This window comes from Nerophis ophidion, linkage group LG15 (assembly GCF_033978795.1).
Source record: "Nerophis ophidion isolate RoL-2023_Sa linkage group LG15, RoL_Noph_v1.0, whole genome shotgun sequence".
NCBI lineage: Eukaryota > Metazoa > Chordata > Actinopteri > Syngnathiformes > Syngnathidae > Nerophis > Nerophis ophidion.
In genome coordinates, this window is record NC_084625.1 from 29,743,671 (window position 1) to 29,815,759 (window position 72,089).

Genomic DNA, 72,089 nt, shown 5'->3' on the forward strand with positions numbered 1-72,089 from the left:
TTTGGGCGGTATTATGAAGCGCCATTCCTGTTAGCCAGCCATGACCACATGAATGCAGACGCGACTACTGATTCTGCAAGTAGCACTGGACTCTCAGGCGGAGATTATTATGAATTTGGTCATCGGCAATGAGGACTCTACAGCGGAGGGGAAAACAAATATTAGGGCCCCCTTCAGTGGCGGGGCCAGCGTGAGCTATTTTCCATTTTAATGCATTATGTGCGTATATAAGCGAAAGACGAGATGAGTTTTTTTTTTCTTTTTGTCCTTCCTGTGTGTGTGTTGGATTCAGCAAACTCAGATTTACATTTCCTTTGCACAGGCGGGGAAATGTTTTCATACGTGGGCAGCATGACTGCAATGATATATAAGGTTTGCTCTCTAGCACTCAGACCAACACACACATACACACACACACACATTCTTTTGCATGGTCTCAGCAAGGACTAAAACAAATTGGTTTAAAGAGTGCTATTAGTTTCAATACAAAAGCTTAAAACAAGTTTCGTAATGCATGAAAAAGTGGAAACAATTATTGGTATTATGGAGCTTACTCAATCAATCAATCAATCAATGATTATTTATATAGTCCTAAATCACTAGTGTCTCAAAGGGCTGCACAAACCACAACACAAACCACAACGATATCCACTGTATAGCCCACATAAGGGCAAGGAAAACTCACACCCAGTGGGACTCACACCCAGTGGGACTCACACCCAGTGGGACGTCGGTGACAATCATGACTATGAGAAACCTTGGAGAGGACCGCATATGTGGGCAAACCCCCCCTCTAGGCGACCCGGAAGCAATGGATGTCAAGCGGGTCTAACATGATACTGTGAAAGTTCAATCCATAGTGGATCCAACACAACCGTGAGAGTCCAATTCAAAGTGGATCCTACACAGCAGTGAGAGTCCTGTCCACAGTGGAGCCAGCAGAAAACCATCCCAAGTGGAGGCGGATCAGCAGCGCAGAGATGTCCCAGCCGATACACAGGCGAGCGGTCCATCCTGGGTCCCGGCTCTGGACGAGCGGTCCATCCTGGGTCCCGACTCAGGACAGCCAGCAACTCATCCATGGCCACCGGACCGTACCCCCTCCAGTGGGACAGAGGAGAAAAAGAAAAGAAACGGCAGATCAACTGGTCTAAAAAGGGAGTCTATTTAAAGGCCAGAGCAGGGGTCGGGAACATTTTTGGCTGAGAGAGCCATGAAAGCCAAATATTTTAAAAACGTATTTCCGTGAGAGCCATATTATATTTTGGTAATACTTTGATATAGGGAACATATTCACCATTAAGTAGTTGCTTATTAACATGCAAATTCGGAACATATTGGCTCTTAATTAGTCATTTTTAAATACTTATTAATGCCTTTTCTGCATGACCTTATTGTACAAGCAGTAAGCCATTAACTAAGAGTCTTCCCTCAATAACCTCAGAATTATTGCTTATTAGTAACCCTAACCCTTATATGGTCCCCTAGTGTCCAAATAACTCATAACTCTTAATTAAGTCTTTGTTACTTAGAATATGTTCCCCATACTTAAGTGTTACCAATATTTTTTAACACTGAATACAACTAAATGTGCGCATTTTTAAGTTAAACTAACAATTTTAGAGTATAATAAGTCTCTTATTCTATTTAATAACATTGTTATTCTGAAGCTAACAAATAATAAATAAAATACTTCTTACCATAAAGGCGACTTCTTGGATTGATGGAATACAATGCATGAGAATGTCTTTAATTTTAAACGTTATTTTTAACCCTGTGATTACCAGCGGAATCATTAATTACTTATCGTGTTAAGCAATGTCAGTTAAGATTTATCTGAGGGCCAGATGCAGTCATCAAAAGAGCCGCAGGTTCCTTACCCTTGGGCTAGCGTATACAAATGAGTTTTAAGGTGAGACTTAAATGCTTCTACTGAGGTAGCATCTCGAACTGTTACCGGGAGGGCATTCCAGACTACTGGAGCCCGAACGGAAAACGCTCTATAGCCTGCAGACTTTTTTGGGGCTTTAGGAATCACTAATAAGCCGGAGTCCTTTGAATGCAGATTTCTTGCCAGGACATACGGTACAATACAATCGGCAAGATAGGCTGGAGCTAGACCGTGTAGTATTTTATACGTAAGTAGTAAGACCTTAAAGTCACATCTTAAGTGCACAGGAAGCCAATGCAGGTGAGCCAGTACAGGCGTAATATGATCAAACTTTCTTGTTCTTGTCAAAAGTCTCGTAGCCGCATTTTGTACCAACTGTAATCTTTTAATGCTAGACATGGGGAGACCCAAAAATAATATGTTACAGTAATCGAGGCGAGACGTAACAAACGCATGGATGATGATCTCAGCTGCATACGGATGTTGCCTACAGCCACGGCAATTAACACAAATGTTTTTTGACCCTGCTTTTATGATTTACCCCGGCGGTTACTGTATTTTGTAGACCAGATGTTGGATGAAAATCAGCGTCAACTGGTTGATATCAGGTAATTTACCTTTTTTTTCATCATGAAGGATGGGAATCTAACAACTCACAATTATATTCCGATTCTAGGGTGTTCTCGAGTCAAACCAATTCTCACAATATACTATTAGGTATGAAAATTATCATGCAACCCTTTCAAAGCAGTTTGAAGTTAACAAAAGACAAATATTGCTGACGTATACATGCAGCAAGTAAGTAAATTACTTACTTTACAATCATTGTAAATGTAGTCTTAAAAGAAAACTTCAATTTTAAAACTGATTCTTGGAAAATATGAATCGATTTAGAATCGAAATAATAATCATGATTCTAATGGTAACTGTACATCTTGGTGTTCTTTCGATCATGTCTTGGTTTCCGTCCTACTTTTCACAAAATTCCGCAAAATTTTACCCCGGTATTTGTATGTCACAATTTTATTGTATTGCCTGCATCCAACATACCAAAAAGGTAGTTTGTCTGTATAATATACCATGGATTGGAGTGACCCAGCAAAGAATCAGATGCGTTTGTGACTCAATCTCAGTCTTTTTTTTTTTTTTTTTTAAAGGAAAAGCTGCAAAATAAACCAAATGAAGTTCCATGTCTTAGATTTTGGATAAAGAAGGTGAGAAATACTTTTGAATTCCAGAAAAAAAGCTTGTATGATGGTACCCAGCTCACTTTCCGCTAATTGCAATCTTTGCCAACAAGTCTTCAGGAAAAGAGATGTTATCCATGTGATTCGTCATTTTTATGTATTTCGCATTGCTGTCTGCAAAATTATTCTCTATAAAATAGGGTTGTGTTACTATTTTGGGAGTCTGTAAATTATTTACATTTTATTATTTTTTAAAAATGGTTTAAAAAAACATACAATTGAGTTTTTCTGAGGGTCAGCAGTGTTATGATCCGCCGCCCGGAGCATATATTGTTTTGGTTTTTGAGTCCTTTTGTGTTTCCTGATTGTTCTTGGACTCTTCCGATTCTTAGTTTGTGCCCTTCCTTGTTTGTTCTGTCACCATGGTTGCCTATTAGTTTCACTTATCCCTTGTTCTAGACTCGCACCTGTTGGTAACTGTTTTACTCAGTATTTAAGCCTGACTTTTTCATTTACTCGTCCTCGTCTCGTCGAGTTTTGCTACACGCAATCAGTGACTTTGTGGACTCCCTACTCTGGTAAAACACTGTTTTGGACTTGCTAGTTTTCTCGCTAAGGTTGTTGTTTCCCTAGCTCACATGCTAGTAGTTTCGTTTTCCCTTTTGTGCCTCGTGCAAGTGTTTCAGTTTGTTTTCCTAGCTCCCATGCTAGCGCTTTTGGTTTGCCTTTTATCCCGAGCACCAGTGTTTCTGTTCTTAGCCTGTTTTTAGTTTAAATAAACCATTATTTCTTACCTGTAAGCTGTGTCCGAGCCCGATCTGCATCTTGGAAGAGCACCATCCACATCACGATGCCACGAAACAGTCACAAGCAGACCTTTAGAAACAGGTTACTAATGAATGTATCAAGAGCAAACCGTACATTTAGGGCTGATTTATATATTGTTGCTTCGATGATTCGTTTCATGAGTAAAATACGGAGACAGTTTTTTTTGCAAAACTGCTCACATGACGGCGGTGCACCCACTGGTGATGCTGGTTGCACTGAGGGTAATGTGGCCTTTTGTGTGGTTTTTTTTCAACTTAAGTAATATATATATATATATATATATATATATATATATATATATATATATATAGATGCTCCTGTGATTAAAAAAGTTTCAATGTATTTTGCATGTCAAAGAAGAAAGAATAAATGTTATTAGAAACATTGTGGTTGATTTAAACTATTTTCCCTAAAAAAGGCATCTAGGCTATGAAGTGTGTTTTATTTGAATACTCCATCACTAAAATAATCGATAGCTGTAGCCCAACATACATTGAATAAAAGTCAAATAAGGGCATGAATGGGGAGTTTGTTTTTTTCTATTTACTAGCTTTTACCAGCATCATTTGCAAGCACAAATAAAAAATAATACAACCATAAAGAATCAACGCGTGTATTTGTACGCTTCAATTTAGCCCCCGGGTGAAGTGTGTGTGTTTGCATGAGGCACAACTGAACACTTTGTCATTTTAAGTGTAACACAGTTATTGATTCCATAGGTTTGACTCCAAATGGAACGATGTCTTCCTCTGAGAGTTGATTAAACCCTGAAAGCCTCTTGGTGCTTACGCATTTTGTTTGAGCTTATGTGTCGATGATAGCATTGCAAAAAGGGTTTTTGTCCCCGATTCTTTCTTTCTCAAGAGAAAAACAAAGAGTGGAAATTAAATTAGGTCGAAAAACAAGGTTCCTATGTGTGATGTTTAAGTACAGTATACTACCAAAAGTATTTGGCCATCCATCCAAATGACCAGCAGGTGTCCTAATCACTTGGCCTGGCTGCAGGTGTAAAAAATCAAGTGACTTAGGCATGGAGACTGTTTCCACAAAGATTTATGAAAAAATGGGCCGCTCTCAGTGATTTCCTGCGTGGAACTGTCATAGGATGCCGCCCGTGACACAAATCCAGTCATGAAATTTCTTTGCTCCCTAAATATTCCAAAGTCAACTCCATTATAATAAAAGTGAGGAGTTTAGGAACAACAGCAAGTCAGCCCCCAAGTGGTAGGCCACGTAAACTGAGAGAGAGGGGTCAGTGGATCCTGAAGCAAATAGTGCAAAGACTTTCTGCACAGTCAGTTGCTAGAGAGCTCCAAAATTCATGTGACCTTCCAATTAGCCCACGTACAGTAGGCAGAGTGTTTTATGGAAATGGTTTTCCATGGCCGAGCAGAGACATCTAAGCCATACATCACCAAGTCCAATGCAAAGCATAGGATGCAGTGGTGTAAAGAAGTCTCCACTGCTCTAGAGTCCAGAGGTGACGCCTTCTCTGGATTGATGAATCACGCTTTTACATCTGGCAATATATTGTACGAGTCTGGGTTTGGAGGTTGCCAGGAGAACCCTATGTTTTGGACTGCATTGTGCCGAGTGTGAAATCTGGTGGAGGAGGAATTATGGTGTGGGGTTGTTTTTCAGGAGTTGGGCTTGGCCCCTTTGTTCCACGTGAAAATAACTTTGAATGCTCCAGGACACCAAAAGATTTTGGACAAATCCATGATATGGCACTTCAAGTTCATATGTGAGTAAAGGCAGGTGGCCAAACACTTTTGGCAATATAGTATCCATCCATCCATCCATTTTCTACCGCTTATTCCCTTTCGGGGTCGCGGGGGGCGCTGGCGCCTATCTCAGCTACAATCGGGCGGAAGGCAGGGTACACCCTGGACGAGTCGCCACTTCATCGCAGGGCCAACACAGATAGACAGACAACATTCACACTCACATTCACACACTAGGGCCAATTTAGTGTTGCCAATCAACCTATCCCCAGGTGCATGTCTTTGGAAGTGGGAGGAAGCCGGAGTACCCGGAGGGAACCCACGCATTCACGGGGAGAACATGCAAACTCCACACAGAAAGATCCCGAGCCTGGATTTGAACCCAGGACTGCAGGAACTTCGTATTGTGAGGCAGACGCACTAACCCCTCTGCCACCGTGAAGCCCAATATATGACACAAAAAATAATACTTAAAAAAAGACCAGAGCAAGCATCTCAGTTGGTGAGTCAGTTGTTGTACAAGGAATACATTAAAAGTAACACTGGTATTTCATTTTACTGCAACTATGCAGTAGATGAAGGCCGCACGCACACACACACACACACACACACACACACACACTTTGCCCAGGTCCCCAAAGCTAATTAAAGAGAAGGCAGGCAAGGCGAGATGCGATAACTCCGTGAATCATGTAGAATAGTTGTAATGTGTGACCTTTCTTTCTGTGTGCGTGCAGCGGGCAGAAATCTCATTTGAGAGTGAGCCAGTCCAATTTGCTGCGGCGAGGCAGGTGTCAAAGTCTCATGCAAGCAGAAAAACATCCCTCTGTGCATTCTCTGTTTTCTGTTTTTTTTGTGTTTGTTTGTTTGAGATCACATGACAACGCCCTGTGAGAAGATGCAAAGGCGGTTTATACTACGTTTCGTATTCTCGGCTCGGTGTTTGGTGGACAACGGGCTTATGCAAATTCCAAATTATGGGACTTCGATTTGAGAGTCTGAATGACAAAAAGTGGAATTTTGAAAACAATTCGTACAGTATACTGTGGTAACAGTGATATAATGTAAAGCAGGGATATTCAACTAAGTTGCTCCGGGCCCAGATTTACAAAAGGCTAAGGACCAGGGTGTCGGACTTCTCGCGTCACTATTATTCTTATTTTGTATACTAGAGTGATTTTGGTATTTTTATTTTGTCAGTTTACTGCAGTTTATAAGGACCTTCTGCAAAAAAGCCAGTAAAAGCTATCTCTTTGATAACACGCTCGTGTTTTTAGGATCCGCTGGAAAACATTTTTGAATGGACTGAAGTGTTACGTTCGGGTCGAATTGAAGCAATGGTATTATTCTCAGCATACTGATGGATAGCAAACAGCAGAAGCAGAGTGAAGGTAGGATGAGTCTTTATTCCAGTAACGAGGCAAAATGCTGGAAATGCACGAAAAGTTCAAAGCAAACTTAGCAACTTAGCAAAATCACAAAGTCAGCAAACATGAAAACGTACTGTAAAAAGGGTCTGACATCAAGCATTAGAGTCACTAAAGCAATAAAGTCTTGCGACAAAAAAGATAAACGCAACTGTTGCGTGAAGTGAACAAAAATCCCGCCAGGACTGGCAGGGTGAAATGGACAAAGATCAGACCTTCTGGAGGAAAGTTCTGTGGTCAGATTAAACAAACATTAAGCTGTTTGGCTACAATACCCAGCAATTAAGGTTAATAAACGATTCTATATGCATCTAGATACACAGGTTGCGATTCGATTCAAAAACGATATCCTTTTATTACAGACCGATTCAATTTGATTCGATTCTGAACGATACAATTCGATTTTACGTTTAATATTCAAGACTCCAAATCCCCAAGCATTGTGGCTTTATGGCACTGGCAAAAAAAAAAACAGAACGACAAAATCACATGTCAATGTATTTATTTTTAGACATAGACCAAAAAAAGTCTGGCTGAATTGTAGGATGGGAACTCCAGAGGTAAAAGCCGCACAGAATAGTAACAACAAAGTGCAATATTTCAGCCTGAGCATATTTTTGAACACTAGATGTAGGTAGCAAAGATTCAATATTTAAATCTGAGCATGTAGTGTTTTGAACATTAGAGTTAGGTAACAAAGATTCAATATTTCAGCCTAAGCATATATTGTTTTGAACACTAGAGGTAGGTAACAAATATTCCATATTTCAATCTGATCATGTAGTGTTTTGAATACTAGAGGTAGGTAACAAAGATTCCATATTTCAATAAGAGCATATAGTGTTTTGAACACTAGAGGTAGGTAACAAAGATTCAATATTGCAATCTGAGCATGTAGTGTTTTGAACACTAGAGGTAGGTAACAAAGATTCAATATTTCAGCCTGAGCATATAGTGTTTTGAAAACTAGAGGTAGGTAACAAAAATTCAATATTTCAATTTAGCATATAGAGTTTTGAACACTGGAGGTAGGTAAAAAAGGTTCAATATTTCAACCTGAGCATACAGTGTTTTGAACACTGCAGGTAGGTAACAAAGATTCAATATTTCAATCTGAGCATATAGTGTTCTGAACACAAGAGGTAGGTAACAAAGATTCAATATTTCAATCTGAGCATATAGTGTTTTGAACACTAGAGGTAGGTAACAAATATTCAATATTTCAGCCTGAGCATACAGTGTTTTGAACAATGGAGGTAGGTAACAAAGATTCAATATTTCAATCTGAGCATATAGTGTTTTGAACACTAGAGTTAGGTAACAAAGATTCAAAATTTCAATCTGAGCATGTAGTGTTTCTAACACTATAGGTAGGTAACGAATATTCAATATTTCAATCCAAGCATATAGTGTTTTGAACACTAGAGGTAGGTAACACATATTCAATATATCAATATAGCATATAGTGTTTTAAACACTAGAGGTAGGTAACAAAGATTCAATATTTCGGCCTGAGCAAATAGTGTTTTGAACACTAGAGTTAGGTAACAAAGATTCAATATTTCAGCCTGAGCATACAGTGTTTTGAACACTGGAGGTAGGTAACAAAGATTCAATATTTCAGCCTGAGCATATAGTGTTTTAAACACTAGAAGTAGGTAACAAAGATTCAATATTTCAAACTGAGCATATAGTGTTTTGAACACTAGAAGTAGGTAACAAAGATTCAATATTTCAATCTGAGCATATAGTGTTTTGAACACTAGAGGTAGGTAACAAAGATTAAATATTTCAATCGGAGCATATAGTGTTTTGAACACTAGTTAGGTAACAAAGATTCAATATTTCAATCTGAGCATATAGTGTTTTGAACACTGGAGTTAGGTAACAAAGATTCAATATTTCAGCCTGAACATATAGTGTTTTGAACACTAGAGGTAGGTAGCAAAGATTCAATATTTCAATCTGAGCATATAGTGTTTTGAACACTAGAGTTAGGTAACAAAGATTCAATATTTCATTCTGAGCATATAGTGTTTTGAACACTAGAGTTAGGTAACAAAGATTCAATATTTCAGCCTGAGCATACAGTGTTTTGAACACTGCAGGTAGGTAACAAAGATTCAATATTTCAATCAGAGCATATAGTGTCCTGAACACTAGAGGTGGGTAACAAAGATTCAATATTTCAATCTAGCATATACTGTTTTGAACACTAGAGGTAGGTAACAAAGATTCATTATTTCAATCCGAGCATATAGTGTTTTGAACACTAGAGGTAGGTAACAAAGATTCAATATTTCAATCCGAGCATATAGTGTTTTGAACACTAGAGGTAGGTAACAAAGATTCAATATTTCAATAGGGACGGCGTGGCGCAGTGGGGACAGTGGCCGTGCGCAACCCGAGGGTCACCGGTTCAAATCCCAACTAGAACATACTTCGTCACGTCCGTTGTGTCCTGAGCAAGACACTTCACCCTTGCTCCTGATGAGTGCTGGTTGGCGCCTTGCATGGCAGCTCCCTCCATCAGTGTGTGAATGTGTGTGTGAATGGGTAAATGTGGAAGTAGTGTCAAAGCGCTTTGAGTACCTTGAAGGTAGAAAAGCGCTATACAAGTACAACCCCTTTATCATTTATTTATTTATTTCAATCCGAGCATATAGTGTTTTGAACACTAGAGGTAGGTAACAAATATTCAATATTTCATACTAGCATGTAGTGTTTTGAACACTAGAGGTAGGTAACAAAGATTACATATTTCAATCTGAGCATATAGTGTTCTGAACACTAGAGGTAGGTAGCAAAGATTCAATATTTCAATCTGAGCATATAGTGTTCTGAACACAAGAGGTAGGTAACATAGATTCAATATTTCAATCAGAGCATATAGTGTTTTGAACACTAGAGTTAGGTAACAAAGATTCAATATTTCAGCCTGAGCATTAAGTGTTTTGAACACTGGAGTTAGGTAACAAAGATTCATTATTTCAGCCTGAGCATATAGTGTTTTAAACATTAGAGGTAGGTAACAAAGATTCAATATTTCAATCTGAGCATATAGTGTTCTGAACACTAGAGGTAGGTAGCAAAGATTCAATATTTCAATCTGAGCATATAGTGTTCTGAACACAAGAGGTAGGTAACATAGATTCAATATTTCAATCCGAGCATGTAGTGTTTTGAACACTAGAGGTAGGTAACAAAGATTCAATATTTCAATCTGAGCATATAGTGTTTTGAACACTAGAGTTAGATAACAAAGATTCAATATTTCATTCTGAGCATATAGTGTTTTGAACACTAAAGTTAGGTAACAAAGATTCAATATTTCAGCCTGAGCATATAGTGTTTTGAACACTAGAGGTAGGTAACAAAGATTCAATATTTCAATCTGAGCATATAGTGTTTTGAACACTAGATTTAAGTAACAAAGATTCAATATTTTAGCCTGAGCATATAGTGTTTTGAACACTAGAGGTAGGTAACAAAGATTCAATATTTCAGCCTGAGCATATAGTGTTTTAAACACTAGAGGTAGGTAACAAAGATTCAATATTTCAATCTGAGCATATTGTGTTTTGAACACTAGATAGGTAACAAAGATTCAATATTTCAATCTGAGCATATAGTGTTTTGAACACTAGAGGTAGGTAACAAAGATTCAATATTTAAATCTGAGCATATAGTGTTTTGAACACTAGTTAGGTAACAAATATTCAATATTTCAATTTGAGCATATAGTGTTTTGAACACTGGAGTTAGGTAACAAAGATTCAATATTTCAGCCTGAACATATAGTGTTTTGAACACTAGAGGTAGGTAGCAAAGATTCAATATTTCAATCTGAGCATGTAGTGTTTTGAACACTAGAGGTAGGTAACAAAGATTCAATATTTCATTCTGAGCATATAGTGTTTTGAACACTAGAGTCAGGTAACACAGATTCAATATTTCATTCTGAGCATATGGTGTTTTGAACACTAGAGTTAGGTAACAAAGATTTAATATTTCAGCCTGAGCATACAGTGTTTTGAACACTGCAGGTAGGTAACAAAGATTCAATATTTCAATCTGAGCCTTTAGTGTTCTGAACACTAGAGGTAGGTAACAAAGATTCAATATTTCAACCTAGCATATAGTGTTTTGAACACTAGAGGTAGGTAACAAAGATTTATTATTAAAATCCGAGCATATAGTGTTTTGAACACTAGAGGTAGGTAACAAAGATTCAATATTTAAATCCGAGCATATAGTGTTTTGAACACTAGAGGTAGGTAACAAAGATTCAATATTTCAATCTGAGCATGTAGTGTTTCGAACACTAGAGGTAGGTAACAAAGATTCAATATTTCAATCCGAGCATATAGTGTTTCGAACACTAGAGGTAGGTTACAAAGATTCAATATTTAAGCCTGAGCATATAGTGTTTTGAACCCTAGAGTTAGGTAACAAAGATTCAATATTTCAATCAGAGCATATAGTGTTCTGAAGACTAGAGGTAGGTAACAAAGATTCAATATTTCAATTTAGCATATAGTGTTTTGAACACTAGAGGTAGGTTATAAAAATTCAATATTTCAATCTGAGCATATAGTGTTTTGAACACTAGAGGTAAGTTACAAACATTCAATATTTCAATCTGAGCATATAGTGTTTTGAACACTAGAGTTAGGTAACAAAGATTCAATATTTCAGCCTGAGCATATAGTGTTTTGAACCCTAGAGTTAGGTAACAAAGATTCAATATTTCAATCAGAGCATATAGTGTTCTCAAGACTAGAGGTAGGTAACAAAGATTCAATATTTCAATTTAGCATATAGTGTTTTGAACACTAGAGGTAGGTTATAAAAATTCAATATTTCAATCTGAGCATATAGTGTTTTGAACACTAGAGGTAAGTAACAAAGATTCAATATTTCAATCTGAGCATATAGTGTTTTGAACACTAGAGTTAGGTAACAAAGATTCAATATTTCAGCCTGAGCATATAGTGTTTTGAACACTAGAGGTAGATAACAAATTCAATCCGAGCACATAGTGTTTTGAACACTAGAGGTAGGTAACAAAGATTCAATATTTCAATCCGAGCATATGGTGTTTTGAACACTAGAGGTAGGTAACAAATATTCAATATTTCAATCTAGCATATAGTGTTTTGAACACTAGAGGTAGGTAACAAAGATTAAATATTTCAATCTGAGCATATAGTGTTTTGAACACTAGAGGTAGGTAACAAAGATTCAATATTTCAATTAGCATATAGTGTTTTGAACACTAGAGTTAGGTAACAAAGATTCAATATTTCAGCCTGACCATATAGTGTTTTGAACACTAGAGGTAGGTAACAAAGATTCAATATTTCAATCTGAGCATATAGTGTTTTGAACACTAGAGTTAGGTAACAAAGATTCAATATTTCAATCTGAGCATATAGTGTTCTGAACACTAGAGGTAGGTAACAAAGATTCAATATTTCAATCTGAGTATATAGTGTTCTGAACACTAGAGTTAGGTAACAAGATTCAATATTTCAGCCTGAGAATATAGTGTTTTGAACACTAGAGGTAGGTAACAAAGATTCAATATTTCAATCTGAGCATATAGTGTTTTGAACACTAGAGTTAGGTAACAAAGATTCAATATTTCAATCAGAGCATATAGTGTTTTGAACACTAGAGGTAGGTAACAAAGATTCAATATTTCAATCCGAGCATATAGTGTTCTGAACACTAGAGGTAGGTAACAAAGATTAAATATTTCAATCTAGCATATAGTGTTTTGAACACTAGAGGTAGGTAACAAAGATTAAATATTTCAATCTAGCATATAGTGTTTTGAACACTAGAGGTAGGTTACAAAGATTCAATTTTTCAATCTGGGCATATAGTGTTTTGAACACTAGAGGTAGGTAACAAAGATTCAATATTTCAATCTGAGCATGTAGTGTTCTGTACACTAGAGGTTGGTTACAAAGATGCAATATTTCAACCTAGCATATAGTGTTTTGAACACTAGAGGTAGGTAACAAAGATTCATTATTAAAATCCGAGCATATAGTGTTTTGAACACTAGAGGTAGGTAACAAAGATTCAATATTTCAATCCGAGCATATAGTGTTTTGAACACCAGAGGTAGGTAACAAAGATTCAATATTTCAATCTGAGCATGTAGTGTTTCGAACACTAGAGGTAGGTAACAAAGATTCAATATTTCAATCCGAGCATATAGTGTTTTGAACACTAGAGGTAGGTAACAAAGATTCAATATTTCAGCCTGAGCATATAGTGTTTTGAACCCTAGAGTTAGGTAACAAAGATTCAATATTTCAATCAGAGCATATAGTTTTCTGAAGACTAGAGGTAGGTAACAAAGATTCAATATTTCAATTTAGCATATAGTGTTTTGAACACTAGAGGTAGGTTATAAAAATTCAATATTTCAATCTGAGCATATAGTGTTTTTAACACTAGAGGTAAGTAACAAAGATTCAATATTTCAATCTGAGCATATAGTGTTTTGAACACTAGAGTTAGGTAACAAAGATTCAATATTTCAGCCTGAGCATATAGTGTTTTGAACCCTAGAGTTAGGTAACAAAGATTCAATATTTCAATCAGAGCATATAGTGTTCTCAAGACTAGAGGTAGGTAACAAAGATTCAATATTTCAATTTAGCATATAGTGTTTTGAACACTAGAGGTAGGTTATAAAAATTCAATATTTCAATCTGAGCATATAGTGTTTTGAAAACTAGAGGTAAGTAAAAAAGATTCAATATTTCAATCTGAGCATATAGTGTTTTGAACACTAGAGTTAGGTAACAAAGATTCAATATTTCAGCCTGAGCATATAGTGTTTTGAACCCTAGAGTTAGGTAACAAAGATTCAATATTTCAATCAGAGCATATAGTGTTCTGAAGACTAGAGGTAGGTAACAAAGATTCAATATTTCAATTTAGCATATAGTGTTTTGAACACTAGAGGTAGGTTATAAAAATTCAATATTTCAATCTGAGCATATAGTGTTTTGAACACTAGAGGTAAGTAACAAAGATTCAATATTTCAATCTGAGCATATAGTGTTTGAACACTAGAGTTAGGTAACAAAGATTCAATATTTCAGCCTGAGCATATAGTGTTTTGAACACTAGAGTTAGGTAGCAAAGATTCAATATTTCAGCCTGACCATATAGTGTTTTGAACACTAGAGGTAGGTAACAAAGATTCAATATTTCAATCTGAGCATGTAGTGTTTTGTACACTAGAGGTAGGTTACAAAGATTCAATATTTCATTCTGAGCATATAGTGTTTTGAACACTAAAGTTAGGTAACAAAGATTCAATATTTCAGCCAGAGCATATAGTGTTTTGAACACTAGAGGTAGGTAACAAAGATTCAATATTTCAATCTGAGCATATAGTGTTTTGAACACTAGAGTTAGGTAACAAAGATTCAATATTTCAATCTGAGCATATAGTGTTCTGAACACTAGAGGTAGGTAACAAAGATTCAATATTTCAATCTGAGTATATAGTGTTCTGAACACTAGAGTTAGGTAACAAGATTCAATATTTCAGCCTGAGAATATAGTGTTTTGAACACTAGAGGTAGGTAACAAAGATTCAATATTTCAATCTGAGCATATAGTGTTTTGAACACTAGAGTTAGATAACAAAGATTCAATATTTCATTCTGAGCATACAGTGTTTTGAACACTAAAGTTAGGTAACAAAGATTCAATATTTCAGCCTGAGCATATAGTGTTTTGAACACTAGAGGTAGGTAACAAAGATTCAATATTTCAATCTGAGCATATAGTGTTTTGAACACTAGATTTAAGTAACACAGATTCAATATTTTAGCCTGAGCATATAGTGTTTTGAACACTAGAGGTAGGTAACAAAGATTCAATATTTCAGCCTGAGCATATAGTGTTTTAAACACTAGAGGTAGGTAACAAAGATTCAATATTTCAATCTGAGCATATTGTGTTTTGAACACTAGATAGGTAACAAAGATTCAATATTTCAATCTGAGCATATAGTGTTTTGAACACTAGAGGTAGGTAACAAAGATTCAATATTTCAATCTGAGCATATAGTGTTTTGAACCCTAGTTAGGTAACAAATATTCAATATTTCAATCTGAGCATATAGTGTTTTGAACACTGGAGTTAGGTAACAAAGATTCAATATTTCAGCCTGAACATATAGTGTTTTGAACACTAGAGGTAGGTAGCAAAGATTCAATATTTCAATCTGAGCATGTAGTGTTTTGAACACTAGAGGTAGGTAACAAAGATTCAATATTTCATTCTGAGCATATAGTGTTTTGAACACTAGAGTCAGGTAACACAGATTCAATATTTCATTCTGAGCATATGGTGTTTTGAACACTAGAGTTAGGTAACAACGATTTAATATTTCAGCCTGAGCATACAGTGTTTTGAACACTGCAGGTAGGTAACAAAGATTCAATATTTCAATCTGAGCCTTTAGTGTTCTGAACACTAGAGGTAGGTAACAAAGATTCAATATTTCAACCTAGCATATAGTGTTTTGAACACTAGAGGTAGGTAACAAAGATTCATTATTAAAATCCGAGCATATAGTGTTTTGAACACTAGAGGTAGGTAACAAAGATTCAATATTTCAATCTGAGCATGTAGTGTTTCGAACACTAGAGGTAGGTAACAAAGATTCAATATTTCAATCCGAGCATATAGTGTTTCGAACACTAGAGGTAGGTAACAAAGATTCAATATTTAAGCCTGAGCATATAGTGTTTTGAACACTAGAGTTAGGTAACAAAGATTCAATATTTCAGCCTGAGCATATAGTGTTTTGAACACTAGAGGTAGATAACAAATTCAATCCGAGCACATAGTGTTTTGAACACTAGAGGTAGGTAACAAAGATTCAATATTTCAATCCGAGCATATGGTGTTTTGAACACTAGAGGTAGGTAACAAATATTCAATATTTCAATCTAGCATATAGTGTTTTGAACACTAGAGGTAGGTAACAAAGATTAAATATTTCAATCTGAGCATATAGTGTTTTGAACACTAGAGGTAGGTAACAAAGATTCAATATTTCAATTAGCATATAGTGTTTTGAACACTAGAGTTAGGTAACAAAGATTCAATATTTCAGCCTGACCATATAGTGTTTTGAACACTAGAGGTAGGTAACAAAGATTCAATATTTCAATCTGAGCATATAGTGTTTTGAACACTAGAGTTAGGTAACAAAGATTCAATATTTCAATCTGAGCATATAGTGTTCTGAACACTAGAGGTAGGTAACAAAGATTCAATATTTCAATCTGAGTATATAGTGTTCTGAACACTAGAGTTAGGTAACAAGATTCAATATTTCAGCCTGAGAATATAGTGTTTTGAACACTAGAGGTAGGTAACAAAGATTCAATATTTCAATCTGAGCATATAGTGTTTTGAACACTAGAGTTAGGTAACAAAGATTCAATATTTCAATCAGAGCATATAGTGTTTTGAACACTAGAGGTAGGTAACAAAGATTCAATATTTCAATCCGAGCATATAGTGTTCTGAACACTAGAGGTAGGTAACAAAGATTAAATATTTCAATCTAGCATATAGTGTTTTGAACACTAGAGGTAGGTAACAAAGATTAAATATTTCAATCTAGCATATAGTGTTTTGAACACTAGAGGTAGGTTACAAAGATTCAATTTTTCAATCTGGGCATATAGTGTTTTGAACACTAGAGGTAGGTAACAAAGATTAAATATTTCAATCTAGCATATAGTGTTTTGAACACTAGAGGTAGGTTACAAAGATTCAATTTTTCAATATGGGCATATAGTGTTTTGAACACTAGAGGTAGGTAACAAAGATTCAATATTTCAATCTGAGCATGTAGTGTTTTGTACACTAGAGGTTGGTTACAAAGATTCAATATTTCATTCTGAGCATATAGTGTTTTGAACACTAAAGTTAGGTAACAAAGATTCAATATTTCAGCCTGAGCATATAGTGTTTTGAACACTAGAGGTGGGTAACAAAGATTCAATATTTCAATCTGAGCATATAGTGTTTTGAACACTAGAGTTAGGTAACAAAGATTCAATATTTCAATCTGAGCATATAGTGTTCTGAACACTAGAGGTAGGTAACAAAGATTCAATATTTCAATCTGAGTATATAGTGTTCTGAACACTAGAGTTAGGTAACAAGATTCAATATTTCAGCCTGAGAATATAGTGTTTTGAACACTAGAGGTAGGTAACAAAGATTCAATATTTCAATCTGAGCATATAGTGTTTTGAACACTAGAGTTAGGTAACAAAGATTCAATATTTCAATCAGAGCATATAGTGTTTTGAACACTAGAGGTAGGTAGCAAAGATTCAATATTTCAATCTGAGCATGTAGTGTTTTGAACACTAGAGGTAGGTAACAAAGATTCAATATTTCATTCTGAGCATATAGTGTTTTGAACACTAGAGTCAGGTAACACAGATTCAATATTTCATTCTGAGCATATGGTGTTTTGAACACTAGAGTTAGGTAACAAAGATTCAATATTTCAGCCTGAGCATACAGTGTTTTGAACACTGCAGGTAGGTAACAAAGATTCAATATTTCAATCTGAGCCTTCAGTGTTCTGAACACTAGAGGTAGGTAACAAAGATTTAATATTTCAACCTAGCATATAGTGTTTTGAACACTAGAGGTAGGTAACAAAGATTCATTATTAAAATCCGAGCATATAGTGTTTTGAACACTAGAGGTAGGTAACAAAGATTCAATATTTCAATCCGAGCATATAGTGTTTTGAACACTAGAGGTAGGTAACAAAGATTCAATATTTCAATCTGAGCATGTAGTGTTTCGAACACTAGAGGTAGGTAACAAAGATTCAATATTTCAATCCGAGCATATAGTGTTTTGAACACTAGAGGTAGGTAACAAAGATTCAATATTTCAGCCTGAGCATATAGTGTTTTGAACCCTAGAGTTAGGTAACAAAGATTCAATATTTCAATCAGAGCATATAGTGTTCTGAACACTAGAGGTAGGTAACAAAGATTCAATATTTCAATTTAGCATATAGTGTTTTGAACACTAGAGGTAGGTTATAAAAATTCAATATTTCAATCTGAGCATATAGTGTTTTTAACACTAGAGGTAAGTAACAAAGATTCAATATTTCAATCTGAGCATATAGTGTTTTGAACACTAGAGTTAGGTAACAAAGATTCAATATTTCAGCCTGAGCATATAGTGTTTTGAACCCTAGAGTTAGGTAACAAAGATTCAATATTTCAATCAGAGCATATAGTGTTCTGAAGACTAGAGGTAGGTAACAAAGATTCAATATTTCAATTTAGCATATAGTGTTTTGAACACTAGAGGTAGGTTATAAAAATTCAATATTTCAATCTGAGCATATAGTGTTTTGAACACTAGAGGTAAGTAACAAAGATTCAATATTTCAATCTGAGCATATAGTGTTTTGAACACTAGAGTTAGGTAACAAAGATTCAATATTTCAGCCTGAGCATATAGTGTTTTGAACACTAGAGTTAGGTAACAAAGATTCAATATTTCAGCCTGACCATATAGTGTTTTGAACACTAGAGGTAGGTAACAAAGATTCAATATTTCAATCCGAGCATGTAGTGTTTTGTACACTAGAGGTAGGTTACAAAGATTCAATATTTCATTCTGAGCATATAGTGTTTTGAACACTAAAGTTAGGTAACAAAGATTCAATATTTCAGCCAGAGCATATAGTGTTTTGAACACTAGAGGTAGGTAACAAAGATTCAATATTTCAATCTGAGCATATAGTGTTTTGAACACTAGAGTTAGGTAACAAAGATTCAATATTTCAATCTGAGCATATAGTGTTCTGAACACTAGAGGTAGGTAACAAAGATTCAATATTTCAATCTGAGTATATAGTGTTCTGAACACTAGAGTTAGGTAACAAGATTCAATATTTCAGCCTGAGAATATAGTGTTTTGAACACTAGAGGTAGGTAACAAAGATTCAATATTTCAATCTGAGCATATAGTGTTTTGAACACTAGAGTTAGGTAACAAAGATTCAATATTTCAATCAGAGCATATAGTGTTTTGAACACTAGAGGTAGGTAACAAAGATTCAATATTTCAATCCGAGCATATAGTGTTCTGAACACTAGAGGTAGCTAACAAAGATTAAATATTTCAATCTAGCATATAGTGTTTTGAACACTAGAGGTAGGTAACAAAGATTAAATATTTCAATCTAGCATATAGTGTTTTGAACACTAGAGGTAGGTTACAAAGATTCAATTTTTCAATCAGGGCATATAGTGTTTTGAACACTAGAGGTAGGTAACAAAGATTAAATATTTCAATCTAGCATATAGTGTTTTGAACACTAGAGGTAGGTAACAAAGATTAAATATTTCAATCTAGCATATAGTGTTTTGAACACTAGAGGTAGGTTACAAAGATTCAATATTTCAATCTGGGCATATAGTGTTTTGAACATTAGAGGTAGGTAACAACGATTCAATATTTCAGCCTGAGCAAATAGTGTTTTGAACACTAGAGTTAGGTAACAAAGATTATATATTTCAGCCTGAGCATATAGTGTTTTGAACACTTGAGGTAAGTAACAAAGATTCAATATTTCAATCTGAGCATATATTGTTTTGAACATTAGAGTTAGGTAACAAAGATTCAATAGTTCAGCCTGAACATATAGTGTTTTGAACACTAGAGGTAGGTAATTAAGATTCAATATTTCAGTCTGATCATATAGTGTTTTGAACACTAGAGGTAGATAACAAAGGTGCAACATTACAATGTAAACAAGTAACACACCTATAACACACCTCAAAATATGGCACGGGGTTTTAACTCACTGCACTCTTGGCCGTGTTTCCTCTTTGCATGCTGGTCGAGCTTTGTAGTGCTGCCAGTGTACGTCAACGATGCTCGACACAAATTGCAAATAGCATGGCTTCTGTCGAGCTTCCCTTCCTTCTTATAAAACCCAAAAACTTTCCACACTTTGGATTTCTGTCTCCGCGATGGGTTGAAAATCTTTCTCGGTCCATTATCACCTTCGGTCAGACTGACGCTTTTGTTCTCCTCCTCCTTCATTTTCCGTGCTGTCCCTTATTTATCACTCGTGCTAATACCACCTAGGCAGCTACCGCGTTTGGCGAGTAGCTTCAGCTCTCGCTGGCGCATATTGTAATCTACCCAACCCATGCAAAGTCTCGCGATAACCGATCCATGACTCTATAACCGATTAAGCTCGGAATTCATGGATTATTTGCATCGATTGAGGAGTCTGCTACCGATGCAGCCTAATCGCTCACTTGTTGAAACGAATACTCGGTCGCATCGGTTTATCCTTCACAACCCTACCAGCAATATGTTTGGATAAGAAAAGGTGAGGCCTTTAATCCCAGGAACACAAGTAAGCCATTAACTAAGACTCTTCCCTCAATAACCTCAGAATTATTGCTTATTACTGTAGTAACCCTAACCCTTATATGTTCCCCTCTTGTCCAAATAACGATTGTAGCTGAGATAGGCGCCAGCGCCCCCCGCGACCCCGAAAGGGAATAAGCGGTAGAAAATGGATGGATGGATGGATAAGTCTTTGTTACTTAGAATATGTTTCCCATACTAAAGTGTTACCAACAAATGTTCTTGCACTTTTACACTGAACTCCGGCCGCCGGTTGAATTCTGTAGCCCTGCCATACAGGGCTCTGTATTCAAAAAAATTCCATCCATCCATTTTCTACCGCTTATTTCCTTTTGGGGTCGCGGGGGGTGTTGGCGCCTATCTCAGCTACAATCGGGCGGAAGGCGGGGTACACTCTGGAAAAGTAAAACTATCAATTGTAATTCATATGCTAGTGTTTGCAAACACATTTCAAATGCATTGAATTGAGTGGGAATATGGGACGCTTCCTCAATTTAATTTGGAATTTAGCACAAGCCTGGTGCACAAAAGGGATGATGTTCGTGATGAGAGCAAACATGAGAATTATAAACACAGTCCATCTTCATTAGGCTGAAGGCCAGATATTACTGGGCTGGACAGGTTGGAATGTTTGGTCGTCCATTTAGCCAAAGGCAGGAGCAGGAGTGCTGCTGTGCAGGGCTCCAACGCTCTTTGATCCTCTGCAAATGTGTGTGTGAGTGTGTGTCTGCAATGTAATTTCACAACCCAAGTACACCAGCTGGTCCACGTTAAACTTCCAAGGTAACCATGGCGCCCCGCGGCTGATGGAGAGTGTGTACTTGCGCCAGCCGAAGAGTGTATATGCACGTGATAACATGTGGTATACGTTTGGATGTGCTATACTCCCCTTTGGCTTTGACTTTTAAGGAGTCTCCACGCAGAGCTTTTGCCTCCATCAGGTAAACAAGATATGGGTTAGTGATTAGACAACATATAAACATACACTTGCCCATTGCTACGGGGGATAAACGTATATCCCTCTGACCGCTGAACACCTGGTGCCGGGTCATCCAAAACACTTTCATGTGTATCACTTCCCTATGTCATTTTTGGTATTTTGTTCTCCAGTGTAAATAACATTTGGGCTCGTCTGCCAAGAACAATCTGTGGGGAAAACACTGATAAGGACGATAGTTAGGAAGCCGTAATATACACAAGAATCCACTGCAATAACATTAAAGGCCTACTGACATGAGATTTTATTATTTAAACGGGGATAGCAGGTCCATTGTATGTGTCATACTTGATCATTTCGCGATATTGCCATATTTTTGCTGAAAGGATTTAGTAGAGAACATCCACGATAAAGTTTGCAACTTTTGGTCGCTGACAGAAAAGCCCTGCCTTTACCGAAAGTCGCAGACGATGACGTCACATGTTTGATGGCTCCTCACATCCTCACATTGTTTTTAATGGGAGCCACCAACAAAAAGTGCTATTCAGACCGAGAAAACGACCATTTCCCCATTAATTTGAGCGAGGATGAAAGACTCGTGTTTGAGGATATTGATAGCGACGGACTAGACAAAAAAAAAAAAATCAAGTAAAAAAAAAAGGCGATTGCATTGAGACGGATTCAGATATTTTTAGACACATTTACTAGGATAACTCTGGGAAATCCCTTATCTTTCTATTGTGTTGCTAGTGTTTTAGTGAGTTTAATAGTACCTGATAATCGGAAGGGTGTATCCACGGGTGTTTTGATGCCAGTGTTTGATGGAAGTCGACAACAGCTGTATGTACGGCTGAGGCTAAGCTAATCTCTGGTAAGTAGTGACATTTCACTATAATTTTCTCACCGAAAACTGCTGGTTGACATTTGGTCAGGAACCATGTTCGCTTGACTGCTCTGATCTATAGTAAAGCTTCACCTGCGGGAATTTTAAACAAGGAATCGCCGTTTGTTTGTGTGGCTAAAGGCTAAAGCTTTCCAACTCCATCTTTCTACTTTGACTTCTCCATTATATTTGAACAAATTGCAAAAGATTCAGCTACACAGATGTCCAAAATACTGTGTAATTATGCAGTTAAAGCAGACCACTTTTAGCTGTGTGTGTGTGCGCAACGCTAATATTTCCTAACAGTCCGTGACGTCACGCGTACACGTCATCATTCCGTGACATTTTCAACAAGAAACTCCCGGGAAATTTAAAATTGCAATTTAGTAAACTAAAAAGGCCGTATTGGCATGTGTTGCAATGTTAATATTTCATCATTGATATATAAACTATCAGACTGCGTGGTCGGTAGTAGTGGGTTTCAGTAGGCCTTTAAAATGCCTGTCCAATATGACACTTCCAGGGAAACATACACTTTCTATAGTTGCACAAACAAGTTGCATACCATGAAAAAGGGTGTGCTTTTTTTTTTTTGAGCTTTCGATGACAAAATCATAATGTGTTAAGAGTTTCCGCCCTGAGATCGGTAGGTCGTGAGTTCAAACCCTGGCCGAGTCATACCAAAGACTATAAAAATGGGACCCATTACTTCCCTGCTTGGCACTCAGCTTCAAGGGTTGGAATTCGGGGTTAAATCACCAAAAATGATTCCCGAGCACGGCCACCGCTGCTGCTCACTGCTCCCCGACCCTCCCAGAGGGTGGAACTAGGGGATGGGTCAAATGCAGAGAGTAATTTCACCACACGTGTGTGTGTGTGAGACTATCATTGGTACTTTAACTTAACTTAATAATTAATACCATGACCCACCGTCACTGTGCACTTTAATATGGATTATCAAAGGTATGCTGTCTGAAGATGTCGAATAGATATGCCACCACCAGCACCCGGAACCCCACGAACCCATCACCCACCACGGCGCGGTCCACACCAGGCCACCCAAGCCAAGTCGGCCACCACAGGACCACCCAGCGCAGGGCCGCGGGAACCACCCACCCCACTTGCAGGGACCCCAACAATGGAGATGGAACAACCAGCAGCCGGCCTGGCTGCGTGGGGCCGGTGGTCCCTGGTTCCCTGGGTGCCACACCTGCTGTTTGGGTTGGGCTCTCTAGCTCCCACGCACACTGGGAGTCAAATATATTGTACATACAAACACACGATATATTGTACATACAAACATACATATACTCACACACACACACACACACACACACACACAGCGTTATTCATACATACAAACATACATACATAGGTAGCTACACTCCCACATACATACACAAATACAGTACATACCTATATACTCCAAGTTTTTCCATCCACACGCACATGCTGGGATGCAGAGTCGGTGAGACAAGGTGGAATTACAAAAAATTAAAAAAATAATCGGACAAAAGGGATAACGACGGCGTGGCGCAGTGGGAGTGTGGCCGTGCGCAACCCGAGGGTCCCTGGTTCAATCCCCACCTAGTACCAACCTCGTCATGTCCATTGTGTCCTGAGCAAGACACTTCACCCTTGCTCCTGATGGGTGCTGGTTAGCGCCTTGCATGGCAGCTCCCTCCATCAGTGTGTGAATGTGTGTGTGAATGGGTAAATATGGAAGTAGTGTCAAAGCGCTTTGAGTACCTTGAAGGTAGAAAAGCGCTATACATGTACAACCAATTTATCATTTATTTATAACGAAAGGCGATGGGCAGAAGCGCAAGAGTGCAACAAAATAATCCCCTTTACCTCAGGGAGGCTAGGAAACAAACACAAAAGGTTAGGGAATTTAGGACTAAGGAGCGACAACGTACCACACTGGCCCTGCTTAGCTTGCACCACAGCCTTGGCATATCTAGTCCACTCTTCCTGTCGACGGACTTCGGCCACGAGCGGCTTGGGCCGCTCAGCAGAGGATGCCTTGTCCCAGGAAGGTTGTGTCTCTCCAAGTCCCAAACCGACTTTTCCATGCTGGACTTGGCCCACGATGTCAGCGTGGTGAAGAGCAGATTTTGCCTGCTGTACTGCGTTCTTAGCTGACCACTTCTTTCCTGCTGTCAGATTTGGGGCAGCAGCTCAGACCACAGTATCCTTCGACTCTGTTAGGGTCAGCTCGAGCCTCACTTTGGAGCATTTGAACTCCTCTGTCAGGCTAGAGAGAGGCAGTTCGAGTAATCCATGACCATACAGGCCGATGCTACTCAGGCACCGAGGGACACCTAGCCATTTTCTAACGTAAGAGCTGATTGTTCTTTCCATTTTCTCCACTCTGGTGAGGGAGATACCAGACATGGTTAGTGGCCACATGAGGCTTGGTAGGGACCCAAATTGGAGGCACCAGATTTACAGCTTGCCAGGCAGCATAGATCTGTCAATGTTCTTCAGACCTTTGGTGACTTTTTGTCTTAGCTTGTGTGATTGCCCAGTGTCCTTCATATTTGAAACTTACCACCTTCCCAGGCTCTTAATTGGCTTCTCTGACATAGTTGGAATGGGTTCTTCACCAATGAGAAACATTTGTTCTGTCAGTTTGCCTCTGATGATAGAGATGCTTCTTGATTTTGAGGCCTTGAATTTCATTCTGGCTACAGCGATGTTCTCATAAAGCTTCCCTAGTAGTTGCCTGGTGCAGGGTGCTGTAGTTGTTATGGTTGCCATGTCATCCATAGGGGTCCTGAGAGGAGGTAGGCGGATTCCTGAAGTCAGCTGTTCGCCACCCACTACCCACTTGGATGCTCGCATTATGGCTTCCATTGCCATGATGAAGGCCAACGGGGAGATGGTACACCCTGCCATTATTCCAACCTTTATATGGTGCCAAGTAGTGGTTAAGTCTGGCGTGGTAAAGCAGAGGTGCATATTTTTAAAGTATGCCTTGACAAGGTTGGTTATGGTCCCTGGTATGTTGAAGAAGTCAAAGGATGCCCAGAGGAAACTTTGTGAGACAGAACCAAATGCATTGGCAAGGTCTTGGAAGATGATGTGTGGATCTGCCCTCTCTTTCTTCGCAGCCTGGATTTGATGCCAGATTATTGTGGTGGGTTGGAGGCATCCGGAGAAACCTGGGATTCCTGCTTTCTGGACTGAGGTATCCACAAGTCGGTTCTTGTCCAGGTAGTAGGTCATCCTCTGGGCAACTAGGCTGATCTTACCCTCTACATTGAGGAGGCCTAATGGGGCGGAACTGGCTGATATCTGTAGATTCCTTCTCTTTGGGAAACAAGACTCCCTATGCTATGCTTTGGGTATGATTCCCCTCTACCAAACCACCCTTATTAATCACCACAGGAAGCAAAATAAATCAGGGGCACTCTTGTAGAGTCGATACCGAACTCCATTTGGCCCTGGGGCAGATGATGCTCTCGCCCGCCTTACTACTTTCTCCACTTCACTCCACTTTGGGGGGCTAATGTCCATCTGGTGTTGTGGTTGTTCAATTGGTGGGATGTCCGATGGACTATCTGTCTGCACGTTCTTCTTGTCATCCACAAACATTTCTTCCAGATGTCTCTCCAGCTCCTGCTTGGACGTTTTTAGGTTCCCTCCTTTTTTTTCAGTGAAAAGTGATTTCACACATTTAAAAGGGTCCTTGAAAAAACTTGATCTTGCACGTTCTTTCTTGTTCTGCTGTTTTTGAAGGTTTTCTGCTCGTCTCAGGGTTGTTAACCGGCTTTTTATGTTTCCTTGGAGATTTTTAATGCCTTCTTTCTCACTGTCTGAAGCCTTCATCCACCGCTTCTTAAGGTGTCTTCTCTCCCGAATCAGGCATTCTATCTCCTGCTGCTGTCTGGACTTGCATTGTGGTGCTAATGCCTTTGCTGTTTTGACTCTTGCTACATAACGTTCTGCCCCATAGTTGTAGATGATGTCTCCTAAACTTATCAAGCTTTCTTTCGACTGTGCCCTTTAGTCCATGTCGGATGCTGACTAGGTCTGAGTTTATGATTGCCCATTCTTTCTTTTCAGAGGCTCCTATGTCTAATTATGAGCCAATAAGTTACTAATTTGCATGTTAATAAGAAAGTAATTAATGGGGAATAAGTCTTCCTCATACTAAAGTGTTACCAAATTTACTTTTATCTTTATTTATGATCATGATTTCTGGTTATGTTCGGCCAGCAGAAAAGGCCTTGCTAGCCCTGACCGCACACCACTGCTGTAATGACATTATCTGTGTTAATTGGTAACTATGACGACACACACACTGTATGTGAAATAGGTAGTTAAAAGGCCAAGAGGCTATTATGAGTTCCGACAATGTCATGTAAGAGTTTTCCTAATTCTCTATAGGCTGATGCTTCATAAAAAAAAAAACATTCTGTGAGATCTTGGCAAGATGGCGGCGCCCGGACGGGCTGCGACACTGCGGTGCTCTTGCTAAAGATGGAACATTTGGCGGAAATGCCGGACAGTTCTGCAGACTTCATGGCTGGCTCGCATCGTGGTCACTCCGTGATCACGTACGACCGCCAGACACTTCTGGATATGGACATATTGGGCCGTTTTGGACTGATAGACGCGGGCGTGCTAAACATGCTAACTAGCATGGGGATTCGTCGGCGGCTACGTCCAGCGGCCTGTGAAGCAGGGGAGTCTAGTAGCAGCGGGGGCCGTCTACGGAGCAGACGCCAGCGGTGTGATCGGAAACGCGGATGTCGAGCGGGGCTAAAAACAAAGCAGAAGGCTAATCCCCACAGAACACCACTTTCCTCCATCCCGAAGACGGATTTAGATGGAAAATGCGAGACTACTGGTCTGGGTAAGGAGTCTGTTAAATTAGAACAAGTTTTTTCTGCTTTGAGTGTTTCAGAGTTGGACATGTGTTTTACTGAGGTGGCTAACTATGATGCGTGCAGTTTATCAAAGCAACAAACAAACAATCGGAAAATCCCCGTTACTGAGGTGGCTAACCATGATGCGTGCAGTTTATCAAAGCAACAATCAAACAATCGGAAAATCCCCGTTACTGAGGTGGCTAACCATGATGCGTGCAGTTTATCAAAGCAACAAACAAACAATCGGAACATTCCCGTCGTATCAATTCCTAGATATGGTCGTAATTATACTGAATGCACTGGGCATAATAAACACAACATTATTAATATTGCTACTACGGATAATTTGATCAAAAATTCCCTAAAACAGCCCACTACCTATAATATAGGTTTTTTAAACATAAGATCATTGTCTCCCAAAACGTTGTTAGTTAATGATATTATCAGAGACAACAATCTTAACGTCATCGGTCTCAGTGAAACCTGGCTTAAACCAAACGACTTTTTTGCGCTAAATGAGGCATGTCCTCCTAACTTTACACATGCGCATATTGCCCGTCCGCTTAAAAGGGGTGGGGGGGTCGCACTAATATACAACGAAAACTTTAACCTTAGTCCTAACATAAATAATAAATATAAATCGTTTGAGGTGCTTACTATGAGGTCTGTCACACCGCTGCCTCTACACCTGGCTGTTATCTACCGCCCCCCAGGGCCCTGTTCGGACTTTATCAATGAATTCTCAGAGTTCGTTGCTGATCTAGTGACACACGCCGATAATATAATCATAATGGGGGACTTTAATATCCATATGAATACCCCATCGGACCCACCGTGCGTAGCGCTCCAGACTATAATTGATAGCTGTGGTCTCACACAAATTATAAATGAACCCACGCATCGCAACGGTAATACGATAGACCTAGTGCTTGTCAGGGGTATCACCGCTTCCAAAGTTACGATACTCCCGTATACTAAAGTATTGTCCGATCATTACCTTATAAAATTCGAGGTTCAGACGCATGTTCGTCAAACTAATAATAATAATAACTGCTATAGCAGCCGCAACATTAATACGGCCACAACGACAACTCTTGCTGACCTACTGCCCTCGGTAATGGCACCATTCCCAAAGTATGTGGGCTCTATTGATAACCTCACTAACAACTTTAACGACGCCCTGCGCGAAACCATTGATAACATAGCACCGCTAAAGTTAAAAAAGGCTCCAAAAAAGCGCACCCCGTGGTTTACAGAAGAAACTAGAGCTCAGAAATTATTATGCAGAAAGCTGGAACGCAAATGGCGCACGACTAAACTTGAGGTGCACCATCAAGCATTTAGTGATGGTTTAATAACTTATAAACGCATGCTTACCTTAGCTAAAGCTAATTATTACTCAAATCTCATCCACCGTAATAAAAACGATCCTAAATTTTTGTTTAGTACGGTAGCATCGCTTACCCAACAAGGGACTCCTTCCAGTAGCTCCACCCACTCAGCTGATGACTTTATGCAATTCTTTAGTAAGAAAATTGAAGTCATTAGAAAGGAGATTAAAGACAATGCGTCCCAGCTACAACGGGGTTCTATTAACACTGACACGATTGTATATACGGCGGATACTGCCCTCCAAAATAGTTTCTCTCGTTTTGAGGAAATAACATTAGAGGAATTGTTACAACGTGTAAATGGAATAAAACAGACAACATGTTTACTTGACCCTCTTCCTGGGAAACTGATCAAGGAGCTCTTTGTATTATTAGGTCCATCAGTGCTAAATATTATAAACTTATCACTTTCCTCGGGCACTGTTCCCCTAGCATTCAAAAAAGCGGTTATTCATCCTCTTCTTAAAAGACCTAACCTCGATCCTGACCTCATGGTAAACTACCGACCGGTGTCTCACCTTCCCTTTATTTCAAAAATCCTCGAAAAAATTGTTGCGGAGCAGTTAAATGAACACTTAGCGTCTAACAATCTATGTGAAACCTTTCAATCCGGTTTCAGGGCAAATCACTCGACGGAGACAGCCCTCGCAAAAATGACTAATGATCTATTGCTAACGATGGATTCTGATGCGTCATCTATGTTGCTGCTCCTCGATCTTAGCGCTGCTTTCGATACCGTCGATCATAATATTTTATTAGAACGTATCAAAACACGAATTGGTATGTCAGACTTAGCCCTGTCTTGGTTTAACTCTTATCTTACTGATAGGATGCAGTGTGTCTCCCATAACAATGTGACCTCGGACTACGTTAAGGTAACGTGTGGAGTTCCCCAGGGTTCGGTCCTTGGCCCTGCACTCTTCAGCATCTACATGCTGCCGCTAGGTGACATCATACGCAAATACGGTGTTAGCTTTCACTGTTATGCTGATGACACCCAACTCTACATGCCCCTAAAGCTGACCAACACGCCGGATTGTAGTCAGCTGGAGGCGTGTCTTAATGAAATTAAACAATGGATGTCCGCTAACTTTTTGCAACTCAATGCCAAAAAAACGGAAATGCTGATTATCGGTCCTGCTAGACACCGAACTCTATTTAATAATACAACTCTAACATTTGACAACCAAACAATTAAACAAGGCGACACGGTAAAGAATCTGGGTATTATCTTCGACCCAACTCTCTCCTTTGAGGCACACATTAAAAGCGTTACTAAAACGGCCTTCTTTCATCTCCGTAATATCGCTAAAATTCGCTCCATTCTGTCCACTAAAGACGCTGAGATCATTATCCATGCGTTTGTTACGTCTCGCCTCGACTACTGTAACGTATTATTTTCGGGTCTCCCCATGTCTAGCATTAAAAGATTACAGTTGGTACAAAATGCGGCTGCTAGACTTTTGACAAGAACAAGAAAGTTTGATCACATTACGCCTGTACTGGCTCACCTGCACTGGCTTCCTGTGCACTTAAGATGTGACTTTAAGGTTTTACTACTTACGTATAAAATACTACACGGTCTAGCTCCATCCTATCTTGCCGATTGTATTGTACCATATGTCCCGGCAAGAAATCTGCGTTCAAAGGATTCCGGCTTGTTAGTGATTCCCAAAGCCCAAAAAAAGTCTGCGGGCTATAGAGCGTTTTCCGTTCGGGCTCCAGTACTCTGGAATGCCCTCCCGGTAACAGTTCGAGATGCCACCTCAGTAGAAGCATTTAAGTCTCACCTTAAAACTCATTTGTATACTGTAGCCTTTAAATAGACTCCCTTTTTAGACCAGTTGATCTGCTGTTTCTTTTCTTTTTCTTCTATGTCCCACTCTCCCCTGTGGAGGGGGTCCGGTCCGATCCGGTGGCCATGTACTGCTTGCCTGTGTATCGGCTGGGGACATCTCTGCGCTGCTGATCCGCCTCGACATCTCTGCGCTGCTGATCCGCCTCCGCTTGGGATGGTTTCCTGCTGGCTCCGCTGTGAACGGGACTCTCGCTGCTGAGTTGGACCCGCTTTGGACTGGACTCTCGCGACTGTGTTGGATCCATTGTGGATTGAACTTTCACAGTATCATGTTAGACCCGCTCGACATCCATTGCTTTCCTCCTCTCTAAGGTTCTCATAATCATTATTGTCACAGACGTCCCACTGGATCATTATTGTCACCGATGTCCCACTGGGTGTGAGTTTTCCTTGCCCTTATGTGGGCCTACCGAGGATGTCGTGGTGGTTTGTGCAGCCCTTTGAGACACTAGTGATTTAGGGCTATATAAGTAAACATTGATTGATTGATTGATTGATCCTGAGTGAATCCTCATCCACCTTACCTTGCATCAATAAAGAAATCTATAGCAACTACATTAACCATACAGCTCATCTTTCTTTGGATTCAGAACATGAATGTGTTGCTTTTATAAAGAATTTCAGAGAAGGTCACATCATTTGTGTGAGTGTGTGTGGTCGGCGTTAAAGACGTCAGAAGGGTCATCAAAACAATCGCCATGGTAACAATACTGTTGGACACATTCATATTTCCATCCAAGAAAGCAGCAACACACACGTAGGTAACCATAGGAAATCACAAACCCCTTATTTCTTGGAGAATGGCTTACAATGAGGCAACGATGTTTGTATCCTTCTGTATACATTACGATTGGTATCACTGTAACGACTCATTTGGGAACAATTCGAAAAGATTGGATAGGACAAAGTAGCAAATAATTCTTATGGTTGCGCTGTGGGAATGGTGACAATGTGGTCTTTTTTACTACCGCGTGACCAGGAATGCGAGTTTTGCATGGATTTGTGACATTAACGCAACCGGAGATCATTTTCTTTGAATTAATTTAATGTTTGATCTTGCACTATGGACCTTGTGGCCTCCCCGCAGGACACCGCATTGAAATCAGACCAAGTACCTGCATGCAAGCATCTACATTGACTTTACACTTAAAAAGCTTCCACCTGTCTGGGGTCCCATGTTTTACATTTTGACTGCACCTGAGCTGCTTCTTGACATCAATGTATTAATGAGAAGCCCTAAACGTCACAGAAAAGTACAGTATTATCAAAACTCCTTGCTGACAGCCTTAAAGATGTGTAATCTTCTTCTGAGATGAAAAATTATCCTGCTATAAAGCTGTCCATTGCGGGACGGACAAAATCTAATGAAAATACAGCACTACGTATTGATGATAATAGTAATATGCAGCGTTCTGTGCGCATATAAACAGAGGCGGACTACAGCGAGTGTATCCACTGTCCTGTTATGACAGGGACAATTTATCACAGCTTTAATTTAGATCCTCACTGCGGTGTCGATAGGATATGGCCTGCTCGCCAACTAGCCAATGCTCAAGCACTTGCATGAAGACATGCAGGGATGGTGGCCCGTCTGGGACATACTTCATATTTGCATTGTCTTGGTATGCACATTGAATTTATTATGTGACAGAGATCGTTTCTCCTACTTCTCAGTTTTTTCCTTCACCAATTTTCTTTTCAACTGAAAATCTGTCTTACATACTTTGCATAATTTTCTGTTTTTGAGCATGTCACCGATGTGTTTGTGCAAGCATCTTACTAGTGTGTGAGAGCCCTTCACTAGTGACTGCGTGAGCACACCACTAGTGTCTCTGTTTTAACATTTCATTGTCATTTATACGTTAGTGAAATGCTGGCACACACACATACACTAGTGAAATACTCTAACACAAACAGGAGTGCAATTCTGACAAAGAGACCTAGTGACATGCTCACACACAACGACAAAATTAAAATTATTTGACACACATCAGTGAGATACTCAAATATTTGTGAAATACTGACTCTCGCAAAAACACACAGGAGTGAAATAGTCAAACACAAATAGTGAAATTCTGACACAAACAAACACTGATGACACTTTGACTGAGACACTAGTGACATGCTCACACTAGGGTTGTATGGTATACTGGTACTAATAAAGTACTGTGGAGGTTTCCTGCGTCTCGCCCGGCTTCTTCTGGTCACAGTATCACACAGCTCAGGATACAGGTTTGACACAGTATTTAATACATCTTTTACTTTACACAATTGTCCGTCTGTTCAGCTTCTCAGGTTTGACACAGTCTTTAGTACATCTTTTACTGTACACAATTGTCTGTCTGTCCAGCTTTTCAGCTGTCTCTTGTTCGTCTCTGTGCCTCTGTCCTGCCTCCTCCTGCGTCCTCTTGTCCCTCCCTTTTCATGGTCTCCAGCGCTGCTAATAAAGGGAACAGGTGATTAGATCACTCGTTCCAGCTGAGGTATCCACTCACCTGTTGGCTGGTTCATGGCCGGCCCCTGCACACACCCCGCCCGCAGGGGACGCGCGGAACACGCCCCTCTCCACAAGTACCTTGGTACTAATTAATTAAAAACAGTACTATACTGCTTCTGAAAAATACTTGTCCTTTTTTTTTTTCCCGGCATACCATTGTCATGTTGTAACATTGCTGGTAAAACGAGCAGACTCGCATAGTAGGCAACGTACACGGACAGTGTGGAAAAAAAAAAAATTGAGAATCGACGCATTTTGGCTTAAAAAGTAATGATAAAGTTGAAGTTCTAAACGCTGAATTGCGCTCTGCAAGAGGTGCTTAGCACTTGCTCTTGTTAGCTGTTTGCTAGCTAGCGAGTAACGTCCATGCCATCGATAGTGTTTTAGCTAGTACATTTCAACTTAGTGTGTACTATATTTTAGCTGAAATATAGTGGAGAGGCCCTCTTTTTAAGTCTGGAACTCAACAGCCACCCATAAGAGCCTTTATGGATGATCAGATTGTCACAACTGCATCAGTTCCCGGCGCAAGATGGATATTCCACGGCCTGCAAAAGCTAATCTCCTGGGCAAGAATAAGCTTTAAACCAACTAAATCCAGGGCGATGGTTCTGAAGAAGGGACAACTGGCATACAAGTTCTGCTTCTTCGTGGATGACTCAGCAATCCCATCTATCACAGAGAAACGGGTCAAGAGCTTGGGCAAGGACTTCGACTGTAGTCTCAGGGATACTGCAGCAATCCAAACGACTATCAAGGAGCTGGAGACATGGTTATCGGCTGTAGACTAGGCTCGCTTAATTGGCCGGTTTAAGGCATGGATTTACCAACATGGCGTCTTACTACAGGTACGCTGGCCTCTGTTGGTGTATGAGGTTCCTCTGTCAACAGTGGAGACTCTGGAGAGGAAGATCAGCAGCTACCTTCATCGATGGGTGGGCTTTCCAAACAGCCTGTGCAGCACATCACTTATTGGGAAGACCAACAAGCTCCAGGTCCCTTTTAGCAGCCTTGACAAGGAGTTCAGGGTCTCTTGCACCATGGAAGCTTTGCTCTATTGTGACTCCAAGGGTTCTAAAGTGGCATCAACAGGCATCGTTTTGGCTGAGACATAGGGGGCCCTGTGCAACAGGCCGTGCTGGGCTGGCAGCCTTTCCCCAACGTCACTACGAGAAGGCACGTGGTAAAGACAATTGGCAGCTAGTCTTGAAGGAGGTGCGTGCAGAGGTTGAGGAGGAACGACCCAGCAAAATGGTGGGCTTGCAGCAGCAGGGAGCATGGACAAGGTGGGAGGGTGCACTGGAGCACAAATGACTCCCCAGCCTGTGTGCTGTGCTCCAGGAAAGGCTCGCTGGAGCACATCCGAAGCAGCTGCTCTAAAGCTCTGGGGAAGGGCCGCTACCGTTGGAGGCATTGCCAGGTGCTGAAGACCGTTGCTGAAACCGTAGCTAAAGCCGTGGCCAAAAACAGCAGCAGCAAGCAACAACTTGGCAGGAGGAGAATTGCCTCTGTAAGGCCTGGAGAGCAGCCACAGTCACAGCCCAAACCAGCAGCCAGGCTCCTCACCTCAGCATTGGACTGGTTTCTACAAGTAGACTAAGGCAAGCAAATCAAGTTTCCAGACTACATCACAACTTCCTTGAGGCCAGACATCTCGCTTACGTTGGTATTTTCATGGCAGGTGCTACTGGGAGAGCTCACAGTTCCTTGGGAGGATCGCATAGAGGAGGCGTAAGAGCGGAAGCCGTCAAAGTACCAGTAGCTAGTCGAGAAATGCCAAAGAGGAGGCTGTAAGGCGCGCTCTGAGCCCATTGAAGTGGGGTATGGTGGCTTTTCTGGCCGCTCACTGCGCAAGGTGTTCACACTACAGGGCATCACAGGTGCTGAGAAAAGGAAGTCCATCAAGGCCACCATGGAGGCAGCAGAGAGAGCCTCTAGATGGTTTTGGCTCAGGAGGAGCGATGTGTGGGCAAGTGCTGCTGGGACACAGGCTGGGGTCTGATTAACCCTGGCTGGGTCACATTAGGGAGGCGGTATTGTTGAAAGACCCAAAACACCCAGTGATCTTGGGCATATTACTGATGATTTGTCCCAGTGCACCCTAGGATGTATCTTACAATCATGCATGAGAAAATGTTGCTGTATGCTGTGAGGTGTGTCTGTTAAAATCATGGTTGGGTGACTGATGTGAACAAGAGCATGTATTGTATGTGTGGGATGATGTAAATGAGGTGTGGTTGTAATATATAAGTATGACTTTTCTTAATTTGATTGCATGCTATAGCATTATTTCATTGTTATATTTGTATTGCATATTTTTGTATATCTTTAATTTAGTTAACCAGGGACTGCAGATTGTAATAAGCTATCTTTCTTTAAGCTTAATGTCTCTGTGCATTGTCCCTTCAAATAAAGACTAAACTACAAACGTAAACTTCTAAATCACTAATCCCCGGCTCTATGGCGACAAATAAACAAAGTTTTTTACAAGTAGGATTTCTGCAGGGCGAGGAATAGCTAAACATACTGTCGAAGGATAAAAGAGCTAACTAACTCACGCTCCAGAATGTAAACAAAGGCCATTGGGGGGATCTACACCTGCCATCCACTGTAATGATACAAAGTACAAGAGCCGTACATAGAAAATACTATAATAAGTATTCGATATTTTTCATCATCACAAAATATGTTGTCTTTTTTATTGTTTATAAACTCAGGAAAACTGTCCCTGGACACAGGATAACTTTAAATATAACCAATGTATGACCCTACAACTTTTATTTTTATTGGATTATTACCAACAGTTGTAATATCACCCAAAACGTATGTAAAGTATCCAAACAACAGAAGAATAAGTGTTTTTTTACATTTTAACATAAGTTTATATCAAACATGTTAAAACAGAAATCAAGCAGACATAAAGAGTAAATGAACAAGTACAACAATAATTAATTTTCTACCGCTTGTCCCTCATAATTTTGCCGAAATAATACAACCGGGAATTGTACAGTATGTTACTGCATACATCACCAGCCAATTGAGAGTTGTTGTTCGCTACTTACTACTAAAAGATAAGTTATCTAGTAGGTTTACTATCTTATTCAATGCCAAAATTATTTTTTGATTACAATAAGAAACATGTTTAATCTACCATAAGATGATGTCCTGTTAAAATAAAGCCAAACAATTAAATGTTTTTGTGGTCCCCTTTACTTTTGAAAAGTAATGAAACACATTTTGGTCCTAGTACCGGTAACACAATATTGGTATCTGGACAACCTTTGCTCACACACACGCTAGTGACATGTTTGCACAGAAACACTAGTGACATGCTCACACAAACACTACTGACATGAAAATGCTCTCACACACAGTAGTGAAATTCTCAAACACAAGTGGAATGCTGACAAACACACTAGTGAAATGCTCAAACACAAACACTCGTGAAATGGTGACACAAACTACAAAAAATCTTATGCACACAGTCTAGTGAACTGTTTGCACAGAGACATGAATGACATGCTTACATACACACAAGTGAAATGCTCACACACAAACACCAATGAAATGAAAATCTTCTCAAACACACGAGTGAAAGGGAAACATGCAATTATTCAGCAAGTTGGGCAATTTCCCATTTCTAATGATACATTTACACAAACCGGATCAGAGTTCACCTACGTAGTCTTCTCTGCATGAACTGTTTGAGTTGTTAATGTCTAATTTTAAATATTCAACAATAGGTTGATACCAAAATAATTGTTGAAATAAAAAAATACAAAAAATAATTAAAGTGTGAAGAAGGTTCAACTGGAGCATGTCAAGATTAAGTTGTCAATTTGACTCAAAACACTAAGTATTCTAAATTAATGGCATCATAATAAAAAGTGAATTTGAATAGGCGTCTCTGCAGCCTCCGTAGCAGAACCTCCAGGTTCTGAAATAGCTTCTTCGCTCAGGCCATAAAACTCTTGAATGCATCATAATAATTCACTCAACTCCCCCCAAACACGGATTAACTTGCTGGAATATAAAGACAATATAACATACATCCATGAATGTGTATGTAAATGCAAAAGTGCAATATATTTAAATGTACAGTAAGCTATTTATTTATATCTGCACCTTTTTGCTCTTTTATCCTGCACTACAACCAGCTAATGCAACAAAATGTCGTTCTTATCTGTACTGCAAAGTTCAAATTTGAATGACAATAAAAATAAGTCTATGTCTAAGTCTTGTTACGGAGCAAATTTGAACACCACCACCACCAGGTCTGTTGCTGACAGACATATAGTTGGAAATTAATTATTTTAGGATGTGTAGCAAAGCCTTCCGCTTTACAAGGTATTATCATGTCCATGGAAGAAGGGACACACATTACTAAAATACCATTAAAAAGTCACTTTTGCACAAGGGACATAATTAATGTATAACAACTATTAAAAATGTTAACGCTCATTTATTCATATCTGTATGCTGCATTAAAACAAAAACTTTAAAGGCCTACTGAAACCCACTACTACCCACCACGCAGTCTGATAATTTATATATCAATGATGAAATATTAACATTGCAACACATGCCAATACGGCCTTTTTAGTTTACTAAATTGCAATTTTAAATTTCCCGGGAGTTTCGTCTTGGAAACGTCGTGTAATGATGACGTGTACGCAGGACGTCACGGGTTTTAAGGAAATATGAGCGCTTCGCACACCAACAGCTAAAAGTCATCTGCTTCAACCGCATAATTACACAGTATTTTGGATGTCTGTGTTGCTGAATCTTTTGCAATTTATTCAATTAATATTGGGGAACTCAAAGTAGAAAGATGGAGTTGGAAAGCTTTAGCCTTTAGCCACACAAACACTTGGTGATTTCTTGTTTAAAATTCCTGGAGGTGAAACTTTACTGTGGATCAGAGCGCGGTCAAGAGAACATGAATCACGACGGAATGTCAACCATCAGGTTTCGGTGAGAAAATTGTGGTAAAAAGTCGCTTCCTACCGGATATCAGCTGAGCTTGTGCCGTCCATAGCTGCCGTCGACTCCCCTGAGACACTGCGCGTCAACACACCCGTGGACACACATCTGACTATCAGGTACTATTAAACTCCCTAAAACAATGCAATCGCGTTTTTTTTTTTTTTCTAGTCCGTCGCTTTCAATATCCTCAAACACGAATCTTTCATCCTCGCTCAAATTATTGGAGAAATTGTCGTTTTCTCGGTCCGAATAGCACTTTTTGTTGGAGGCTCCCATTTAAAACAATGTGAATATGTGAGGAGCACCCACACGTGTGACGTCATCGTCTGCGACTTCCGGTAGAGGCAGGGCTTTTCTCTTAGCACCGAAAGTTGCGAACTTTATCGTGGATGTTCTCTACTAAATCCTTTCAGCAAAAATATGGCAATATCGCCAATGATCAAGTATGACGCATACAATGGACCTGCTATCCCCGTTTAAATTAAACAATCTCATTTCAGTAGGCCTTTAAGAGTCCCAGCAGTATTAGAAAGTAGGGAAACATAATATGACTCCAGCTTTTTTAGGACCAAAAACGGGGATGGTAATTTAATTCAAAGATACGCTGCCAAAGCTAAAGTCACTTTAGAAAATAAGCAATGAAAATATCCCCGCTTTCTCTTGCGCGACAGTCAAACTGAAAAAAGCCACCAGAGGATTTAAGATGATAATCATTTACAGTGCATATTGTTACTTTAAAACAGAACTATTTATGACCTGATTTGTTTTCATGCCGCACATTTTGTGTCCGTCCGTCTGCAGAAAAGCATCCGCATCATGAAACAAACATTTAGCGAAAGACACAACGGCGAACGCTTCCTGCTTCCGCGCGCCCGCTCAAATCCATCCCGTCATGTAAATAACTTGTTTCAGTGTGCTTTCAATTAAAGCGGAGGACAAAGTGCCATTGCTGCCTTTTGATGGATGAGCTTAGATATTGGAGTGTACCGCTGGATGACAAAACGTTCCCGCACTCTACCTCAACTCCTCTTTCCTATTGATTCTCCGAGCAGTTATTCATCAGGGCAGCGGCCACTGTCAGATCAGCCGCTCCTTCTGCTCGCAAAACACATTTTCCTCAGTTATTGATAAAGCTATTTGACCTTTTATTCAAATGTGCGTCTGTGTGTGTGTGTTTTTCTTTCTCTCGCTCGCCTTTGCCAGAGGCTTACAGATCATTGCAGCTACACCATTTAAGTCAGGCTGTTTTGATTAACGCCAAATGAGTAAGTCTATTCTTTGCAGATGTCTGCCCCGGCCGCGCTGCATATTTCTTTCTGGCAACTTAAAATAAACCCCAAACCTGTTTATACATTTTGCCGAATAACAAGCACGCCCACTGCATAAAATCCACACACATAAATACTATTGTGGTAATTTGTCATGATGCAGACAGACAGCGTAGGCTGCAAGTCACAAGGGATTCATCACAATGGATACACTTTGGGCCTGATTTACTAAAGTCTAAATACCACACGCTAAACAGCATGTGCAAACAAAAACACTGTGTGTATTATTAGACCCTGTTTACACTAAAATGGATAAGGTTATCCAGCGCAAATCAAACTTAACCATATCCGTGTCCACACACAACAATGCCACCGTTTAAGACCCCCGCCCCCTCCATTCACCGGCGCTAGTACGGGTAAAAAAATCGACCTGCGCGTCTATCTGCTCCAAGTTCTCCAGTAGATATTGCTATATTGTAAATAGTTTGCTGTGCATTTAGCATTTATTTGCTGTGTTTTGTGTGCAAGTTTTTAAATTAAAATGTTTTTCCTTTGAACAATATCCAGTGTTGTGGTATTTCAATGAACTAGAATCCAGTATGCTGTGGGGCCCTATTGTAGTGAATCACACCTGAGCCATACATGAATCAAATCTTTAATCGACATGAGAAAGTAGACAATGCGTTAAAGAACATTTTACAACAATTACAACAATTAATCTAGGGATCTAAATATCTGGTCAGGATATAACAAACACACCCAAGTTCTCAGGGTGTCGCTGCCACTACGCAAATTAAGGAGTGATGGGTGGGACCTGATATTCAGCTGGGAGCGACTAAAACAGTAAATAAAGGCTGAAGCTTAGAGGTGACAGAGCTTTCGCTGCTGCTGCTCCCAAGCTCTGGAACGACCTACCTCTGAGTGTTGGACAAGCCTCCTTTCTTCTAGTTTTTAAATCTCTCTTAAAAACATACTTTTATTCCTTGGCTTTTAACACTGAGTGATAGCCATCCTGCAATGGCGCCCCATTATACACCTGCTGTGAACCTGTTTTTATGTTTTATTTATTCTTTTTTTTTTTTTTTTATCATGTTCTGTTTGTGTTGTGTTGATTGCTCGATTCTCGTATTATCTTTTAACCTGCCCATTGTACAGCACTTTGGCTAACCCTGTGGTAAATTTTAAATGTGCTTTATAAATAAAGTTGATTTGATTTGATTAAAAACAAGACATATACAACTATAAACCACAACACAACCAGGGTAATATTTAAAGGCCTTCTGAAATGAGATTTTCTTATTTAAACGGGGATAGCAGGTCCATTCTATGTGTCATACTTGATCATTTCGCGATATTGCCATATTTTTGCTGAAAGGATTTAGTAGAGAACATCCACGATAAAGTCCGCAACTTTCGGTCCTAGGAGAAAAGCCCTGCCTTTACCGGAAGTCACAGACGATGACGTCGCAAGTGTAGGGGCTCCTCACATATTCACATTGTTTTTAATGCGAGCCTCCAACAAAAAGTGCTATTCGGACCGAGAAAACGACAATTTCCCCATTAATTTGAGCGAGGATGAAAGATTTGTGTTTGATGATATTGATAGCGAAGGGCTAGAAAAAAAAAAAAACTTGATTGCATTTGGACAAATTCCGATGTTTTTAGACACATTTACTAGGTTAATTCTGGGATATCCCTTATCTTTCTATTGTATTGCTAGTGTTTTAATGAGTTAAATAGTACCTGATAGTCGGAAGGGTGTCTCCACGGGTGTCTTGATGCGCAGTGTAGGGGAGTCAACGGCAGCTATGGACGGCACAAGCTCAACTTTTCTCCGGTAAGAACTGAATTTTCAACCACAATTTTCTCACCGAAACCTGCTGGTTGACATTTGGTATGGATCCATGTTAGTTTGACCGCGCTCTGATCCATAGGAAAGTTTCACCTCCAGGAATTTTAAACAAGGAATCACCGTGTGTTTGTGTGGCTAAAGGCTAAAGATTCCCAACTCCATCTTTCTATTGTGACTTCTCCAATATTAATTGAACAAATAGCAAAAGATTCAGCAACACAGATGTCCAAAATACTGTGTAATTATGCAGTTAAAGCAGACGACTTTTAGCCGTGTGTGTGTGTGTGCAGCGCTCATACTTCCTAAAAACCCGTGACATCTTGCGTACACGTCATCATTACACGACGTTTCGAAGACAAAACTCCCGGGAAATTTTAAATTGTAATTTAGTAAACTAAAAAGGCCGTATTGGCATGTGTTGCAATGTTTCATCACTGATATATAAACTGTCAGACTGCGTGGTGGGTAGTAGTGGGTTTCAGTAGGCCCTTAATATGCCACAAATTAATCCCGCATAACAAACACCTCTCCCCTCCTGTCCATATAACCCGCCAATACAACTCAAACACCTGCACAACACACTCAAATCCACAGCCCAACGTGCTGTTAACCTCCCCAAAGTTTATACAGCACATACATTTCCCTGAAGTCCCCAAAGTTACATACGTGACATGCACATAGCGGCACGCATGTACGGGCAAGCAATAAAATGTTTGGAAGCCGCAGCGTACTCACGGTACCACGTCTGCGCATCCAACTCAAAGTCCGCCTGGTAAGAGTCTCTGATGTCCCACTTCTCCACAGCCCGATAATAAGTCCACAAAAACGGTCTTTAATGAGGATCCTTCCATTAAGTGGCTCCATAGCAAAAATGCTGTGTCTGACAGGTGCTCCAGGTGGTGTGTGACGTCAATCTCCGCTTCCGCCCGGTCCGATAGCATCGGATGCCTTTTATATCCCCACATTCTATTACATGACATTTTTAATATTAGCCTGATTATTTCATACGCCTATAACAGTTCATAATATTAGGTAAATAGATGACATAATAAGTATATATACACTTAAATGACTCTTTTCCCGGCTGAGCACAAGTTAATTGTGACTGGCAATATTTTTTATACACACCCCTTTTCCATATGAGTTGGGAAATTGTGTTAAATGCAAATATAAACGGAATACAATGATTTGCAAATCCTTTTCAACCCATATTCATTTGAATATGCTTCAAAGACAACATATTTGATGTTCAAACTCATAATCTTTATTTTTTTTTGCAAATAATAATTATCTTAGAATTTCATGGCTGCAACACTTGCCAAAGTAGTTGGGAAAGGGCATGTTAACCACTGTGTTACATCATATTTTCTGTTAACAACACTCAATAAACCTTTGGGAACTGAAGAGACACATTTTTTAAGCTTTTCAGGTGGATTTCCCATTCTTGTTTTATGTACAGCTTAAGTTGTTCAACAGTCTGGGTTCTCCGTTGTGGTATTTTATGCTTCATAATGCGGCACACATTTTTGATGGGAGACAGGTCTGGACTACAGGCAGGCCAGTCTGGTGCCCACACTCTTTTACTATGCAGCCACACTGTTGTAACAAGTGATTTGGTATCGTCTTGCTGAAATAAGGAAAGGTGTCCATGATAACGTAGCTTGGATGACAACATATGTTGCTCCAAAACCTGTATGGACCTTTCAGCATTAATGGTGCCTTCACAGATGTGTAAGTTACCCATGCCTTGGGCACTAATACACCCCCAAACCATCACAAATGCTGGCTTTTCAACTTTGCACCTCCAACAGTCCTGATGGTTATTTTCCTCTTTTGTCCGGAGGACACAACGTTCATTGTTTGCAAAAAAACAATTTGAAATGTGGATTCGTCAGAACACAGAACACTTTTCCACTTTGCAGCAGTCCATCTTAGATGCGCTCGGGCCCAGAGAAGCCGGCGGCGTTTCTGGGTGTCGTTGATAAATGGCTTTGGCTTTGCATAGTAGAGTTTTAACTTGCACTTACAGACGTAGCGACAAACTGTAGTTACTGACAGTGGTTTTATGAAGTGTTCCTGAGCCCATGTGGTGATAACCTTTACACGCTGATGTCGCTTTTTGATGCGGTACCGCCTGAGGGAACGAAAGTCTGTTATATCATCGCTTATGTTCAGTGATTTCTCCAGATTCTCGGAACCTTGCGATGGTATTACGGACCGTAGATGGTGAAATTCCTAAATGTCTTGCAGTAGACCGTTGAGAAATGTTGTTCTTAATCTGTCTGACTATTTGCTCACGCATTTGTTCACAAAGTGGTGACCTGCGCCCCGTCCTTGTTTGTGAATGACTGAGCGTTTCACGGAAGCTGCTTTTATACCTAATCATGGTACCGACCTGTTCCCAATTAGCCTGCACACCTGTGGGATGTTCCAAATAAGTGTTTGTAAGCATTCCTCAACTTAATCAGTATTTATTGCCACCTTTCCCAACTTCTTTGTCACATGTTGCTGGCATCAAATTCTAAAGTTAATGATTATTTGCCCCCAAATTTTTTTTTATCAGTTTGAACATCAAATAGGTTGTCTTTGTAGCATATATATTCAACTGAATTTTGGTTGATAATGATTTGCAAATCATTGTATTCCATTTATATTTACATCTAACACAATTTCCCAACTCATATGGAAACGGGGTTTGTATATACACACCTCGATGGACCCCTATGGCCATTACATTCCCCTCACTCGCCCAGCCAGTGGCTTATGGGGACCATAATAGGGTTTCATGTTTACCACCTTCATAGTATCCACCTTAGACTTATGAGTCAAACAACGAATACTGTCATTTAGAATAGAATAGAATAGAATAGAAAGTACTTTATTGATCCCTAGGAGAAATTCAGCACCACAGTTCACTCACAATAGACAATAATAATAATAAATAATATATAGCATATATTATAATGTTTATATAATATATACTATATGAATAATATAAATATATTCCACATATATTCTACATTTAAGTGCAGTCAAGAAGCAACATATGCATTATACAGTCTGATGGCTGTCGGTATGAAGGACCTCCTGTGTCATTCCGTGTTGCTTTTTGGGAGTCTGAGCCTTCCACTGAACGTGCTCATTCTCTCCGCAAGGTCCGAGTGAAGTGGGTGGGAGGTGTTGTCCATAATGGCTGAGAGATTTGCTGGACTTCTTCTCTCGGACACCATCGCCAGAGAGTCTGGCTCCACTCCCACCACATTACTGGACTTCTTTACCAGCTTGTCTAGTCTGTTTGCGTCCCTCTCAGCCCGCTGCCCCAGCTAGCCACGGCGTACAAGAAGGCGTCCACCACCACCGACTCGTAGAACATCTTCAACAGCTTTGTACACATGTTGAAGGACCTAACATCCTCTCTACCCGCACAGGCCCTAACCAACTGGGTGCAAGTTTGGCAGAGATTTTAGTTGAAGCTTTGGAAACTGGGTGCGCCCTAATCCAGACCAGATGCCCAACTACAAATTGAACATCTTTGCGTCTTCCATTATAATTTCTGGTTTGTCGAGCTTTGGACGTGCCTACCTGTCTCTCCACTTCCTCCTTTAGGTGTGTGTGTGTTTGTAAGTATTGTGTGATATGCAGATGTGTGTGGTGGTGGATCTTTGTGCACCATTCGTTCCAGGGGTCCCATCAGATTCCGCCCGAGAGTCAACCTGGCAGGGGTTGAACCGGTCGTCTCATTGACAGCGGTGTTAAGGGCAAACCGGAATACAGGCAGCCACTTATCCGAGTCCTGATGATGGTTCCCTACAAAGGCGGCAATAATGGTTTTGAGGGTACGTTTGACTCGTTCTGTCATGTTAGTTTGTGGGTGGTAAGCTGTAGTTAGTTTATGTGTTACCCCCCAGGATTCGCACTGACGGGAGATTAGTGGCTTGTGAACTGTGGCCCTTGGTCAGACACAAGATATGGGGGAACTCCCCAGCAAGTGAAAATGTCATCTTGAGAATTTGGCAGACATTGGGAGTTTTGGTATCTTTCAGGGCGAAAAGCTCTACCCACTTGGAGTAGTAGTCCACCACCACCATCAGCACAGAGTTCCGGGCCTTACTGAGGGTAAAAGGTCCCATGAAGTCCACTCCCAGCATCTCTCCTGGGGCGTTGACGGTAGAGGACTGGTTTTGCCCAGCTGGCTTGTCATTGGGGTTTTTGTATTGATGACACATCATGCATGCTTGGACCTGACTCCAGATGTCTTTCCTTACTGTCGGCCACCAAGCTACTTCCAGAATCTTCAAGAGCGTCTTCATTCTCCCCAGATGTCCTCCGAATGGACTACCAGCTGATAATTGAAGCCGCCATACTTGGATGGTACTCCCCGGTAACACACACCTTGCTGAAGTTGATAGTGTATACTGCCAGGCGTAGGTTGGTCATCCTACGCAGATCCTTAGGAGGATCTGCTCCAATTTCGTTGTTCTTTGAACCTGTTCATTGCAATAATGACAATAAAACTCTATTCTATTCTAACAGAAGTTCCACATTCCAGACATGTTGAATCAGTTGTTTGGGCCTCAACAAGATCTTGCAGTGGGCTGGGGAGATCTGAACACATGGTTTTCGGGACAACGAGGCAAATATTCTCTTCTGGTGATTGGGGTGCCCGTGACAGTGCATCCGGTACCACATTGCAGCAGCCCTTTTTGTAATGAACTCTGAATATGAATCCTTGGAGTCTCAGCGTCCACCGTGTAAGTCGGGACAAAGTCTTAGGGCAGTTGAATGCCCATGAACGGGCACTGTGGTTTGTGAAGACGTCAAAAGTTGTCCCCTCGAGGAAATGCCTCCACTTCTCAACTGCCCACACCACAGCCAAGCACTCTTTTTCGGCAGTGGAGTAGCAGACTTCAGCTCCTCGAAGCACTCTGGAGGCAAAGGCAATTGGCCGTCCTTCACCTTCAAGGCATTGCATCAGGATCGCGCCGAGGCCCAAGTCACTGGCATCACAGTGAACCTGGAAACTAATTTGTGGATGGGGCTGAGCAAACACTGGTGGTGACTGCAAAAGGGATTTGAGGTTTTTGAAGGCCGTCTGACAGGTAGGACTCAACTCCCAGGGAACATCCTTCTTTTTTAGTTGGTTTAGGGGAGCTGTAATGTCGGCCAGCCTAGGGATGAAGTTGTGGTACCAGCCGACCATGCCAAGACACATCTGAAGACTCTTCAAGTCTGTGGGAGGAGAATATGCCGTTATTGCATATATTTTTTTTTCCGGATCTACTTCTACTCCTTTGCCTGATATTAGGTGTCCAAGGAAGCTGAGCTGATCTTGAAGCAAGTGGCATTTCTTGATGTTGAGAGTAAGGTTTGCTTATAGTAGTTTTGCAAACACCACTTCAAGGTCAGGCAGGTGTTCTTTTTTTTTGCGAAAACATAATGATGTCATCAATGTACACAAAACAGATTCTTCCCCTACGCTCAACCAGAACTGTCTCCATTAAGCGCTAGAAGGTCGCCCCAGCATTGTGCAGTCCAAACGGCATGACGTTAAATTGGTATAGGCCTAGATGGGTGATCATGGCAGTCTTTGGCTTGCTGTCCTCATCCATGGCAACCTGCCAGTAGCCACTCTGCAGGTCAAGGGAGCTGAAATATTTTGCACCTTGCAACGACTCCAGGATCTCATGTATGAGAGGCATAGGATATGCATCATGCTGGGTTTTGGCGTTCAAACCCCTGTAGTCTACACAGAGTCGGGGTGTTCCATCCTTCCTGGGTGTCAGAACTGGAGAGGCCCACGGAGATGTCGATGGCTCTATCACTCCATTGTTGATCATTATTTTGAGTTGGTCTTCAATTATTTCTTGTTTTTGACTGGACACTATGAGCTTGCTTCCTCACAGGCATCTCATCCATGCTGGTGATTTTATGTTTAATCACCCTGGTAGCCCCTGTAGTCTCAGTCCAAACAGTTGGCCACTTCTGCAGCAGTGGCCGCACCACCTCAGGTTGGGATTCGAGGAGGGGGATTGCAGACTGGTTGACTTGGGGTTCCTCATTCATGTCCATGTAAAATGAATGGACGGACCAGGGTGAGTCCAGCAAAGCATTTCTATGCCTTTGGGGAGAAATCTGAATTCTTTCCCTCCGGGCATGACATACCTCCTGAGATGAGGCTTGAGTACAATTTGTGATGTGATCATGAAGTCGTGACCTAGAAAAAAGGGCATACAAAAGTGGCCATCAGCCATCACATGACCCTGTAGGGTGCTGTGAAAGTCATGCAGATTGAGGAGCAGGTTGGCTTTTCTAACTGCTGGTTTACTTGTCCATTTGCCATGACAATCTTTCGAATCCCGCTTTGCTCCAGAACCTCGCCGCATTTCCTCACAGCCTTCCACAACGTATGACTCATCAGTGAATAAGTGCATCCGGAGTCCCTTAGAGCCGCGCAGGCTAACAGGGACCACCAGTAGGGATTATTTGCCCACAGCAGGGGCAAGGTCGGCCCCACTTCGACTCGGCCCATGCGCCATCTTCTTTCCCGATCCTTTTGGTGGGTTGCATTGTTGGACACAACTCCAATAGTCTTTAGTGTTAGTCCAATCCCGTTCATTAAGGGAGCTCACCTTGACCAACTGTTTTACAGTTGTCACGATGATTCATCCATCCATCCATCCATTTTTTTACCGCTTGTCCTTATCTCAACTAATTTGCAGTATATGACTTGCAGCACGGTGATAGAGGGGTTAGTGCGTCTGCCTCACAATACGAAAGTCCTGAGTAATCCTGGGTTCAATCCCGGGCTCTGGATCTTTCTGTGTGGAGTTTGCGTGTTCTCCCCGTGACCGCGTGGGTTCCCTCCGGGTACTCCAGCTTCCTACCGCTTCCAAAGACATGCACCTGGGGATAGGTTGATTGGCAACACTATATTAGCCCTAGTGTGTGAATGTGAGTGTGAATGTTGTCTGTCTATCTGTGTTGGCCCAGCGATGAGGTGGCAACTTGTCCAGGGTGTACACCGCCTTCCGCCTGATTGTAGCTAAGATAGGCACCAGAACCCCCCTCGACCCCAAAGAGAATAAGCGGTAGTAAATGGATGGATGGATGGACTTGCTATCCTCAGAGTAACATAATTCAATTCTATTCACTGGCTTGGAAACAGGAGCTCAGAACATCCCATAATGTATTTTAAGCATTGAAAAAGAGTAAACCTTGGAAGGTTAAGTGGTCTTTTGTCGTAAATAAAGCTAAAAAGCTTTGATCGGAAAACCAGTCCCATTTTCCCCAAAGTGTTCAATAACCATGTCATATGATTTCCCTGCAGAGTTAATGGTTTGCCCCAATATGGACTCCTTGATGTTTTTTAAATAGGCAAGTCACCCCTTTCCAGATGTTTTCTAACTAGTTTAGGGGGCTATTTCAGCCCGAAACGTAATGTTGAAGCTATTCAACAATACTAAATGTTTGGCTTTGTTAACACAACTCTTTGCGTTATATATGAAGCGTTAAAACAAACTCCAAGGGGTATCTAAAAGCTCAGCATGAGGCAATAAAAGTAGGGGTGGACGAGAAGTCTTGTTGCAAAACCACAACAAGCACAAAAACAACCCATTGAACTGCACCGGTGAAAAACAAGAGAGACTTAAGGTGACTCTAATCTTTGACTCTGAAGCCTGGGCACCGGCTAAAAAAGTGGGAATGTAATTTCCCAGACTAGGAACATAAGCCAAAAGTAATCTGGCCTGTAATTCCTCCTAGTCTTTAAATAAAAACCCTCCATTTTAAGTCTTCAACCTTGTATCCCCCCCCAACTCTCCCACCTTTAATAGGATTTGGTAGAAAATGGCTTTGTGAATCGTTCCTCTCCATCTTGCTCAAGGAAGAACAGGCCATCCTCATTGAGAAGTGCTTAATTGCTTTAAATGACTGATGCGAAAGGCCTTGAGCACGGCCGCGAGTGCTGCCAACAGAAGCGGACAACAAATGACTCTGCAGCAAGATGGGAGGAGGTGTGGGCACTCGCTTTGGGCACAACGTACATCACGTTGGTGTAACTATGATGAGGGCGCTTGCATCAGATAGGAGCATGAATAATATTCCTCAAATGCGAGTACACAGCTCATTTGGGTATTATCTTTGACCCAACTCTATTATATGTGTCACACATTAAGAGTGTTACTAAAACAGCCTTCTGTCATCATATTGCTAAAATATGTTCCATTTTGTGTACCAACCACGCTGAGATCATTATTCATGCGTTTGTTATGTCTCGTCTCATTTACTGTAACATATTATTTTTGGGTCTCCCTAGGTTTAGCGTTAAAAGATTACAGTTGGTACAAAATGTGGCTGCTAGACTTTTGACAAGAACAAGAAAGTTTGATCATATTACGCCTGTACTGGCTCACCTGCACTGGCTTCCTGTGCACTTAAGATGCAACTTTAAGGTTTAACTATCCATCCATCCATTTTCTACCGCTTATTCCCTTTTGGGGTCGCGGGGGGCGCTGGCGCCTATCTCAGCTACAATCGGGCGGAAGGCGGCGTACACCTTGGACAAGTCGCAGGGCCAACACAGATAGACAGACAACATTCACACTGACATTCACACACTAGGGACCATTTAGTGTTGCCAATCAACCTAACTACTTAAGTATAAAATACTACACAGTCTAGCTCCATCCTATCTTGCTGATTGTATTGTACCATATGTCCCGGCAAGAAATCTGCGTTCTAAGAACTCCGGCTTATTATTACAGAGCCCAGAAAAAGTTTGCGGGCTATAGAGCGTTTTCTATTCAGGCTCCAGTACTCTGGGATGCCCTCCAAGTAACAGTTAAGTCACATCTTAAAACTCATTTGTATACTCTAGCCTTTAAAGGCCTACTGAAACCCACTACTACCGACCACGCAGTCTAATAGTTTATATATCAATGATGAAATCTTAACATTGCAACACATGCCAATACGGTCTTTTTAGTTTACTAATATACAAGTTTAAATTTCCCGTGGAGTTTCCTGTTGAAAACGTCGCGGAATGACGATGCGTGTTTGTGACGTTATTGGTTGAAGGGGACATTTTAGCCCAGCACCACACACAGCTAAAATTTGTCTCTTTTCATCACATAATTACACAGTATTTTGGACTTCTGTGTTGCTGAATCTTTTGCAATTTGTTCAATTAATAATGGAAAAGTCAAAGTATAAAGGTGGAGTTGGGAACCTTTAGCCTTTAGCCACACAAACACACGGTGTTTCCTTGTTTAAAATTCCTGGAGGTGAAGCTTTACTATGGATCAGAGCGGTCAAGCGAAAATGGATCCTGACTACATGTCGACCGGCAGTTTTAGATGAGAAAATTGTGGAAATACGTCGCCTCTTACCAGAGATCAGCAGAGCTTCTGTAGTGCTGCAGCTGCCGTGACTTCCCTCAGAGACTGGCATCAACACATCCGTGGGGACACCCCTCCGACTGTCAGGTACTATTTAACTCACTAAAACACTAGCAACACAATAGAAAGATAACGGATTTCCCAGAACTATCCTAGTAAATGTGTCTATAAACATCTGAATTGCTCCCAATGCAATTGCCTTTTTTTAATTTATTTATTTATTTTTCAGTTCGGCACTCTTAAATTTTCTTATTCACAAATCTTTCATCCTCGCTGAAATTAACGGGTAAATTGTCGCGTTCTCGGTCCAAATAGCTCTTGGTGCCGGAGGCTCACATTATAAACAATGTGAGGATGTGAGGAGCCCTACAAGCAGTGGCGTCTGCTACTTCCAGTAAAGGCAAGGCTTTTTTATTAAATACCAAAAGTTGCGAACTTTATCGTGGATGTTCTCTACTAAATCCTTTCAGCAAAAATGTGGCAATATCGCGAAATTATCAAGTATGACCCCATAGAATGGACCTGCTATCCCCGTTTAAATAAGAAAATCTAATTTCAGTAGGCCTTTAAATAGACACCCCATTTTAGACCAGTTGATCTGCCGTCTCTTTTCTGCTCTGAACCCCTCTCCTGCGTGGAGATATTATCAGGTGACCACAGATGAAACGCTAGCCACTCATCTTTGCATCAGTTGGGGATGTCTCTGCGCTGCTGACTTATCTCCACTCAAGATGATCCCCTGCTGGCCCCTCTATGGACTGGAATCTAACAATATTATCTAGATCCACTCGGTCGCCCGGGTACACTGACTACTCTAAACTGTATCCAAGTTCCATTTGTATCTTGAGAAAATACAATAATAAATAAATAAATCTATGATTATTTATAAAACCCTTAATCCAAAATGTGTCAAAGGGCTGCACAAGCCACAACGACATCCTCAGCTTAGATCCCACATCAGGGCAAGAAAAAAACTAAAACCAATGGGATACAATGAGAAACCTTGTAGGGGGCCGCAGATTTGGTGACCCCCTCCAGTTGACCAGTAGCTTCAGCCGCGTTGGCTAGCTCGTATGACGAGCAATTTTAAATCTTAAAACAACATTCGAAAAAGTATATCAGCCTTCAAACCGTTCATAAAATGCGGTACAAAGTCAGTTAGCAGCTAGTCTAACATTGTAGTTTACTAGCTTCAGCCGTGCTAACCAGCTTAAATGACGAGCAATTAAAAAAAAACAAAAAAACATTCAAAACATGGCTATATTTATGTGGAGCAGTAAAAGCTTGAATACATAATACAAACCCCGTTTCCATATGAGTTTGGAAATTGTGTTAGATGTAAATATAAATGGAATACAATGATTTGCAAATGATTTTCAACCCTATTCAGTTGAATATGCTACAAAGACAACATATTTCATGTTCAAACTGATAAACATTTTTTTTTTTTTTTAACAAATAAACTAACTTTAGAATTTGATGCCAGCAACACGTGACAAAGAAGTCAATAAATACTGATACAGTTGAGGAATGCTCATCAACCACTTATTTGGAACATCCCACTGGTGTGCAGTCTAATTGGGAACAGGTGGGTGCCATGATTGGGTATAAAAACAGCTTACCAAAAAATGCTCAGTCTTTCACAAGAAAGGAAGGGGCGAGGTACACCCATTTGTCCACAACTGCGTGAGCAAATAGTCAAACAGTTTAAGAACAACGTTTCTCAAAGTGCAATTGCAAGAAATGTAGGGATTTCAACATCTACGGTCCATAATATCATCAAAAGGTTCAGAGAATTTGGAGAAATCACTCCACGTAAGCGGCATGACCGGAAACAAACATTGAATGACCGTGACCTTCGATCCTTCAGACGGCACTGTATCAAAAACCGACATCAATCTCTAAAGGATATCACCACACGGGCTCAGGAACACTCCAGAAAACTACTGTCACTAAATACAGTTTATCGCTACATCTGTAAGTGCAAGTTAAAGCTCTACTATGCAAAGCGAAAGCCATTTATCAACAACATCCAGAAATGCAGCCGGCTTCTCTGCGCCCGAGATCATTTAAGATGGACTGAGGCAAAGTGGAAAAGTGTTCTGTGGTCTGACAAGTCATCGTGTCATCCGGACCAAAGGGGAAGCGAACCATCCAGACTGTTATCGATGCAAAGTTCAAAAGCCAGCATCTGTGATGGTATGGGGGTGCATTAGTGCCCAAAGCATGGGTAACTTACACATCTGTGAGGGCACTGTTAATGCTGAAAGGTACATGCAGGTTTTGGAACAACATATGCTGCCATCTAAGCACCATCTTTTTCGTGGACGCCCCTGCTTATTTCAACAAGACAATACCAAGCCACATTCAGCACGTGTTACAACAGCTTGGCTTCTTAAAAGAAAGAGTGTGTGTACTTTCCTGGCTCACCTGCAGTTCAGACCTGTCTCCCATCTAAAATGTGTGGCGTAATATGAAGCGTAAAATATGACAACGGAGACCCCAGACTGTTGAACGACTGAAGCTCTACATAAAACAAGAATGGGAAAGAATTCCACTTTCAAAGCTTCAACAATTAGTTTCTGTCACCGCCTGCTGCCATCTTGTGGTTTGTGTTCAGTTTGCCTTTGTTGGTGCAGCAGACCTGGCTCTTATTGTGGTCTTCTTCCTAGAGTTCCTGTGTTTCCATGTGGGCGGAGTTGTGAGACATGCTCAGCTGTGTCCAATCTTCCCAACATTATTTAAGCAGCTCCTCGATAGCTGGATGGCACTCGGCAATGCCACTCCTTTGACTGTGTTCGGATGAAGACTCCTAGACTCCTTGTATTTTTGCCTAATACCTTCTTGACTATTTCCTGTGCCATCCAGCATGGTATGTACCTTGTAGTTTGCACGTCTTGCAACTTCGACCCTAGTTTTAGTTAGTTTGTATTTAGCTTTAGTTCTTTTTATCACAGTGATTTTTGTGTTCTCCTTTTTCGCCCCTTCGCCTTTTGTTAAATTCAAGTTTTTGGATCATTGTTGTGATTTACTGACCTTTTTGTGAAGTAAATAACTATTTACTCTCAATTCAATCTGCATCCTTGGGTTCCTCTGTTCGACTGCAAATAAGATTATTATCCGCCTGGTGCGCGTTTTTTGTTTGTACCCTTTTGGTTTTGTTCTTGTTTTAGTATTTGTAGCTTACTGTCTTTTTTTCCCTGCTTCCAAGTTTGTTTGTTCATAGCCAAGTATTTTATCCGGCTCGTGTATGCTATGAACAAACAAATTTAAAAGCAGGGAGCAAAAGACAGTAAGCTACAAATACTAAAACAAGAACAAAACCAAAAGGGTACAAACAAAAAGCGCGCATGAGGCGGATAACAATCTTATTTACAGTGGAACAGAGGAACCCAAGGATGTAGATGGAATGGAAAGTAAATAGTTCTCTACTTCACAAAAAGGTCAGTAAATCACAACAATGATCAAAAAACTTGAATGTAACAAAAGGCCACGGTGTGAAAAAGGAGAACACAAAAAGCACCGTGATAAAAAGAACTAAAACTAAACTACAAACTAACTAAAACTAGGGTCGAAGTTGCAAGACGTGCAAACTAAAAGGTACATACCATGCTGGATGGCACAGGAAATAGTCAAGAAGGTATTAGGCAAAAATACAAGGAGTCTAGGAGTCTTCATCCGAACACAGTCAAAGGAGTGGAATTGCCGAGTGCCATCCAGCTATCGAAGAGCTGCTTAAATAATGTTGGGAAGATTGGACACAGCTGAGAACGTCTCACAACTCCGGCCACAGGGAAACACAGGAACTCTAGGAAGAAGACAACAATAAGAGCCAGGTCTGCTGCACCAACAAAGGCAAACTGAACACAAACCACAAGATGCCAGCAGGCGGTGACAGTTTCTTCAGTTCACAAACGTTTATTGAGTGTTTTTAAAAGAAAAGGTGATGTAACACAGTGGTGAACATGCCCTTTCCCAACTACTTTGGCACGTGTTGCAGCCACGAAATTCTAAGTTAATTATTATTCGCAAAAAAAAAAGTTGATGAGTTTGAACATCAAATATCTTGTCATTGTAGTGCATTCAATTAAATATGGGTTGAAAAGGATTCATAAATCATTGTATTCCGTTTATATTTACATCCAACACAATTTCCCAACTCATATGGAAACGGGTTTGTAAAACACAAATGTCATTACAGTTTGTTCATCGCCACATCACGCTTCAAATATTGCAGATTTGCTATTTTGCACATTTTTTTCTCTTAAGCATATTCCGCATATTTTCACCTGAAACAATTTTCAAACATATTACATATTCTAATTAAGTCTGAAACATCTCCCTCGGGAAGTGTTCGGATGGCATCCTGACCAGTTGCCCGAACCACCTCACCTGGCTCCCCTCGATGTGGAACGGAGATCAACCGGTAATTGAGAGTTTTGCCTTCCGGCTGAGCTTCTTCTTCACCACAACGGATCAATACAGAGTCCGCATTACTGAAGACGCCACTCCGATCCACCTGTCGATCTCAACATCCACTCTTCCCTATCTTGTGAAGAAGACTCCGAGGTACTTGAACTCCTCCACTTGGGGCAAGATCTCTTCCCCAACCCAAAGATAGCACTCCACTTTTTCCCGGGCGAGAACCATAGATTTGGACTTCGAGGTGCTGATTCTCATCCCAGTCACTTCACACTCGGCTGTGAATTTATCCAGAGAGAGCTGAAGATGCTGGTCAGATGTAGCCACATCATCTACAAAAAGCAAATATCTAATCCTGCAGCTACCAAACCAGATCCCCTCAACACCCTGACTGTGCCTACAAATTATGTCCATAAAAGTTATGAACAGAATCGGTGACAAAGGGCAGCCTTGGCGGTGTCCAACCCTTACTGAAAACGGGTCTTACTTACTGCCGGCAATTCCACGACCAGGACGACACTGTTCATCCTGAATTCGAGGTTGGACTACATTGCCTCCTCACCAGTACACCTTAATAGACCATACCGGGAAGGCTGAGCGCAGCTGTATTCGGTGTGTGTGTTACTTTACATGCAGTTGGCCCAATTTTTTTTGCCCAATACGGCCCCTCAAGTCAAAAAGTTTGGACACCCCTGCTTTAAACAGAAAACAACAAAGTTCCAATTGGCCATAGGTAAGCAATCCAGCACTATGTATGACTGGAAAAAAAGTCCTATTCAGCGATGAATCGCAAATCTCATCGGGCAAGGTGATGATACTGGAACTTTTGTTTGATGCTGTTCCAATGAGATTTATGAAGCCAACTGCCGAAAGAAAAGATGCACAGGTCATTGATGATATGGTGCTTCATGTCAGGTAATGGCACTGGGGAGATGGCTGTCATTATATCTTAAAGGGGAACTGCACATTTTTTTAAATGTTGCCTATCGTTCACAATCATTACGAAAGAGATGACAACGGATGGATTTTTTTAATGCATTCTTAAATATTAAATAAACGCAAATACAAGTCCCAGGAAATGAGAGCTCCACTTTTTTGCCCATGAAATCCGATAAATAACCATTCAAAAGGCGGCAACAATACTCCTTTTACATTTTGTGATTTAAATATTAACCAAGTATTCGTAATGTTGTTTTTATAAGGGATAACACAGACAAACTATTAACAGCGGCGACGCGTTCACTTCCCGTGTGCCGATGTTTACATCATCGAGTGGTCTGCTGCTTCCTCGCTTCCTTGATCCCTGTAAGTTTTACTGTAGATCATAAATCATGCATCTCACCTGGACAGAAGGTGGCTGGTGATATAATCTGACAAGTTGGGACATTTTGACTGCCACTTAAGACCTAGTACTGGTGAGAACGACACGAAAGGCGCATATAGTTGTTTATATATATATATATATATATATATATATATTTTGTATATATTCTTTTTCAAAACACCTGACATGTATACTGTGAATATTTAAATCATTTATCCAGTTTTTAAAATCATTTGTTGTATAAATATTACAGGTTATATATATCTATATATGTATGGATATATATATATATATATATATATATATATATATATATAATGATTGAATGTATCAAATGTGATTTTTGTCCCATCCATTTGCCTTTTTAAAGCGTTACATGGATTACATTTTTTAAGATGTCAATAAACTTCTCAATCAATCAATCAATAAATATACTGTATAGCTGTTGTAAAAGCCAGAGGTGGTGCAACAAAGTACGTGTGGTTTGTTGTAGCGTTTTTTTTTTGTTAGTTTTTTATGATTTTACAATTTCTTTCTCAGAATTGACTGATTTCCCAATTGTTTCAATTCATTTAAAAATCAAACCGTTCCTACCACAATTTATATTCTTGATTTATTTCAGTGTTTCTTAAAGCCAGAAAGTTGTCATTTTGAAATGACTTCAGTTTTGTGTCATGTCTGTGACCATTTTTGTACTTTTTTTCAGGGGTTGTACTACATTGGGTTAAATGAGGGGAAAGGTGACAATATAGGTTTTATTTTATGTTTTGAGGCCTCTATTAATGCATTGGGACATGTTGTCTAATGTTTGAACAATCACTGCTATCTTTACCAGCTTCTCTAAATATGTTTTTGCTGAAGCGCTTCAAAATATTGTGTTTATAGTCCGTGCTATGGCTTCATAAATATGTTTATGCTGAATATTTGATACTGCTATTGACGTATGGAGTCTGGAGTTCACTTTGGGTTGTGCGCTAGCCTGACAGTATTGCATCGTCTGCTTAATAAGACTGCCACTGTTTGTGTTTTCTCACAGTGTTTACTTGTGTGAATAAGAGAAATACAAAAAAACAAAGGGATGAAAACATAGAGGACCAATAATATAGAATGCCCGCTGAAATAATTCCTCTTATAGCCTGAGGGGTTTTCAGGAGTAAATGGGCCGTGACGACTATTTTTATAAAAAGCAATAAAGAGCAGTGATTATAAAAATGCCAATAAGAATTCATCTTTCAGAAATCTATAAAGCCATTACGTTCTTAATTAAAAAGATGAGCAGATAAGTCTGAGAAAATTGCATTTCCCCGCACAAGCAACTGTGAAGCCTCTTGTCCCATGTTTGTTTTGCAAATTCTTCAAAAAAAAAAACATTAACTCTGAAATATTAATCCAATCTATGGTATTGATAGGAATTACCCCCTTCCATTAAAAGACAGGGGTATGTACTTCATTCGCACATGCTTCATTAGCCACACCTCACTTGCAGAGCGATTGGCTCATTAAGCTGCTGCGTTTGCAAGCACACACACATTTCCATTAGTTAGGAATTCATTATGATTCATATTTAGTTGTGCTTAACATAACTACACAGTCAAACTTGCCTTAACAAAACCTTGAAATCAAATCTTCAGCAGAGACTACGAGACTATATACTGTATTGTTTAAATGAGCAAAGCACTGCAAAAACTGAAATCCAAGTAAGATTAAGTATCTTAATATAAGGGTGATATTTGATTATTTTCTGTCTGATAAGATAATGTTAGAGTCTTTTACTTGTTTTAAGGGTTTTGGTTCTAAATGATCTCAGTAAGATATTACAGCTTGTAGCCGAGATGTTCTGACCTATATTGAGTAAAACATGCTTGAAACTAGAATATCAACTGATGCAAAGCTGTGTCATCAACACTCACAAGTATAAACTACTTTTTTTAAAGTAATAATTTCTTACTTCAAGCATGAATAAAAAAATCATGATGCCGAGCGCACATCATGCCAAGATTAGAGATGTCCGATAACATCGGACTTCTGATATTATCAGCCGATAAATGCTTTTAAATGTAATATCGGAAATTATCAATTTAAAAAAAGGAAAATGTATGAATTTTTAAAACGCCGCTGTACTGAGTGGTACACGGCCGTAGGAGAAGTACAGAGCGCCAATGAACATTAAAGGCACTGCCTTTGCGTCCCGGCCCAATCACATAATATATACGGCTTTTCACACACACAAGTGAATGCAAACGCACACTTGGTCAATGGCCATACAGGTCACGCTGAGGGTGGCCGTATAAACCACTTTAACACTGTTACAAATATGTGCCACACTGTTAACCCACACCAAACAAGAATGTCAAACACATTTCGGGAGAACATCTGCACCGTAACACAACATAAACACAACAGAACAAATACCAAGAATCCCTTGCAGCACTAACTCTTCCAGGACGCTACAATATACACCCCCGTTACAACCACCTCTACCCCACCCAATTCAACCTCCTCATGCTCTCTCAGGGAGAGGATGTCCCAAATTCCAAGCTGCTGTTTTGAGGCATGTTAAAAAAAATAATGCACTGTGTGACTTCAATAATAAATATGGCAGTGCTATGTTGGCATTTGTTTCCATAACTTGAGTTGATTTATTTTGGAAAACCTTGTTACATTGTTTAATGCTTCTAGCGGGGCATCACAACAAAATTAGGCATAATAATGTGTTAATTCCATCAATGTATATATCGTATCGGTTGATATCGGAATCTGTAATAAAGAGCTGGACATAATCGGAATATCGGCTATCAGGAAAAAAGTCATTATCGGACATCTCTAGTCAAAATAATAACACTAGTATTTACTTCATTTAGAAATATTTTTCAATATATTGAGCAAAAATACCTCTTTTTTTTCTACTAAGAAAAGCACACTTGTTATTAGTGAGAATATACTTGTTTTAAGCTATTTTTGGGTACATTGAGGTTAGCTAATTTGACTTGTTTTGGAAAGTCTTGACAAGCCGAATTTTCTTGTTCTATTGGCAGATAATGTTGCTTAGTTCAAATAAAATACCTCTCATTATTGTTTTTGAACACTTACTTTTTGAAGTGTAACTGCATCGACCAGAATAATACACAGTATTTTTTCATAGGACATGTCTTAAAAAGGATAGCTCATCTAATATTCACGATGTAAATGTTTAAACATGCAAACCAACAAATGGTGCCAAACAACAAGCTTTCAAGCAGGCTTTTCTTGTTGTCAATCACACACAGATGTGACATGAAGAAAGGCAGAGACCAGTATCAAAGGTTGGGCAAGTTCGCAAACAACAGAAGAAGAGTTATGATGTAAGTTTGTTTAAGATTTTTTTTTTTTTTCAAGATTTTTTCAATGAAGTGGATTAGTATAGTACCGCAATACTAATGAATCATATTCGGTACGACACGACCTCTGAAAAGTACGTTGTCCCCAAATTTGTGGTATCATCCAAAACTAATGTAAAGTATCAAACAACCGAAGAATAAGTGATTATTACATTTTAACAGAAGTGTTGACAGAAAATGTTAGAGGAGAAAGCAAGCAGATATTAACAGTAAATGAAAAAATAGATTAACAATTCATTTTCTACCACTTTTCCTTGATAATGTTGACAAAATAATAGAATGAAAATGACACAATATGTTATTGCATATGTCAGAAACTAAATTAGGTGTTTACTCACTACTAAAAGACAATTTAAGTTAAAGTTAAAGTACCAATGTTTGTCACACACACAGTAGATGTGGCAAAATTTGTCCTCTCTATTTGACCCATCCCCTTGTTCACCCCCTGGGAGGTGAGGGGAGCAGTGAGCAGCAGCGGTGCCGCGCCCGGGAATCATTTGTGGTGATTTACCCCCCAATTCCAACCCTTGATGCTGAGTGCCAAGCAGGGAGGTGTTGGGTCCCATTTTTATAGTCTTTGGTATGACTCGTTGTCTTGTATGTTTACTATTTTATTTAAGGACAAATTTGCAATAAGAAACATATGTTTAATGTACCGTAAGATTTTTTTTTAAATTAAACCGATAATGCAATTTTTTGTGGTCCCTTTTATTTAGAAATGTACCGAAAAGTATCGAAATATTTTTGGTAGCTGTACCAAAATATTCGTACACTAATCGAAACACATGTAAAGCAGTCAAGAAATGATTTCGCGCAACCAACTTTTTTGTATGCCCCACTTTTTGTATGATACTGTTTTTAATGACAATATTGGCCAATCTTCTGCATGTAAAACCATTTTTTTTTTTTAAAGTGGCAAGGATTGTCATACACACACTCGGTGCGGTGACATTTTTCTCTGCATTTGACCCATCCCCACAGGGGAGCAGTGAGCAGCAGCGGTGGCCACGCCTGGGAATCATTTGGTGATTCAACCCCCAATTCCAACCCTTGATGCTGAGTGCCAAGCAGGGAGGTAATGGGTCCCATTGTTATAATCTTTGGTTTGAACTCACATCTCAGGGCGGACACTCTAACCAAATTATAAAAAGTACCAATGATTGTCACACACACACATTAAGTGTGGCGAAATTATTTTCTGCATTACTCATCGCCATGATCACCCCTGGGAGGTGAGAGGAGCAGTGGGCAGCAGCGAAGGCCACGCCCGGGCTTATTTTTTTGTGATTCAACCCCAATTCCAACCCTTGATGCTGAGTGCCAAGCAGGGAGGTAATGGCTCCCATTTTTATAGTGTTTGGTATGACTCGGCCGGGGTTTGAACTCACCATACTTGCCAACCCTCACAGATTTTACGGGAGACTCCCGAAATTCAGCGCATCTCCCTAAAAACCTCGCGGAAGAATTTTTCTCCCGGAAATCTCCTGAAATTCAGCCGGAGCTGGAGGCCACGCCCCCTCCAGCTCCATGCGGACATGAGTGGGGACAGCCTGTTTTCACGTCCGCTTTCCTGTTATATAAACAGCTTGCCTTCCCAATCACGTTACAATATCTACATATTTTAATAAAAAAACTGCACACACAAGGAGACGAAGCAGAAGAACGAGGAAGTTACAGGCATGGCGATGCCGTCTGTAATAGAGTGATTCTATATTGTCTGTTGCCATCTCCTGGTAAATGTTGGCTATAGCGTTATAGGGTAGCTTTTTGATTGGCCAACGATTTACGTGGTGTTGTGCACCTGACGGCAAGTGACTCTCGCCAGTACGCAAATGGCAGAACAAAGGTTACTAAAATAGTGAAATGTAAGTGTTTTTTTTTTTTTTTTTTAGCAACCAACAAGCACAGTACAGTTAGTAGAACAACTGTGTTTTTATTACTGTGTGTTGGATAGGTGCCGTCTGAAATTCAACTATTTATTTTATTTATATATATAATAAAATAAATATATATGTATAGCTAGAATTCACTGAAAGTCAAGTATTTCATACACACACGCATATATATATATATATATATATATATATATATATATATATATATATATATATATATATATATGAAATATGTATGAAATACTCAAGTTGGTGAATTATACTCCTCCCCTCTTAACCACGCCCCTGCCTAAACCACGCCCCAAACCACGCCTCCGCCCCCCCTGCCATGCACCCCCCACCCCCCATCCCCCACCTCCCGAAATCGTAGGTCTCAAGGTTGGCAAGTTTGGAACTCACAACCTACCGATCTCAGGGTTGGCACTCTAATGCTGTATGAAATGTATTTTCTGGTAATATTTTGAGGGTTTCTGAAATAGATTTTTATTGGAAGGTTGCATGCTCTACAATTCGAATTTTGGATTACGGATTCAGCAACTTAACAAACAAAAACATAAATGTTATTGTGTTTTTTTCCATTGCAACCTATAATTACATTGCCGATTTTGGAAAATATTGTTTTGTTCGCCACCACACGTTCAAAACTAGCCCAATATACTCTGCAAGTGACTTCAGAAAAAAAACATACCCAAAGTTTCTTTAGCGGACTTGGCAACACTGCTGCAGCTTGGATAACTCAACACACTGCATTACACATGAAGGTATCATTGTCATGCAACGAAATAAATATTACGTATTTCTGATCATGCATTCAAGGGTTTGAATTAGTGATGTCCAATAATATCGGACTGCCGATATTATCGGCCGATAAATGCTTTAAAATGTAATATCAGAAATGATCGGTATCTGTTTCAAATTGATCTGTATCGGTTTCAAAAAGTCAACTTTATGAGTTTTTAAAACACTGCTGTGTACACAGACGTAGGGAGAACTACAGAGCGCCAATAAACCTTATAGGCACTGCCTTTGCGTGCCAGCCCAGTCACATAATATCTACGGCTTTTCACACACACAAGTGAATGCAAGGCATACTTAGTGTACAGCCATACAGGTCACACTGAGGGTGGCCGTATAAACCACTTTAACACTGTTACAAATATGTGCCACACTGTTAACCCACACCAAACAAGAATGTCAAAAACATTTCGGGAGAACATCTGCACCGTAACACAACATAAACACAACAGAACAAATACCCAGAATCCCTTGCAACACTAACACTTCCGGGACGTCAAAATATACACCCCCTGCTACCCTCCAAAACCCCAGTTTCCCTTCAAACCCACCCACCTCAACCTCCTCATGCTCTCTCAGGGAGAGCATGTCCCAAATTCCAAGCTGCTGTTTTGAGCCATGTTCAAAAAATGAATGCACTTTGTGACTTCAGTAATAAATATGGCAGTGCAATGTTGGAATTTTTTTCCATAACTTGAGTTGATTTATTTTTGAAAACCTTTTTACATTGTTTAATGCATCCAGCGGGGCATCACAACACAATTAGGCATACTAATGTGTTAACTCTACATTCCCCTAAAGCTGACCAACACGCCGGACTGTAGTCAGCTGGAGGCGTGACTTAATGAAATTAAACAATGGATGTCCAGTAATTTCTTGCAACTCAACGCCAAAAAAACGGAAATGCTGATTATCGGTCCTGCTAGACACCGACCTCTATTTAAAAATACAACTTTAACATTTGACAAACAAATATTTAAACAAGGCGACTCGGTAAAGAATCTGGGTATTATCTTCGACCCAACTCTCTCCTTTGAGTCACACATTAAAAGCGTTACTAAAACGGCCTTCTTTCATCTCCGTAATATCGCTAAAATTCGCTCCATTTTGTCCACTAACGACGCTGAGATCATTATCCATGCGTTTGTTACGTCTCGTCTCGAATACTGTAACGTATTATTTTTGGGTCCCCCCATGTCTAGCATTAAACGATTACAGTTGGTACAAAATGCGGCTGCTAGACTTTTGACAAGAACAAGAAAGTTTGATCACATTACGCCTGTACTGGCTCACCTGCACTGGCTTCCTGTGCACTTAAGATGTGACTTTAAGGTTTTACTACTTACGTATAAAATACTACACGGTCTTGCTTCATCCTGTCTTGCCGGTTGTATTGTACCATATGTCCTGGCAAGAAATCTGCGTTCAAAGGACTCCGGCTTATTAGTGATTCCTAAAGCCCAAAAAAAGTCTGTGGGCTATAGAGCGTTTTCCGCTCGGGCTCCAGTACTCTGGAATGCCCTCCCTGTAACAGTTTGAGATGCTACCTCAGTAGAAGCATTTAAGTCTCACCTTAAAACTCATTTGTATACTCTGGCCTTTAAATAGACCTCCTTTTTAGACCAGTTGATCTGCCACTTCTTTTCTTTTTCTCCTCTGTCCCCCCCTCCCTTGTGGAGGGGGTGCGGTCCGATGACCATGGATGAAGTACTGGCTGTCCAGAATCGGGACCCAGGATGGACCGCTCGCCTGTGTATCGGTTGGGGACATCTCTATGATGCTGATCCGACTCCGCTTGGGATGGTTTCCTGTGGACGAGACTCTTGATGCTGTCTTGGATCCCCTATGAACTGAACTCTCGCGGCTGTGTTGCAGCCACTATGGATTGAACTTTCACAGTATCATGTTAGACCCGCTCGACATCCATTGCTTTCGGTCCCCTAGAGGGGGGGGTTGCCCACATATAAGGTCCTCTCCAAGGTTCTCATAGTCATCATTGTCACTGGCGTCCCACTGGGTGTGAATTCTCCTTGCCCACTGGGTGTGAGTTTTCCTTGCCCTTATGTGGGTTCTTCCGAGGATGTCGTAGTTGTAGTGGTTTGTACAGTCCTTTGAGACTTTTGTGATTTAGGGCTATATAAATAAACATTGATTGATTGATTGATTGATTGATTGATTGATTGAATTCCACAACTGTATATATCAGTATCGGTTCATATTGGTATCGGTAATTAGGAGACGGACAATATCGGGATATCGGATATCGGCAAAAAGCCATTATCGGACATCTCTAGTTTGAATGGATGATTAGAAAAAATATAAATTTTACTCATTGTTTCTGGCATTGCGTGATAGGAAACTTGATTTATTTCATGCATTTCCGAAACCCATATATAGAATTCCAGCATAGGACAGATGCATGCCAAAAACAATAAACAGCATGTCATAACAGATTAGCAACAAGACATTTTACTAGGCCAGATTTAAAGTATAAATGTTTGATTCTCACTTGTGAGCGGCTCTCAAACATGAAAGTCAATCCCCCCCTTTTTTTTCTTTTCCGCCTTTGAGTGCTACACACAGCATCTTTCCACATTTTTGGAGTGTAGGTTTGTGTGCATCTCACGCTGGTCCTAATGTTTTGATGCGGCGTATGTGTTCACGTCGGACATTAGAGCATCTCTCAAAGCAGTAATGGGCTTTGATTCCCCAGGGCTGCAGTGAGATGGCCACTTCTTACATTAGCCAGTCAGGTATGACAGAGCCATGGCGAGCCTTCCCCTCGGTCGGCCCCGGCTTAATAATAAATGAAAGTGGTATTTCAGTCCTCCAAATCATCCACAGGGTCAAGCCTCTCTTCTCGCAATGAACTTTGTAAGATGCGCCGAAGCGCAGCGAGACGCTAAAGGTTAGCGTCTCGGACAAGACAATGGTGCATTCGGCCTGCAAGCACAAGTAGTTGATAAACACCCTGGACAACATCACCACCCCTCCTCGGTTGTTGGCGAGTGCCCCGCCCCCTGCTGCCTTCGCCGAGACATACCGTGAGGAAAAGTTAGCATTCCCACAGAGCATACATCTGCTGCTAAGCTGGCATTTGGTATTGATTTTCTCCCCAAGCCTGTAATTTTGAAAGCTTGTAACAGAAGATGAGGTAAATATCATTTTATTTGCTCAAATGGCTTTCAGTTTGGATTGAAAATTGCACGCAGCCATTTCGCTTAATTGTCTTGTGCCTGGTGCCGGAATATATGAGTGGTTAGGATTCTAGAATCACAACCAAGACACAGACTCGTGCGAGTATCAGGTCTGTTCACTGTAAGGCCGTGTTTACACTAAGCCGGATAAGGTTATCCAGGGTAAATACCACCTAACCTTATCCGTGTCCACAGACAACAATGCCACCGTTTAAGACCCCCGTCTCCCCCTCTGTCCATCGGCGCAACGCGACCCAATATGCATGCGCGGTAAATTAACACGTCATAGTCACCTCCAGTGTTGCTTTGTGTGCAAGTTCTTAAATGGAACTTATCCGAACAATATCCAGTGCTGTGGTATTTCAATGAATTGGAATCCAGTGTGCTGTGGGGCCCTAATGTAGTGAATCACACCTGAGCCATCATAAATTAATCAGATACGTAAACAATGTGATAAAGAACATTTTACAACAATCAAACTAGGGATCTTGATATCTGGTCAGGACACTCCTCACTCTTTTGCCTTCACCTTCATTGTCCATTTGTTTTTGGTGACTTTACATACCCTGGACCTAGATGTTTAGAATAACTGATACAGTCGGCTGTGCTAGTCCAAATGCATTCACTGATTTTGGTAGTTTTTACTCGACGACCAGGTTATACAAAGCACACGCTACCTTTGTTATCACATCCACAGGAGCTCACATTCTCATTGTCTCTCCTTCAACAAATGGATGTAAGTACCATGAATTGATTAACGTGGACCCTGACTTAAACAAGTTGAAAAACTTATTCGGGTGTTACCATTTAGTGGTCAATTGTATTGTACTGAACTGTGCAATCTACTGATAAAAGTATCAATCAATTTAATCAATTAAAAAGTAGACATTTGAAATTTCTCTTGCCGTCTGAGAAGAGTTGTATCCCAAATAGCTGCAATCGCTTTCTCTTAAGGTATTCATGTGTGATTTCCACAAGCGTCTGTACAGACGGAAGGAGAAACACGGGCATATCTGGATGACTCGCCTCCATAACTGCAGTGGTTAGCTTCGAGTAAGGAAACCGCTTTATTATGAAACTGGCTGTGGTGCGGTCTTTCTGGCATCACTTCCTCTCCGGACTCAGTTTGTAAACGATGAATGAGTCCATACAAAGCCAAGAGCCGTAAATTCAAGAAATACACGGCGCACTTACCTGTGTAAAAAATTGTCCGAGGAGGGGGACCTTAAACTATATTTTAGTGAAACAGGGCTTGGGCTAAATAATGATTCGTTTAAGGGGTTATTTGGCTTAGTGTAGACGTAGCCTAAGAAATAGGGAGGCAAATACTTTGCCTTGCCAGTATAACTAGTGAGTACTCGTGGTGTAACAGTGCATATACAGTAAAACCTTAATTTACAAACCCCTCATTGTACGGTTTATGAACCAAAGACCAAATAAAAATACGCCTTTGGTGCGCAGCCATTTTGTGCCCGGCAGCACATCCATGAGGGGCGGGCTGATTGGTTTCCGATGATCATTCAGTTTGCTACTCTACTAGTTGTACGTAGCCTTTTTTAGCCTTTTTACAGAATTATTGTAGCTGTGCTAACGCAAACTAAGTCAAAACAAAGCAATGGACAAGAAACGTGTGGTTCGATACATTCAGGAAGTATCCACTGTGTTCATTTTCCCCTGCCCCTCTCTTCCGCTGCACATAAAGAAGTTTAACAAACAAGGTCAAGTGGATTTTGTGGCTGGTAAAGTTTAGGAATTTTATGATTTTCAAAGTGTGAGTGAACCACAGGTCTAGTGACAGTGTGTGTGTCTGTCAGCAGCGCGGCTGAACAATGAGAAAAGTTAAGCTAGTTGTTGTTTTTACTTTTTCATAATCCATCCATCCATTTCTACCACTTGTCCCTTTAGGGTCGCAGGGGGTGCTGGAACCTATCTCAGCTGCCTTCGAGCGGAAGGCGGCGTACTCCCTGGACGTTTCACCACCTCATCACAGGGCCCACACAGATAGACGGACACACTCACATTTAGGGACCATTAAGTGTTGCCAATCAACCTATCCCCAGGTGCATGTCTTTGGTTGTGGGAGGAAGCTGGAGTACCCGGAGGGAACTCACACAGTCACGGGGAGTACATGCAAACGTCACACAGAAAGATCCAGAGCCCGGGATTGAACTCAGGACTACTCAGGAACTTTGTATTGTGAGGCAGATGCACTAACCCCTGTTTCTCCGTGCTGCCCACTTTTTCATAATAATAGATTAAAATAATAGATAATAATAGAAAGTTGATCCATCACCTTTTTATGTTTGTTTGATATACAGTACTGTATAGCTCTGTGTACTGTGTTCAACGTGTACCAACCTATACTAAAATATGCACTTCTGTCAAAGATGGAACACAATATTAATGTTTACATTCTTTCTAATGGAGAAATGTGCATCAAAATAAAAACTTTATTATTCACAAACACTGTTCAAGAACAAATTAAGTTTGCAAATCAGGGTTCCACTGTGTTTGTAATCAGATGTGTTCCGTCTGCATTGACTCAGACTGTTAAAACTGTTACTGCTGCACTTCTCTGTATTATTGCATTGTAAAACATGTTTTATGTGCTACATTTTGCTCACTGACTGTATTGAGAATGCACCTAACCCTGACCTAGAAACTGACATACCAAACCATGATTATAGAGTATTTTTACACCCCTATTGTGTACTTGACTGCATAAACATGTTGTCCTAATACTCAACATTTCCTATTGATTTGTGTCCGTAAAAGTCACCTGAAAGCAGCAACCTTTTCTAAAGCTCCACATGTGCGATCAAGTTGAGTTAATAACTACTGTTTATAGCCCCATCCCAGACAGCCATTCCGCTTCATTCTTCTATTTACCCTGCAAGGTGAAGTTAACCTTCTTCAGCTCATTGTAGCCAGAGGAGAATGGCACAGATTAGTGTATTGGTCACGGTGATGTGACTGTGCATAAGGTACACAACAAGAGCAGGAAGAAAATATTTCCTGCAAGACACGGCTGTACTGAAGTAGCTGTGTTTGCAAAGATTTTAACTTCAAGCCTATCGCAATGTGAAGTAAAATTATCAAACGGATTGACTAAGGAACTCAAAACATTTTCTAATTTGAGCCCATTTAAAGAAACAGTACACATGCATAATGTTTGAAAGACGAAATCTGAGAACCTGCCGTCCACAAATAAATTGGGATTGCCAAAACATTTTTTTTTCCGTATTTTATTTTTATTTTTAGCTTATGCACTAAGAGAAGTAAAGGGAGGCAACACATTGGACATCTGGGCCATTGGCAGACTGCAGTTGTTATTTTTATGGGCCTGGGGAACAAATCAACAACTCAAAAGGAACAATACCAAAATATATTTTTGAATTTCTCTGAGCTGCCACCTTATTGTGTAGAGGAGTTTGCGTGTCCCAATAATCTTAGGAGCTATGTTATCAGGGTGCTTCCATGCCCACTGGTCGGGTCTCCCAGGACAAACAGGTCCTAGGTGAGGGTTCAGACAACGAGCAGCTCGAAGACTTCTATGAAATTACAAAAACCGAGAAAGTTCTGTGGTCAGAAGAAACAAAAATTTTGCTGTTTGGCCACAATACCCAGCAATGTTTGGAGAAGAAAATGTAAGGCCTATATATTCCCAGGAATACCATCCCTACCATCAAGCATGGTGGTGGTAGTATTATGCTCTGGGTCTGTTTTGCTGTCAATGGAACTGGTGCTTTACAGAGAGTAAATTGGACAATGAAAAAGGAGGATTACCTCCAAATTCTTCAGGACAACCTAAAATCATCAGCCCGGGGATTGGGTCTTAGGCACAGTTGGGTGTTCCAACAGGACAATGACCCCAAACACGCGTCAAAAGTGGTAAAGGAATGGCTAAATCAGGTTAGAATTAAGGTTTTAGAATGGCCTTCACAAAGTTCTGACTTAAACGTGTTGGCAACGCTGAAGAAACAAATCCATGTCAGAAAACAAACATATTTTGCTGAACTGCACAAATTTTGTCAGGAGGAGTGGTCAAAAATTCAAGCAGTAGCTTGTGGATGGCTACTAAAAGCACCTTATTGTAGTGAAACATGCCAAGCGACATTGTATGTATACTTTTGACCCAGCAGATTTGCTCACATTTTCAGTAAAGCCATAATAAATTCATAAAAGAACCAGACTTCAAGAATGTTTTTGTCACAAGCAAGTATGTGCTCCAATCACTCTATCAAAAAAAAATAAGAGTTGTAGAAATTATTGGAAACTCAAGACAGCCATGACATTATGTTCTTTACAAGTGTATGACAACTTTTGAACATGACTGTCGCTGTAACGCTCACAACTCGTCTGTGACCTCATTTCCAGCTCCGGCTACCAACTTCCGAGGTAAATGGAACGCAGCATAAATAAGATCTAATTCTTCCCACTCCTTTTACATGTTGAGCTTTACAATGTAACTTTGTATAGCATGCACAGAATGAAATATACCATTACTATTACCAAGATGTTACTGAATATAGCAGTTAGAGAGCCACTATAGTCTTTTTTTTCTTTTTTGTCATTTAATCATCTATCCATCAATCAAGTGTCCTACTTAGGGCAGAATCTCATCAGAACAAAACAATCAGCCATGTGTGTCCATGCTCCTCTTTTCATTAAAAGCCATACAAACCACAGGAAACCACAGTGTGTGTGTGCGTGTGTGTGAGAGAGAAAGGGTAGTGCTTATTAGCCAAGGTCAACTAATTATTTGGCCAGCCTAATGAAGGCCAGTGCTTTTGTGTGCCCAGTGCTGATGACTTGTACCTGATTGAGATAAATGCTCCTCTTCAATGTTCCTGTCATCTTGATTAAGAGAGCAAACCACCATGAATACTTCTTTAACCATTTCCGGCACCCATGTCCAGACGCAGAGGATATTATGACCTTGTGATCACGTCAATTCACGCAAATTCAACCAATCTCTACAAATAGCAAGACTCGGCCTCGCAACTTTGTCCAGAGTTCATAAATAGAAATGTTCCTAGAACTAAGAAAATGTCTCCATAAGAAACAATGTAAACATGAATAATGGGTTCCAGACCCGACAAAACGTCATATTTTAGTAAAATTTTGTACACTTTGGACCAGTGGTTCTTATCCTTGTTGGAGGTACCGAACCCCATTAGTTTCATATGCGCATTCACCGAACCCTTCTTAGTGAAAAATTAAATGGTTTCTTTTTCAAATTCAAGACAAAGTTATATGTTTTTGCTAACACTTTAGTATGGAGAACATATTCTAAGTAAAAAAGACTTAATTTAGAGGTTTTTGGACACTAGGGGAACTTATTCTAAGTAACAAAGACTTAATTTAGAGTTGTTTGGTTAGGGTTAGGGTTCGAGAGTTAGGGCCAGGGTTAGAGGGTTACGGTTATAATAAGGCCATGCCGAATAAGGCATTAATAAGTACTTAATAATGACTAGTTAAGAGCCAATATGTTAGTAATTTGCATGTTAATAAGCAACTGATTAATGGTGAATATGTTCCCCATACTAAAGTGTTACCATGTTTTTTTTACTGGTGCACAAAAAGAACCGTGCTTGAACGTCACCTTGTTCAAAGAACAAAACCAACACAATGCATAGACTCACAACAAATAACACACCTGCAAATCAGTCTGACTTCTGCGGTTGCTGTATCCGTAATACGCTGATAGGGAGAAGTTTTTATTTACACGATGAGTCGAGTGTGTTTTGACCTCCGCCGAACCCCTAAGGCCGACTCATCGAACGAACCCGGGTTAAGAACCACTGCTTAAGACACAATGTAAAAAACTATACAGTACTGAGTATCAAACTTACCTAACAAGGAGGTGATGGATGAACTTTCTATTTAAAGCCAAAACAACCAGCTGAACTAGGGTTGGGCTATATATCGATATACTCGATATATCGCGGGTTTGTCTCTGTGCGATATAGAAAAGGACTATATCATGATATTCGAGTATATGTTCTCGCGCAGTTGCTTTTAGCTGCGGGCATTACACGGCATGCACTTATCACTCTTTCTTGTCTCTCCCTCTTACAGAGACTTAAAATAAGCCCACCTTCTTATATACGTCACGCGTACAAGGTCACACGCCCACCCCGAGCAGAGAGGTAGCTGCATGGGTAACATTAGCTGTGATGCTAACGGCAAGTGGTATTACAAAAGAGGGAAGGTGCGAATCTGGTAACAAATGAAGGAATAATTAATCCCCAAGTAAAACAGCATGGGGTCCATTGTCTGGTGGTGGTTTGGCTTCAAGCGGTAATATGTTGAACAATTATGCGGCAAAAGCATTGCTACAAAAAGTAGCAGCACTGCGAATGTAGCATCATTTGAAAAGTCACCCGCTAGAGAATGAAGAGTGATTGAAACTGAATGTCAACATTTCCGTTCTTTGCCACACCCACAAAATTCCAAAGCAACAATTTCCACATCAACACTGTATGAAAAAAAAATCAACAACAGAAGGAGATAACGTCCGCAGGAACCTATCACAGAACGAAGGACGTATACTATTTGATTTCTCACTATCGGCTCATTTTTAT